Source organism: Bubalus bubalis, chromosome 2 (assembly GCF_019923935.1).
Source record: "Bubalus bubalis isolate 160015118507 breed Murrah chromosome 2, NDDB_SH_1, whole genome shotgun sequence".
Classification (NCBI taxonomy): Eukaryota; Metazoa; Chordata; class Mammalia; order Artiodactyla; family Bovidae; genus Bubalus; species Bubalus bubalis.
Window position 1 is genome coordinate 67635189 of NC_059158.1, and position 72089 is coordinate 67707277.

A 72089-nucleotide genomic window follows, 5' to 3' on the forward strand; every position below is an offset into this window, starting at 1 on the left:
ATGGGACAAAAATTAAAGACTTTTAAAATCTGAGTTAATATGGTAGGACTTCTCTCTCTGTCTTTTTGGAAGATTAGGAATCATGCATAACAAATCACCCTGAAGTTTAGAAGTCTTAAACATTTGCTATCTCACAGTTTCTGTGGGACGGGAATTCAGAAAGCAGCTTAGCCAGATCATTCTGGCTCAGTATCTCATGAGGTTGCAATGGAGATGTTATCTGAAGGCTTGATTGTGGCTGGAGGATCCACTCCCAAGACGGTTCACTGACATGACTGACAAGTTGTTCACAGGAGGCTTCCATTCCTCACCATGTGAAAGTGAAAGTGAAGTCACTCAGTCGTGTCCAACTCTTTGCGACCCCATGGACTGTAGCCTACCAGACTCCTCCCTCCATGGGATTCTCCAGGCAAGAGTACTGGAGTGGGTTGCCATTTCCTTCTCCAGCTAACCAGTTGGCTTCTATTAATTGGAACCATGAACCTTAACTGATACAATCTAGAATAGCCCCCATTTGTCCTTTGCCACTATTCATCTTCCTCATACCTCAGACTTCATATCCCAGGTCATACATTATTTCCTCAAAAAAGCCATCTCTAACCCCTCAAACTAGGACAGACACCTCACTCCATGTTTCAATAGCACTTTTTCTCATTCTCACCTCTGCTACTAAAAGTTATAATTATTAACTAGTGTTATATAATGAGTTCCCCTCCAGTAGAGTTTTTCTCCACAGGGGAAGAAAACCTAACCATCTTGTTCACTGCTGCAGTGAACTCACAGAGTCTCTCAAAAAATGAAGACTAAAAGACAAAATATTTATTGTCCTTGTTGATCAGAGAGCTGACATCCTTGATCATCTATTTTAGTTTGACTTGTCAATGATGTGATTTATTTTTACATTTTCTAAGGTATTTTTTATATTAATTTTGAAATCGGTGTTTTTAAAGCTGTCTGATGTCATTCTCTACCACCAAAGATTCCAGGTTAATATATACTTTATTCAGCCAGTTCTTTCCCTATAGGGAGGCCAAAATATAATTAGAAGTTTGCTTCATGAACATGGAATTTGAAAATGAAGGGAGTTAATCATTTGATTTGACTGTTCAATGGCATGTGTCTGAGGAACTTGACTGAGAACGGAGATGCTCGTGCCAAGGTGTCTGACAGGTCCTGGCCAGCGTTCCTGCTGCAGGAATGGGGAGTACCAATGCTCGCCTTGCTGGCCCTTATATCCACTGTTGACCCCTCTTCTCTTCCAAGTGCTCCATTCTTACTTTAGATATGCTATTACCATCCAAGCCACCATGTGATGGCGTGAAACAGTTTGTTTTAAAGGTCAGATTTGCCTGATCAGGTTTGGAAGACAGAAAGCAGGAGGATGACAGGCAAAATCCTTAAGAATGATTCTTTTTTTAAGTTGATCCAAGAAAATCAGTATGACTTGCATCACCAGCTTGAGGTATAATCAAGATAGTATATCTTTTGCATATTCAAATTAATCAGTCAATCCCCCACAGGACCAATTTCAAAGGAAGTTCAGAGACTACGTCTTGAAACTTCTCCCTTAACCAAGTTGTCAAGAACCCATGGACCAGGGACACTAACATAAGTCCAAAGGGATCCTCTCTGTTTCCCAGTCCCTCATCTTTAGCAGAAGAACTGGAGGAAGCAGTACGAGAGATGGAGGGAGAGAAAGAGAAAAACTAGAGGAGGAGGAAGAGAAGGCACTTGAGCTGGCTGACCAGTTTCAGACTAGCCCCAATATTCAATCGTCATTTCTGCTGTCACTGCCATGTAAATTCACCGCGCTTGACTGGTCTGGTCCAGCGCACTCATCTGAGCCTTTGTGATGATGACTGCCCTCCCCAGTGATGCAGCGCGGGATGCAGAGGCTCACTGAAGTCACAGATCTCCTTTTTCCCTTCTGTCTAAGTCACTGTTCTCACAGTGTCCTCTTGTGACAGAGCTGTCTTTTAGGCACAGAATGCCACGGGATGAATCTTCATGATTTCCTACAATTCACTCGTCAAATATCTGCCTTCCTTTGGGACAAATGTTCCTTTGGGGACACAGGTGAACTTGTTTGAAATCATCTCAGTCTCTCCGATGTTAAAATAATGAAAATGAAATTAAGTGAAAGTTGCTTAGTTGTGTCCGAATCTTTGTGACCCCATGGACTTTACGGTCCATGGAATTCTCCAGGCTAGAATACTGGAGTGGGTAGCCTTTCCTTTCTATAGGGGATCTTCCCAACCCAGGGATCAAATCCAGGTCTCATGCATTGCAGGCAGATTCTTTTCCAGCTGAGCCACCTATGATAAGGTGGTCTCAAATGCATTGGGAACATTCTATGTCCTCCTAGAAGTCTTTGACAATGCAGACTTACTCCATTTTTCTCCACGCTTACATAACAAAAGAAATGTGAAGAAACCTTTTAAGGAGTCACAAAATATTCTTATATATACTTTCCCTGTCCCTGAGTCAATGGGATCCGACTTCTTCTATCTGAATAATAAATGACCTTCAAGAAATTCTTAGAATTAAGAAAGTCTGGTCCAAATTGACCCCTTGTAGTTACCTAGTAGAAAAGTGGCGTGCACCTTTTTTCACCAATCAAGAAACAAAAAATTGTTTTGCCAGGTATCCCTCACACTTCTATATAAAAAAATAAAATAATGTAAAACAAAAATACAGCCCATGATCACGAGAGATACTATGAGAAAATGTGAAACTGAGTTGAAAGGTATAATATAGTGGATAACTGGACCATTTAGCACAGGAGTGCTAAATGGCATTAATGCTAATTGGCTCTCCTGCTATATAAAGTACCTCTCTCCTGATTAGTACTTGATTAAACAACAACAATAAAAATAACCTCTTAGAAATAACAACAGCTTTCTGGATTCCATTCTTCTTAGCAAGATAATGAGCATAGCATACTGTTTAGATGTTTTTAATTGGGTGAATCTCAGACAGACAATGTTTTTCTATCACTGATGCCTTGTATGCTAAGAATTTCATTACATCCTAGCATTACCATATAAAAATTTCCTTGTATTTGCCACAAACACTGTTAACCTTGGTAACAGTACCCTAAATTTTGTTCAAGTATTTATTCCTTCTAGATGCAGCCTGTGGGACTTTCCAAGTGGCTCAGTGGTAAAGAACCTGCCTGCCATTGCAGTAGACACAAGAGAAGAGGGTTTGACCCCAGGTCAGGAAGATCCCCTGGAGGAGGAAATGGCAGTATTCTTGCCTGAAAAATCCCATGGACAGAGAAGCCTGGCAAGCTACGGTCCATAGGGTCACAAAGGGTCAGCAAGGACTCAGCAGGCATATACGAATGTGTTCAGAAGCAACTGGCTCTCCAGGCCCACATCCAAAGAAGAAGACTTGTACTGTAGGTCTAAACTAATTCTATTTCCCTGGTCACACTGATTGATTCAAGGATGGGTCAATGGCTCAATATCAACTTACCAGAACCAAGCGTTTGCTCTACTCTCGAAGGCAGAAGTTCTCTTTCCTGTTATGTAAGTAAATGCCACTAAAAACCCTGCCTTAAAATGGAGCCAACCCAGAGTAAGTAGAACTAGTAATAAACCCTAATCATAACAGATCCAGAATGCTCAATTAATGAAACAATGAGATTCCTTTTTGGTTGAGTTATTTCAGTTTGGGATTTCTATTGGTGTCTATCAAAAGAACCTTATCTGATACACACGAATTAATTAACATTAGAAGGTTACAACAGGAGATGGTAGAAGGGAAAGTGTAGGGAAATACATTTTTTCCCTTTTCTTTAAATTTTTGCCTCTTACAACCACTGTAACAACAGGAAGTACAGTTTAATTGGAAGTAAAGCTATGTCTAACATAATTCTAAGAATAATAATCTAAGGCTAACTGCCTGGACAGTCTTGATGTCAGATAAATTGGCTCTCCTGCTATATAAAGTACCTCTCTCCTGATTAGTACTTGATTAAACAACAACAACAAAAATAACCTCTTAGAAATAACAACAGCTTTCTGGATTCCATTCTTCTTAGCAAGATAATGAGCATAGCACACTGTTTAGATGTTTTTAATTGGGTGAATATCAGACAGACAATGTTTTTCTATCATTGATGCCTCATATACTAAGAATTTCATTGCATCCTAGAATTACCACATAAAAATTTCCTTGTATTTGTCACAAACATATTCCTACACATAAAGTTAGTAGCTACAACTTCACTGTCTATATATTAAATTTTTCTTTATCGAGAGTATCCACTTGAAGTCATGGAGCACCTAACCCGGTTGAAAGACTTTACTTTTGACCATGATTTGTTCTTTTCAAAATACTTTTTCTTTTTCTTTTTAAAGAGGAAAATTTGAGTAGAAGTTTGTTTCACTACTAAGCAATTACTGATTACCTACTCCATGTAGTTCTGTAAGAAAAGAAAAATGAAATTCAGAATGTGGCCTTTGCCCTCCAGAAGTTCATAAGCTGGTTTTAGTAACAAAAAGGGCAGAGTGAAAAATTTACTCATTAAAATACAAATGGATATAATACAGAATCATTAAGTGATGTAAAAATAGTTGGTAAAGGGGCTCTTAGGAAGTATCTGTGGCTTCATCAGAAACAGGATAAAAGGGAGGGGCTCTTTAAACATTCACCAGTCAATACCTGAAGGCTCATATAGTCCCCCAAATGAATGGCTTTTATCATTCATCTAGTCAAGAAATGATTCTATACGTTCTCAGCATTAGATGCTGTATTAGGTGCTCCTCTTGGTCCTTCTTACTTTAGTCTTGCTTTGGATGCACACAGTTGGGCAGAATCATTGTCCTTGGTTCACGACACTATCACTGCTCCGTTCACGGCCCGCAGCTGGGCTGTCTCCAGGTGTGGAGACGGCTGTTACAGACACCTGTTCACACACATACATAAGGGGGCAGAAATACCGAGTCAAGTGGTTTACAAATGCTCTAGTTCACAAGATAATGCCAAATTATAGTCTAAAGCAGTTGAACCTATTTATATTCCTACCAGCAATGAATAAGAAATTCAGTTATCTACATCCACACCAATACTTGGTATATTGCTAGACTGTTTAATTTTCTCCAGCCTGTTGTATGTAAAAATGGTATCTCATTGTGCTCTTGTTTCCCTAATTCATTTTAGGCTGAGACCTTTTCATATATTCCACAGTAATATACTCATTCTTTCTCAATTTTTGACTCTGTTAATTTTCTTAACATTATAGGTACAGATATAGACATAGATAATAGAATAGCAAATACAAGATTCTAGCAATTCAACCGGAGAAGGCAATGGCACCCCACTCCAGTACTCTTGCCTGGAAAATCCCATGGACGGAGGAGCCTGGTGGGCTGCAGTCTACGGGGTCGCTAAGCACCTAAGTAGGACAGGACTGAGCGACTTCACTTTCACTTTTCACTTTCATGCATTGGAGAAGGAAATGGCAACCCACTCCAGTGTTCTTGCCTGGAGAATCCTGTGGACGGCGGAACCTGGTGGGCTGCCGTCTATGGGGTCGCACAGAGTCAGACAGGACTGAAGCGACTTAGCAGCAGCAGCAATTCAGCAAAATACAAAGGATCACTTAAGAGGTCAAATCTCTCATTCTATTTGATTCTTGGAGTATGTTGAGAGAAAATATGTGCTTCTTGTGAGAGAAAAGATGTACTTTGGCATAGTAATTAAAGGAAATATTAACTCCCGACTACTATTTACCTTACATAACATCAGGCAGGTTTTGCATCAAAATTCCTCAGTTTCTAGCCTTTCTCACCCATCATCTCACTCCCACAGAATTCCAATCAAATTAAAAGAAAAGAATGCAGACAGGAAAGGTCCCTTTTACACAGAATAATTCTGAGTGAGCTGAGACCAAGACCTTTTCAAACTGGATATCTCATGAGTTCTAGTCATGGTCTGAAGACTAGCTGACTGGCCAGGAACACAGAACCCTCAGGTCACCTGGAGCCACCCCTGATGACCACAGCCAAATGTCCTGTACTGTGAGACCACAGAAAATCCATTCAAACAAAAGCTGAACTGGAATATACGTTAAATTCAGAAGGGAAAGAGATCATTGCTTTGAGCACGTGCCAGATTACCAACTAAACGAGTTCTCTCGCGTCTTTTCCTTCCAAACAGGAAAGATAGAGAGAGAATGACTGCACAAAATCATCTGCTTTATTAGGCGCCTGACACTCACTGAAGAGCACGATGAAAATGTGGTGACCTTATACAGCTATAAAGACAAACCGGAAATAATTTAACAAGATAACTTTTCCAGCTTTTAAAAGGTAGAAAAATTTATATATTCAAGACATATTCAGAAGTTCTAAATTTTTTAAGGCCATGGTTTTTTTCCCCTCAAATGAAAATGAGAAATTACAAAATTTCAGAATCCAAAGTTTCTAAGTAAACATAAGAGGTAGGAGAAGACTCAACTATAATGATCTTCATGCACATTCACAGACTGTTCTCTTAATCCCTTCAGACTGCTATAACAAAATGTGATGGACTGGGTAACTTCAAAATCATGGAAATTTCCTTCTTCTAGTTTTGGAGGCTAGAAGGCGCCAGCGTGGTTGTGTTATGGTGAAGGCCTGCCTCCTAGCTCATAGCCTGTGTCCTCACACAGCAGGAGAGGGAGGGATCTCTCTGGAGCCACTTTCATAAGGCACTGAGCCCACTAATGAGGACTCCACCCTCGTGGCTTAAGCACTTCTTAAGGCCCCACCTGTTAATACCATCACACTGGGCATTAGGGCTTCAACACAGAAATACGAGGAGGAACACAGACATTCCTCTATAGCAACTGTATCCCTACCATATTTTCTTCCTCAACATTCCAGTGTATTCAGAATACACTGGTATTTAAACTTGCATTTTAACCAGCGGACAAATTGAGACAAAGAGAAATGAGGCAACTTTCTTTTTAAAAAAAAAAATTAATTTTAATTGGAGGATAGTTACTTTACAACCTTGTGGTGGTTTTAGAAAGGAGGCAACTTTCTGAAAGCTTCAAAGGGGTAGGCCTTGCCAACAGACCAAGAAGTCCCATCTCCTAAGTCCTCCTATGGCCTGCAACTGGGCAAACCACTTTCTGCTCTTCTCACAGTAACAGGTTAAAAAATGCGCAATTCCAGCATTGCATCAGTTTAACGCTTCTTTTTAAGAAAGTTTATTTAAACATGCCATGTGATCAACTATGTTAATTCTGTGTATATGTAAGGAATGTGTGGAAAGCTCATGAAACCAGTTACCAGCCACCTCAACTCTCTTGTGCGCCCTCACAAAAACTCCCAGATGTCACCCTTGCCACACCTACTCGTTAAACTGGAAAAATTCTTGAACCACAGTAAGCAGATGCTCGAACAGATGGAAAATTTCTTTTTGGGCTGAGAAAAAGAAATTTCCAATTAAGAAATGCCTGGACACTATTTTATCTCCCTTCTAGTTGACTGAACTATGAGATGTCCTTATGTTGCCCTGTAGAATTAAAAAAAAAAAAAAAAAATTTCCATTTCCCTCAATATTCTTTATTTCTTCATGTACCCATAAACATCAGCTTAAAATATGCTCATTTTTATGTTTCCTTATAAACTTGCCATGGTACTTTTAAAAATGGAAAATTAATGAACTACTTTCATGTAATATTTATATTCAATACCTTTATTCTTACCTATCTCGTGTTTAGTTTGCCTCTTTCATTTTTTCTCCATTTACTTACAACTTTAAACAGTATCTATTCTGTGCTTAACACTCATTTCTTCACTATTTTATCCCCTACATACCCCAAAAGAAGAACCAAAAATGCAAAATAAAATAAGTTTCTTTGCACAGGGATGAAAGCAGATGTGAGATATCATCCAGCCCCCACGTGCAGCCCCACCCAACGTTTATCTTCCTTAGCATATCTCTCTAGGGGAAAGGTGAGTTGGCTCCCTCCAGAACCAGCCACCTGGCAGCTGCTTCTCTGACAGGAATTCACCCCACGCCCTGATTTTTCTTCTGAGCTTTTGCCATGCTTCTCTGCTGCTACCACCCCAAGTTCTTCACTCCCCCAGATTACAACTAAGCTCAAGGACACGCAGCATTGCCTCCATCGAAGGTCTGTGGCCACAGAGGGAGATGTACAGCAGCTTGCAGCTGCTTGAGGTATCTTGGGATAAAATATCAGTCCTAGTCTTTAAATGTCCTCAGCCATTTAAATGCACTTAATTTTTTGGCACAGTTATAATTTCACAGCAAAATTAAGCAGAAAGTACAGAGAGTTCCCACATACCCCCTGCCCCCAACACATGCACAATCTCTTCCACCAGCAACATCCAGGCACCACAGGGGGATACTTGTTAAAATTGATGAACCTAAATCGACACATCATTATCTACCCCCAAATCCGAAGTTTTCATTAGTGTTCACTCTTGGTGTTGCATATTATATAAATGTTGACAAATATTTAATGACACATATCCACCACTATAGTATCACACAGAATAATTTGACTGCACTAAAAGTCCTGAGTACTCTGCCTGTTTATCCTTCTCTTCCCTTAACCCCCAGCAACACTGATCTTGGTCTCCATCAGTTCAGCTGAGTTGCTCAGTCGTGTCCGACTCTTTGCAAGCCCATGAATCGCAGAAGGCCAGGCCTCCCTGTCTATCACTAACTCCCGGAGTTCACTCAGACTCACATCCATCGTGTCAGTGATGCCATCCAGCCATCTCATCCTCTGTCGTCCCCTTCTCCTCCTGCCCCCATCCCCATAGTTTTGCCTTTTCCAGAATGTCATATAGTTGGAATCATACAGTATGTAGCCTTTTCAGTTTGGTTTCTTTCAGTCAGTGATGCTAATTTAAGGTCTTTCCATGTCTTTTCATGACTTAATAGTTTATTTCTTTTTAGTTGCTGAGTGACAAAGCATTCTCTGGAGGTACCACAGTTTATTTATTCATTCACCTACTGAAGGACACCTTGGTTGCTTCCAGGTTGGGGTCGTTATGAATAAAGATGCTATAAACATCCCTGAACATGTTCTCTGTAGACATGTTTTCCATTCTTTAAGTAAATCCCAAGGAACACAATTGATAGCTCAGATGGTAAGAGTGTTTAGCTTTGTAAAAAACTGTCAAGCCATCTTTCAAAGTGGCTGATATTGGGTTGTCAATAAGTTCATTCAGGTTTTTAATAAGATGTAACAGAAAAACCCAAACTTTTAACCAACCCGGTATTTTGCATTCCACTAGCAATGAATGATGGAGAAGGCAATGGCACCCCACTCCAGTACTCTTGCCTGGAAAATCCCATGGACAGAGGGGCCTGGTGGGCTGCAGTCCATGGGCTCAATAGGAGTTGGACACGACTGAGCGACTTCACTTTCACTTTTCACTTTCATGCATTGGAGAAGGAAATGGCAACCCACTCCAGTGTTCTTGTCTGGAAAATCCCAGGGATGGAGGGGCCTGGTGGGCTACCATCTATGGGGTCGCACAGAGTTGGACACAACTGAAGCAACTTAGCAGCAGCAGCAGCAGCAGCAATGAATGAGAGTTTCTGTTGCTCTTTGTCCTCCGCAGGTTTTGATGTTGTCAATGCTTGGGATTGTGACCATTCTAACATCTTATTGTTCTTTAATTCGCAATTTCCCAATGACATGTGATATGTAACATCTTTTCATTCTCTTGACATTGTCCTTCATAGAGTAGGATTTTAGTTTTAATCAAGGCCAGTTTATCAAATATGTTTTTCATGGATGGTACCTTGATGTTATATCTAAAGTCACTGTCATGCCCCAGGTCATTTAGACTTCTTTCTGATGTTATTTTCTAGTTTTACCTTTTACATTTAGGTCAAGGATCTGTTCTGAGTCAGTTTTGGTGAGTGTGTTAGAGAGACTTGGGTTTAGATTTACTTTTTTGCCTGTGGATGTCTAATTGTTCTAGCGCCCTCTCATTTTTTACTTTTTATTGGGAAATAATGTTCCTATTCTTCATCTTCTCAGTTTCCACACAGGGCCTAATTTTTATAACTTAACTCACTGATTAAGGTGTATCTAAATAAGCGAGAAGCTCCCTTCCTGCGTGTCCTCGGTGAGAACATGAAAGGGAATATCTGGGTGGGAGGGAGGTGCTCACTGACTATGCCATAATTTTACTCCAAATGCAGATAAAACAGACCCGGTACTATCATATAAAAAGTAATCACTTATTGTGCTTGACATCTTTGCAATTTTTATCTTGTGCTTTTTCTTTATCTTTCTTTTTCTTCTTCATGTTTTGTGAAATAAAACCACAAATAGGCTTGATAACGATCCTGGTTGAAGTATTTAAGAAACAAGATTACTTACTGGGTTATATATACGATCTCTATATTTTACACCTAAGTACTTGTTTGCCAATATTTAATAAACCCTCCACATTTCAAATGTTCACTCTTCTAATTTTGGCAATTCTCAGCATCCTATTTTCTAAGATGTATCTTAAGTAAGTTAACACATTGTATAAAACAGTTTAAGTGAATAAAGCACTTTATTTCCGCACTTGCACTTGCTTTCCAAGGAAGCATCAAGGAATAATTCTTACATTTCTTACACCATGTAAGAAAAGACTTAAGGGGCCAACTATTGAGATTTGTTTGCAAGACATAATAGAAAAGTTGCCTACAAAACATGTCTTCCTGATGAAGACATGAAATGTATGAAGAAAGATGAAGTAGTGGGTGTGTGGACAGTAATAAATGGCCGTCACGATATATACAAACTCAGAAAACGTGAGGATAGTGTTAAATCAAAATCAAAATAGCTGTGTAATTAGAGAGGTGAGGATCACACAACGATACCCCTTTTCTTGGAATTCCAACTGCACCGGGACCCATTAATTTTGGGTAAATGAAGTTCCACTGACGTTCTTTAGAGCCTTTAGCTTTGAGCTTCTACAGAAACATGCTTTAATTGATCCTGGCAATGCAGGAACATTTCTACTCTAACCTAATGAAATAGGAATAATCATTATTATCCTTTTCTGTTACAACATCACTTGTATATAGACTTTAGGACTATTGGGAAAGTATAAGTATTTATAAAGACATTCCTTATATCCTGGAATTAACTTGGTGTTTTCTTGCCTTCTGTGAAAACAGGTAAACAGAAACACAGAGAAATTAAATGAATGTTTAAAGGCAAGTCAAAAGATAGGAAGGCAATCATTTGAAATTCTTTTCCCTAGAAACTGTCTCCTTCTTACCTATCTTTTTAAAACAAAATAATCTCCCCCCCCCAACAAAAATGTCTAAAAATCAACAAAGGGTAACATATAAACATAAACACATTATTTTGTTCAGACACTATAAGACTGATCCTAAATAAAAGAGTAAAAAATAATAAAACTTGAACCTCTTTACAGATTTAGGCTTTGTATATTTACCTCTTGTCCCCCTTAAATTCTATTTATTTTTATATATAGTTTGCAGGTTTTATGCTCTGTCAATAATGTCCCTCTTTGTTTTCCCAAATGAAAGACATAATGATCCCATTAATTCTTTCTAAATTAAAGTTTTACAGTAAAACTGACATTACCTTTTTATGTTCTTTGCTTTTCTTCAGCAAACAAGTTTTAAAGTTAATACATCCATTACAAGCCAACAAAATAAGATCACTTCTTAAATCTGTGCCCAGGGCTGCATTTGGGTCCTCTTTTGCAAATGTGTGGTTACATTTTCATGCAATTGAAACAGTAATAATTTCTCTCCAAGTTACTCTGTTTCTCCCCAACCAAGTGGACTTTAGTATGTTTAAAAAAAAAAGTTTACAGAGAGTTCAGGAGACTGTCCTATTCAGAACCTTGGCTGCTTTAATTCAACAGGAGTGTCTCTCCATCTTTTACTCACTGCAAACAGCTCCGAGCTTTTTAATAGCAACAAAGACTAGAGAGTAGCTTTTCAAGTCATCAGCCCAGCTGAGAAATGGGCCATTGACAGCTGGCCTGACGGAATATGAGTGTCAAAGGAAGCCCACAAGAACCACATGGAGTGACATTCCAACACTTTCAACATGCCATCAGAAACTCCCACAGCTGACGGTGTTCACACAGCTGTAGGTTATTAGGAAGGAGCCTTAACTGAGCGAAGGAGGGAGCCTTCTTTAGGGTCTTTCACTATCATAATAACGTTAACTAAAACCTGCTGGTAGTGAAGCAACTTAGTGCCGAAGAACAATACATCACCGTTTCCTGACGGCTGCCACAAACCAAAGGGAGCTCTACCCTTTGTGTGTTGTGAGAAACTGATTTTACATCTGAGCTTTATAGTGACCTCCTTGGGCTAATAAATGTGGCTTTTTACCTCACTTGCAGTTCTTGAAATTCCCAAATGCCTTTTTTAGATGAATAGAATTTAATTTGAATTACATTTAAAAAATTATGAAAAATAAACAAACAAAAAAAACAGAAAAAGAATATCTAAGTAATCTCTTGAATACCTCAAGTGAATAATCAAATAATTTTATAATTTACAACAAACATGAAAGTTTTGGAATACCATCCTGAATAGCCAAGACTCCATGAAATGAAAATATAAGGGAAGGTGTTCTCCCCAAATTATTTACCATTATTGACAACATATTAAAAATATATTACTTATTAGTAAAACCAAACTGTTAAGTAGCTTTAAGATAAACTTGACCTATGACTTTTCACTCTATTGTACAATGGAAAAACCATTTTCCCATTTGAATTTTAAGCATGCCAATATTCAGAAAAACATGATAAAATAAGGATCACATCACAGTCTAAAAATAACCAGTGACTCCCTTTATTGTTCCTTCCACATTTAGTAATCACCTGTTGTATGATTAATGGCTGTGGCTCAGTTTAAGAGCTTCTGTTTCTGGACATGGCTAAGGGAAATTAAGTCAAATATCAAAGCAAATCTACTGGCTTCTGTATGAAGCCAATAAGGGAATGCAAAAAAAAAAAAAAATCACTCATAGCTCATTACAAGATAATGATCAGATTTTTCTCATCTGTGTAGATGCTTTATTCAACAAGGCTAATATTGTTGAGTCAATAAAAGCCCTTCATCAAAAAATACAACCAAGAAACCTATTAAGTCAATAAAATGTTTTCAAGTTTCCCATTTCAGTTGCAGTGCTTCTCTATGAATGAAAAGCACTCGAGTCAGGACCAGCTCTAAGAGTGAAGTGCGGCTTTGATGCAGCACCATTGTTCTCGTTAAGGCACAGTTGCCTGTTCTCATCCTCAGACCACAGCATTCAGGCAGCCGAGGAGCTGTAAGTCGGGGACAGGTGGAGCAGCTGACAGTCAGATGAGCAAATGTCTCAGAAGGGCACTGCTGCTGCTGGTTACAGAGTGACGCCCAGAGCACTTTGCTGATTGGCCGTAAGGGCAGGGGTAGCCATAAGAGCAGGACCGAGGAGAGATTCAGAAAGACAAAGTTCATTACACTCACAGGTCTTGGGAGGAGGCACAGCAGGGCCACGTGGAAGATCACCCAGGTGGTCACAGGCAGAAGACAGGAGGAAGAAAGTTTGGGCCTCCATCTTTATCAATGTGGGGAAAACAAGATAGGACAGGTAAAGGGTCAGGATTGGCTAATTTGAATTATTTCAAAGGGCCTTGGACTAGTAGGGATGGTCCTCTAGTTGCCTGGCACCTGGCCTTGGGATGAGGAAAGTAGAGGCATATTGTACCTGTCGTGTATGGACCAGATAGAGGAGGTGCTGCTCTAACTGGTGAGGGCTTCCCTGGTGGCTCAGCAACATGGGAGACCAGTGGGGCTTGACCTCTGGGTTGAGAAGATCCCTGGAGAAGAGAATGGCTACCCACTCCAGTATTCTGACCTGGAGAACTCCATGGACTGTATAGTCCATGGGGTCTCAAAGAGTTGGACATGACTGAGCAACTTTCACTTACATAACAAAGGCATGGTTGCACTGGAGCCTCTGCTATTTCTAAGACTTAGCTTGCCTCAGAAGGGGCCATTTCTCCACAGCCAGAACGTTTATTTTTTTTAATGTGTCAAAGTATAATAATATATAGAAAATTTTAAAATATATACAATACCTGACCTTGAAATGAGCCCAATTAAATAAGAAAGAGACAAAGAAAGAGAAACCTTAATTTATCTTTATACAACAATAGTAGTAAATGACGGTCGCTTTTCAGGATGCTTTAAGAAGACTGATGCTGAATTGTGCCCTGTCACAGATTTTTCTACACAGCAACAATATATAGGATGATAAAGCAACAATATATAGGACGATAAATCAGCAGAAACGCCAAATTAGGCCTTGGAAGCCCTACGGTCTCAGCTTCACTGCTCTCTCACTCTTGAGCTATATTTCAAAAACCCAGTATTTATTTCCTTCCTCTTACACAGCATGAAGGCCTAGATGTGTCATTTTTATTTCTATCTAAAAGAGGTCACAGTGCGAGGACCAATCCTTATGACGCACAGATTTAGCATGGAGGCACCTCTGGCTGAGGTCCAGGCCGTCACGGAGAAGCCAGAGCAAGGAATCCACGAGGCCCACTCTGGCAGGACTCCAGATGCTGGGTCTTGCTGGGTGTTGGGGCCTCAAGGTGTGAATGACTCCTCAAAGCAAAAAGGCAAAGGACTAGCTATGTTCACATATTAAAGGATGCCAAGACCCACAAAGATTATGTGTCCAAAGGGATAAAAATCCTTGGAAGATGTTTCACGGCTAGGTGGCCACGCAGATTGGTTGGTACCAACCCCCTGCCTGGTTACACCTATGGTCCAAGGAGTTTTGAGCAGTAGTCGCTTTTGTTTTCAAAAGTGTCCCAGTAAGCCTGTATTCAGATTCCAGCTCCAGTATTTTCCAGGACAGTTGGGGTGAGTTGTTTGACCTTTGTCAGTTTTCTCATACATAAGTGGGGATGGGGGTGCGCACCTCATAGGAGGTTGTGAGAACTTTCTATTAATATAGATTAATGCCTGTGAGATGCTTAGAACAGTGTCTGGTAATGAGCCAGTACTCACACAATGAGCGTTAGCTATGATTTTATGTTCTGGCATTTATGATGCGACTCAAAAGATATTATGAAGTGATTTCTTCTATTTTGGATCCATCACTAGTCGTCTGACTATAAATGTCAAGTAATTATCATAAAATATTATCTAAGAGAGAATATACATTGTCATTGTGTATAAGGTGTAATTTTTTGGCCTGGGATAAACAGGAAAGTATCAGGAGAATCTTTGTAGTTGGAGTTTTGCATATAATAAATAAATGTAAAATGCACTATTTATTCAACATGAAGATTATTTTTTAGTGGACAAATCTGTACTCAGAAGATCACTTGCAATCAATGTGGTATAAATGTTTTGTTTTCCCCCACCCCACAAATAATAGGCTTTTCAAATAATGAGGTTTAGAATCATAAAAATAACACTTAGAAATATGCATATAACTCACATGTATATTCCCTGGTGACTCAGATGGTAAAGCATCTGCCTGCAATTCGGGAGACCCAGGTTCGATCCCTGGGTTGGGAAGATCCCCTGGAGAAGGAAATGGCAACCCACTCCAGTACTCTTGCCTGGAAAATTCCATGGATGGAGAACCTGGTGGGCTACATACAGTCCATGGGGTTGCAAAGAGTCAGACACGACTGAGCGACTTCACTCACAGGTTAAATATCAGGTTTTAATATGTGTGTGCATGTTTATGTATAAATGGCTTAATTCATAAAGAAAGATATTGACAGTTAAAACCATATTACAATTAAAAGACACTTAAAGAAAAGGGCAAAACTAGCCACAAAATGACAAAAGGCATGGAAGGGTGACAGTATCAAGAATGCACAAAGTCATACAAATCAAGGAGGAAAAAATAGAAAAATGGGATAAAGGAATAATTATTTTATACAAAAGAAATACATCTGGACAATAAATGAATGAAGTTAATCTCAGGAAAAATCTTGACAATGCATATCAGATCACAATATCGTTTTTCAAAATTTGTTTTGAAACTAATGCTGATGCCTTCAGCGATTCACCAAGGGCTTGGGAAGCTGATAACAGAAATAACAAATACTTATTAAGAAAAAAAAACTAGAGAAGTTATTTTCCTTCCTTTTTCTTCTTGCCAACAACCTTTATTGTGTGGGTCACCAACTGCTGCACAATTACTTTGCTTTACAGATTACAAATTACTCTATTTACCAATTACTTTGCTGACAAAGGTCCATCTAGTCAAGGCTATGGTTTTTCCAGAAGTCATGTACGGATATGAGAGTTGGACTGTGAAGAAAGCTGAGCACCAAAGAATCGATGCTTTTGAACTGCGGTGTTGGAGAAGACTCTTGAGAGTCCCTTGGACAGCAAGGAGATCCAACCAGTCCATTCTAAAGGAGATCAGCCCTGGGATTTCTTTGGAAGGAATGATGCTAAAGCTGAAACTCCAGTATTTGGCCACCTGATGCAAAGAACTGACTCATTAGAAAAGACCTTAATGCTGGGCAAGATTGAAGGCAGGAGGAGAAGGGGACAACAGAAGATGAGGTGGTTGGATGGCATCACTGATTCAATGGACATGAGTTTGAGCAAGCTCCGGGAGTTGGTGATGGACAGGGATGCCTGGCATGCTGCAGTCCACGGAGTCGCAAAGAGTTGGACACAACTGAGTGACTAAACTGAAGTTCTGCACGTGCCATGTGCTCCATGTTCCTAGTGATAAGGAAAAATCAGGAAAAGTATAATGTCAAATTTTAAAATATAAGTACATTTCCATTTGTATAAATAATCAGAAAATGTATGCACAAAACTGCTTTTTAAAAAGACTCAAGAAACTTTTGAAATTTGTTAATCTAATTGTGATTCAGTTCAGTCGCTCAGTCATGTCCACCTGTTTGCGACCACAAGGACTGCAGCACACCAGGCCTCCCTGTCCATCACCAACTCCCAGAGCTTGCTCAAACTCATGCCCATTGAATCAGTGATGCCATCCAACCACCTCATCCCCTGTCATCCCCTTATCCTCCTGCCTTCAATCTTACCCAGGATCAGGGTCTTTTCTAATGAGTCAGTTCTTCGCATCAGGTGGCCAAATACTGGAGTTTCAGCTTCAGCATCAGTCCTTCCAATGAATATTCAGGACTGATTTCCTTTAGGATGGACTGGCTGGATCTCCTTGCAGTCCAAGTGACTCTCAAGAGTCTTCTCCAACACCACATTTCAAAAGCATCGATTCTTTGGTGCTCAGCTTTCTTTATAGTCCAACTCTCACATCCATACATGACTTCTGGAAAAACCATAGCCTTGACTAGACGGATCTTTGTTGCCAAAGTAATGTCTGGGCTTTTTAATATGCTGTCTAGGTTGGTCATAACTTTCCTTCCAAGGAGTAAGCATCTTTTAATTTCATGGCTGCAATCACCATCTGTAGTGATTTTGGAGCCCCCCAAAATAAAGTCTGCCACTGTTTCCACTGTTTCTCCATCTATTTGCCATGAAGTGATGGGACCAGATGCCATGATCTTTTGGCAATTATGGAATTATGATTATCCACACTGAAATTAAAATGTTATAGAAAAGCACAGCTTTAGACACACTATGCTCTGCACTTGGCAATTTTAAGTTTAAAATTTCTACTGTGACCAACCAAATTCCTGGAAATTGAACAAGAAATATTTAATTTACAATTAAGTAAAAGTTAATATAGACTAATATATAGAATATAAAGATATAAAGACAGAACATAAAGACATAAAGACAGAATATAAAGACATAAAGCTATAAATTAGAATCAACCTAACAAAAACCATTCATAAACCTGTAGCTAATGATTCACTCTACATAGTCGCTTAGTCATGTCTATCTCTTTGCAACCCCATGGACTGTAGCCCACCAGGCTCCTCTGTCCATGGAATTAACCAGGCAAGAATACTGGAATGGGTAGCCATTCCCTTCTCCAGGGGATCTTCCTGAACTGGGGATGGAACCCATGTCTCCTGTATTGCAGGCAGATTCTTTACTGTCTGAGCCCCCAGGGAAGCCCCCTACATAGTACAGCATTGACTAATTCAAGAAATGAAAAAGTAGAAATGTTCTCTCCTAGAACTTTTAGAAGGTAATGACAACAGACTCGGCATTTGATCATAACCTCCAAATTGGTGATGTCAAGAAGTTCAGCTGAGGAGCATATGTGTATCTGTTTCCTCACATGCTTGTTCTTGCAGCCATGCTTCATAACTCATCTGTTTTAGCCAGAGAGCTTCCTCATTCAAGAGAAGCTTGGATGGTGTATAATGAGGAGGAAAGAGGGAAAAGAACTATATTCCTCAACTTACACAAGAAATATTTATTCTCTATCCTCTACATGCCATGTACTGTGTTGGATGGTGGGGGAAATGTGAGCGAAATGGAGGACCAGATTACAGAGTGGTGTGTGTCCTGATATGGGAATAGACTAGAAGAGAACAAGTCAGGATGCATGAAGACCAGCCAGGAAACTGCTGCAGTAATCCAGGAAGGACACCCTGGCCTGAACTAGAAACACGGGGAGAAGAGCGATATTCAAAGGCCTTCCTAAGGCACAGTCAGTTGGATTGGTACCTGGAAAAAGAAAATAAAGGTTTACTCTTGAGGAAGTGATATTTTTAATCTTTACTCTGAGTATCTTCTACTTACAGGAATAGTGAGAAAGGATGTGCTGCCCAAGGCACTAATGTGTTATATAGTAAAGAAAAGAAAGATATTCGGATATTTCTCCATCCGATGCCTATGGACAGTCATGAAAAAAGGAGACGTGAAAGTCATTCACTTGTGTCTGACTCTTTGTGACGCCATGGACTATATACAGTCCATGGAATTCTCCAGGTCAGAATACTGGAGTGGGTAGCCTTTCCCTTCTCCTGGGGATCTTCCCAGCCCAGGGATCAAACCCAGGTCTCCCACATTGCAGGCAGATTTTTTACCCGCTGAGCCACAAGGGAATCCCTTAGTAAGTTTTCAGTTCAGTTCAGTTGCTCAGTAGTGTCTGACTCTTTGCGACCCCATGAATTGCAGCGCGCCAGCCTTCCCTGTCCATCACCAACCTCCGGAGTTCACTCAGACTCACGTCCATCGAGTCAGTGATGCCATCCAGCCATCTCATCCTCTGTCATCCCCTTCTCCTCCTGCCTCCAATCCCTCCCAGCATCAGAGTCTTTTCCAATGAGTCAACTCTTCACATGAGGTGGCCAAAGTACTGGAGTTTCAGCTTCAGCATCATTCCCTCCAAAGAAATCCCAGGGCTGATCTCCTTCAGAATGGACTGGTTGGATCTCCTTGCAGTCCAAGGGACTCTCAAGAGTCTTCTCCAACACCACAGTTCAAAAGCATCAATTCTTTGCAGCGATCAGCTTTCTTCACAGTCCAACTCTCACATCCATACATGACCACAGGAAACACCATAGCCTTGACTAGATGGACCTTTGTTGGCAAAGTAATGTCTCTGCTTTTGAATATGCTATCTAGGTTGGTCATAACTTTTCTTCCAAGGAGTAAACATCTTTTAATTTCATGGCTGCAATCACCATCTGAAGTGATTTTGGAGCCCAAAAAAATAAATTCTGACACTGTTTCCACTGTTTCCCCATCCCATGAAGTAATGGGACCAGATGCCATGATCTTTGTTTTCTGAATGTTGGGTTTTAACCCAACTTTTTCACACTCCTCTGTCACCTTCATCAAGAGGCTTTTAGGTTTTCAAATAAATGATCACACTGACTTTCAGATTGCAAAACACTAGATTTTTTTTCTCCCTCACTCAAAAATGTGATCTCCTCTTACCCACTACCCACCATCTACTTTGCTTCAATAGTTTATGATTTCCTTTTCCTATTCTCTGGATTTGCTCTGTCTTTCTTAAAGTCTATTGGCCAGAACTACACTAAATGTTTCAGAGCAGACATATGCAGTCTTCATCAAAGATCAGGACAAGGTTTTATCTTCTATTTACTACAATACTTTTCTTGATGATCGTGGAGATGATACTTGTCTTACTAGATTTGGTGTGACTGAAAAATTTACTTAAATATCTTTAGCCATAAATCCCAGAGCAAGGAGATTACATTGCTTCTATTAGAAATGTTTCTATTAAAAAATTTCCAGTTCTGTTTGCCTTTTGTTTGATATTGGAACACAATTACTTGCAACACAAAGAAAAATTTTAATTTCAAAACATATTTCGATATTTGTAGTTCAAAATTAGTCATCAGGAGTAAGAGATCTTCCTGTTTGAAAAGGCACAGAGATGAGCTATGTTTTTTATATGCTGACAGAACACTGGAAATGTTCTAAAACAGTGATTCCCAATCCTGCCTGCAAATTAGGATCACCTGGGATCTTTTAAAAATTGCACAGCAGAAACCAACACAACACTGTAATGCAATTATTTTCCAATTAAAAATTTAAAAAGAGATTACCTCAGAAAAAATTAGATAACCAACAAGGACCTACTATATAGCGCAGGGAACTCAGCTCAATGCTCTGTAATAATCTAAATGGGAAAAGAATTTAGCAAACAAAACAGATATATGCATAACTGAATCACACTGTTGTACACTTGAAACTAACCCAACATTGTTAATCAACTCTACTCCAATATAAAATAAAAATTTTTTAAAAAGCAAAATTGCAAAGCACAGGTTACACCTCGAATCAGCTGAAATGACAGTCACTAGGGATGGGACACAAGCCCTGGAAATTGACTAAGCTCCCCAGGTGGAACCAAGATGTAGACAAGTTTGGGAACCACTAGTGAGAACAGGACGGAGAAGGCAGTGGCACCCCACTCCAGTACTCTTGCCTGGAAAACCCCATTGACGGAGGAGCCTGGTAGGCTGCAGTCCATGGGGTCGCTAAGAGTCGGACATGACTGAGCGACTTCACTGTCACTTTTCACTTTCATGCATTGGAGAAGGAAATGGCAACCCACTCCAGTGTTCTTGCCTGGAGAATCCCAGGGATGGGGGAGCCTGGTGGGCTGCCGTCTACGGGGTTGCACAGAGTCGGACACGACTGAAGCGACTTAGCAGCAGAAGCAGCAGCGGGTTGAGCATCCGTCCTATCCCCAGCAGATGTCCCCCATGCCTGCTCCATGGAATCCCCAAGGTCCCCACTGCAGCTGCTGCACCCCATCCAAGGGTCTTTGGGGTCCCCAGATGCATCACTCACAGCCTCAAAGCTCCTGGCCATAAAGGCAGACAGATATTCTGTGCTGCCCACATCACAGTGAAGCTTGTGTTGGAGCAGTAGCCTTTAAAAAACAGTAATTCCTGTAGAAAGGAATTACTGAGAATGAAAAACGCTGTTTAATAATACATTAAAATGAATCATCGTATGTATTTCTCCTCCACTAAGTATGCCAAAGAATTTTTATGTTTGTTACAATGTGCTTGTTATTATCAGTATTATCTTCAACACTCTACTGCTTTTGTGAAATTTTAAGCTAATTGCCCATTGTGAGTTATTTTTTTAACTAAAAAATATAATCCATAAACCTACTTAACTGAGTGCACAAAATGCAATACTGTTCAATATATTGAAAGCCAACGGGGAAGGGAGATATCCCTGTGAGCCTCTCTGCTTCAGAGACGTCCCAGTATCCCCTCAGGAAATGCCACCTGGACCATGTGGGGCTCAGGACTGGCTGATAAGGCATCAGTGTCAATTATCTTTTAAGACTGAAATTTTTCATGCTGCTGCTGCTAAGTCGCTTCAGTCTTGTCCGACTCTGTGCGACCCCATAGATAGCAGCCCATCAGGCTCCCCCATCCCTGGGATTCTCCAGGCAAGAACACTGGAGTGGGTTGCCATTTCCTTCTCCAATGCATGAAAGTGAAAAGTGATACACATTAAACCCATTTAAAGATGAATACTGGCCAGCACCTGTCTTGCAGGATTTTAGTTTCTATATGAATCTCTATTGTGCATACCCATCACAGGGTTGTGTTTCTAGCCCTGGCAAATAACAAGCTATTGAAGTGTGAGGCTAAACACATATGGTTGGTGAGGTTATTGTTACTTTATGACTTTTTTCTTAATCCCCCAAGGAACTAAAAACCTCAGAATATACACATGCAGGTCCTATTACAGCTCTAAATCACTTTCCATTAAAAGATGCAACAATTTACTGGCATGTACCAGAATCATTTTTGTTGGGTTAAAAACATTTAATATAAAACCAAATTGTAGTTCATAACATGTGCTTACTGCACAAAGTATGCTTGACACTAGTTAAAATATATTTGCAGATTTGAAGAAATACTGAAAGGAAACAAGAAATCAAATTAATGATTACATGTTAGGTGGTTGGGAGATTGGTATTTTTCTTTTAGGTTTTCTTGAATACTGTTACACTGAATATTTTTAACAGTTTTTGATGTGTATTATGCTAAATACAAATAGAACTACAACTCTGCTCACAAGAATATAGTTTAGGGCATGTCCTGGCTTGAGCAAAGTTTCTTAAACTATAACTAAAACCCTCACGCTGATTAGAGCACAAGAATCAGGATTATACAGGAGCACTGCCTTCTGTAAAGGCTTTTCTACACCCGAAAGCTGAGGATCTAACTGCAGCAGGTTTGTTTTTAAACTGTAGTATGATGCTATAGGTATGTAAAAGCACCTATTATTCATCGATAAAAATGTGCTCAGGCTGAGTGCTTTTAAATATGCATGACCAAGTTCCTGATGTACTCTGTGGTCATTCACTGGTTGTGTGGTAGCCTGCCTGCTGGTCTGTAGACGCAGTCCACAACTTGATGTAGCATAGCAGGGAAACTTCAGGTTCAGAGCACTGATTCTGAACATGGAGTGATACCTCACAGGGTCTGAAAGAATACATGTGCTCTAAATGAGAACAAGAATGAGCAAATCTGAAGCCTTATTATTGAGAAAGGAGTGGGCTAGGATCCTATTACTGAGAAAGGATCCTGGCTCGGATCAATTTTCTATATACCAGAAGATGTTCCTGCACAATGATGTTTTTTCTCCTTAAAGCAAGCAGATGCCATGTTACACTGTGGGTTACAAAGGTGAGTTTTCATAGATATGGTGAAATGCTATCTTGGCTGTGCAAGAAAGAAGAGGACAAGATGAACCCATCTTCTTTAGATAAGAAGCAGGTGACCTGCAGATGCTAAATTGAAACAAAAATATCCAAAAAACAGAGACTCTTCCTCCCATTCTTGGCAAGTTCAAAATAAGATTTGTTGAAGCTATATTTAGAAGTTATTGACAAAGACTGTGAGGTTCCAGAGATGTCCTTACCTCTTGCATTTTCCAGTCAAGTAGAAGGTCAGTGACAATAGCCAATATGCATGGCAGAGTGAAGAAATGGACCACAGAAGAGATGACTCAAGTTTGTAAGAAAGGAAGATGTCTGGCTGAGAGGATCAGGAGAGACTTTGTGGAGGACACAGAAGTTGAGATAGACTGCAATAGTAGATAAGGCTTCAATAGACTGGATATAAAAGAGGTTTTTCTGCAGATAAGAACTACAAAAACAAAGGCAGAGAGACAAAACCACAGAAGTCAGGCTGGGAGAAAGGTCAGGAATGGAACATAAAGCCCACACAGGGGAGTGAGAGAAGCATACTACTCACATTTTCAGACCACAAACTGAATGCAGCTACCCGATGATTTATTTGGCCTGGCAGTGTTTAGCTTTATTTTCTAACTGCAGAAAGAGAAAGACACAGAAAGAGGGAGAGGGAGCGAAAGCCAGCTGTATTTGAAGTAGCTACCAGTATTTTAAAAATGGGAGAATATCATATAAAAGTCTAAGAGTTTAGCTTCTCTTGAAAAAATCTAAAGTTCTGGCAACAACATTGGGCCTGCCTTCTCACAGGTCAGTGGAGAGAGCAGACGTGGACCTCTGGACAGGGTATAAATTCTACTGATGCCTTCAGGTCCTCAGACTTCCTGTTGTCTCTGCAGGTGTCAGCTACCATCTGTTATGTCCAGGCTGGCATGTGGTTGTTGTTTGTAGTAAAGGTGAAAGGTCTGCTCAAACCTTGCTTCATGTGTGTCTGACGAGGGCAGGTGTTTGAGGTTTGTTTGTTTTGTAATCTCCACCAGAAAGGAAGACTGGTTTGATCCTAAAGAAAACCAACTCTGAATATTCATTGGAAGAACTAAGACTGAAGCTGAAGCTCCAGTACTCTGGCCACCTAATGTGAAGAGCTGATTCACTGGGGAAAAAAAAATCCCTGATTCTGGGAAAGATTGAGGGCAGGGGGAGAAGGGGGCAACAGAGAATGAGAAGGTTGGATGGCATCATCAACTCAATGGACAGGAGCTTGAGCAAACTCCAGGAGACAGAACAGGACAGGGAAGCCTGGTGTGCTGCCCGCAATGGGGTCTCAAAGAGTCAGACATGACAGCAACTGAACGATAAAGGAAGACACCGAATATCAGCTAGAAGCATCTGTTCTTCATTTGGCAGCCAGTGACGAAGCTATGAAATATTCAGAGGATTTAAACGACTAATTGGAGTTGTGATTTAAGTTTAAGCTAGAAAAGGAAAATAAAATTAATTGCAGAGGAAAAAGAGAGATGGGAAAAAAACAACACTAAATTAGAGACCAATTTAGCATTCAAGTAAGAGGTAAAAACACTTGGAGTTTGGGGGCATGAGGGGCAATAGAAAGAAAGACACCTGTCAGAGATAACTGCAAAGAAAGGACCAGACTACTGAACTGGAAAAAGAGATGGTGAAACAGCAAGCCATTAAGAATGACACTGAGATCTCAGGCCAGACTAGGATGGTGGTTCCACTAAAAGAAACAGAGTTGAGTAAAATCTGGAGCTGCTGCCGATTTTCCCAAGGGAGATTATCATTTGCTTTGAAGTATGGTGGGTTTGTGTTGCCTGCTAAATATCCTAGAGGTGCAGCGGTTTCTGAAAGCCAACATAGCTTGGGTTTTGGAATCAGATAGAGCTCAGATTAATCATCTATAGAACAAGGGTAATACTAGATCTTACATTCCTTGAGAGGACTAACTGGGGAAATGTGTAATGTACAGTGAAGTGAAGTGAAAATCGCTCAGTCGTGTCCGACTCTTTGCAACCCCGTGGACTATACAGTCTATGGAATTCTCTAGGCCAGAATACTGGAGTGGATAACCTTTCCCTTCTCCATGGGATCTTCCCAACCCAGGGATCAAACCCTGGGTCTTCTGCATTACAGGAGGATTCTTTACCAGCTGAGCCACAAGGGAAGCCCAATGGACAGTGACTGCTTACCAAAAAAATGGTTATGTATTTGGTTTGAGAATTAGCCACATTAGCTCATGGAAGCTGTGAGAATGAAAGAAATAAACAGACAACTGGAGAACACGTGACACGGATGCCACTAAAAGGACTACTAGAAATGCAGTGATGACTAAGTCAACCATTTGGCAATTCTGGATGAACAGATTAGATTAGACAGAGGACATGCTGTATTGTGAAGTACTTCCTGAAATTAAAAAATATTTTGTCAAAATATCTTGTGTGTGTATGCTCAGTAATGTCTGATTCTTTGCAACACCATGGACTGTAGCCCACCATGCTCTTCTGTCTATGGGATGTTCCAGGCAAGAACACCGGAGTAGATTACCATTTTCATCTCCAGAGGATCTTCCCAACCCAGGGATTGAACCTACGTCTCCTGCATTGGCAGGCGGATTCTTTACCACTGAGCCACCTGAGAAGCCCAAAATATTTTACACTAGGTTAATTTAGAGACACAGTCACTAAGTTGCCTCAGTCATGTCCGACTCTGTGTGACCCCATGGACTGCAGACCACCAGGCTCCTCCGTCCATGGGATTTTCCAGGCAAGAGTACTGGAGTGGGGTGCCATTGCCTTCTCCATAGAGATACAGTAGACACCTGGTATTAGTAAAGTTAACATTTGTATTTTCAACCCCTCAAAATTCAGCAGTACTCAGACCAAAGAGAAAACTAGCTAGTGAGTAGGCCTGGCAAAGAGTCAGCATTTTGTAAACATTCCTCTTATTAAAAAATAAATACACACATACACACATATGTTCATATATAGCTCCATTTCCAATTTCTCTTCTCTAAGATACTGAACTCTGGATTGGAAATAGAAGCCAATGAAAGCACAGCTTGTCTGTAAGATGAGAATGTTTAACTCAGCTATGACTAGTGTCTTAGAATGATATAAATATTTGACACAGAAATAAACGCAAGGGATAAACAGTTTTCACCTATACTCCAGTCAGAGTAAAAATTGGTCACTTGAGAGAAAACTTTATTGAAAGTTGAAAGGATTGCTAAAAATACTGAAAGTTGCAAAAACATCTCACTTGTTAATTTAGGAATTCATAAGATGTCATGTGTGAAGTGTGTGCAATACTGGGTTACGGGCATGTCTTTAATAGGTCTATTAGAAAGAAATAATCTTCAAAAGGACAACTGATCATTAGGCAGGGGAATGGGAATTTAAGTTGCAGTTTGCCAGATGGCCACTCACTTCACCCTGCCACATAAACAAGCCTTGGCAATTACACCACTAAATCAGTCCAGTACTTAAGGCATAGGAAAAGCAGGTTATTGGATTAGACTAAATAATTTCTAGTTTTGTGAAATTTCCAGATCTGACAATTTAAGATACTCTATAGAAATGGTCCACTTTTTTTTTTTTTTTTAATGCTTCTCTAAATTGTATGTTTGGGATGAGTAAGAGTCTTGTCTGACTTCACAGAAGACCTTGGTTTCTGTTCATTTCCCCGAGTACTAGGTTCCAGAATGACCGATAAAAATGAGCCCCCAGGTGAAGGCCAATCTTCCAAGGCTTCTCATCTGGCTATGCCTAGAGATTGCTTCTTAGGAACAAGATATGACTTTGAAGAATTTCTAACTAGTCAAGAGAAATCACCAGGGACCTCTTTCAGTTGCTCCTTGCACAGAGTTTTAGGGCCATTGCCTCCTACTGGTTTCTCAAGAGGGACCAGCATTTCCATGGATTTTGCTGTGTTTGTCAAACTCCTGTATTCAAGCAAGAGGCAGTGATACAAAGTTTCTCCAAAACTCAAAACCGCCTTGAAATGGAATAATCTCTTTTGGGGGCTCAGATACTGCTCTTAACCAAATCTCCTCAGAGGAAGGACACACAGATTATGTGGGCCAGTGTCTAGCTTCCAGACTCATACCTGCATTCTGCTGGAACAGGTCTAAATAAACAAAATCCATCAGAAGTGCTTTTCCTCAAAAGATACACTGATTGTTCTTCTTCAGCTGAACTCTGTTCATCCTGATATACTGAAAAGAGGTTTGTAGTAAGAAAAAATATTTTTAACTATATTTTTACAACTTCTAAAACTGAGGAACTAAACACGTACTTTCAGATATTTGACCTAAATTTGTTCAGTTTTGACCAGTTTTTAGAATATACAATTATAGGGCAAATCTCCCTTCTTTGTAGCTTTCACTACAAAAATATTCCCAGTCTGCAAAGCTCTGAACTAAAACCATTCAACATCAGACTCGGAAATCTGCTGTACTAGCTGGATCTGAACAGAAGTATGTTCAAAAGACAAAACATTTTATTGACTTGGAGAGATTACAAAGCATGCCAAACAGATTTCAGGCAATTAAGATCATAAGAAGCACATCCAGAATATCAAGAATTTGCAAAACAGAGAGGCATACTCTTTCTGATGACTTCATGGCATGTACTTTTCACAAGTTCTATTACTTCTTCCTTGGGAATGAAATGTTCATAACGAAACTGGATAATCAGAAGTACTCTTTACCTAGGTCCCACAGTACTTGTAGGAATCTTTAAAGTAGCATCTGAAAATGGTGATGTTACTAATTATTCCAAGATGCTGCTGCTGCTGCTGCTGCTAAGTCGCTCCAGTCGTGTCCGACTCTCTGCGACCCCATAGACGGCAGCCCACCAGGCTCCCCTGTCCATGGGATTCTCCAGGCAAGAACACTGGAGTGGGTTGCCATTTCCTTCTCCATTCCAAGATGAGCACCCTCTAATTTTAATACTTATCAAACTGAACCATTTGGAAGCACTTTGTTTTCTCTTGCTTCTGAAGCTTATTATATTAATTACCTCACTTAAATCAGGCTCTGGATGACTTGTTTCTATTGTAGTTAGACCCTTTGTAAGAATGGTTTAATCATACCAATAAGTATTGGCCTGATTCTCCCATCTCTATGCCCATGTAACTTCCAAAAAGTAAAACCCTTTTTAAAGTGCTTTAACCTTGAGAATTCATGTGCTGTCTATATGGGAATATCTGTACATCCTAATGATTGCCTCTTTGTTGCTATTATTATCTTCTCCTCAAAACAAACAGAACAGTGTATGCCATGCCCATCATTTTCAGAGACGAAATCTCCAGAAAGTACTTAATGGTCCAATTGGAAAATGTTCTAACAATACAGCCTTTTTTGGTTCTTCAATTTACTACAGGTGGATAATCTCTGAAAAACCCAAGACAGTGAACAGATTGAATCACTTGTAACAATTTGATTCTTGAATGAATTCCAAAGTACTAAGAGTGAAGCTGTTTTGCCTTAAACTAATACCTCAAATAAAGATTAAATAATTTTTTTGTTGAAAATTGGCCCAAAGTACTGGAAAATTGTGTGCTTAGAAAACCACATTCATTATAAGATGAACATTTGGGCATTAGTTACATTGATATTTCAACTGGCATTTTTATAAATTTGGGGGTAGGGGATATTTCTTAAAATCTTACTTTGGTATGCTAAAGTTGTCCAAAAGAAACACAATTCTAATAAATCAAGAAATTAAGACATAGCTGGAATATAAAGGGGCTTTAAAAAGACAAGCTGCAAACTTTCAACTCTGAATACAGTAAGGTATTTTCCAATCTTATAGTGGGGTCTCAGAATTCTCCTTTGGTATAAAGTCATCACCACCATGATATGACTGTTCTAAATTTAGTACTAATTACTGTTTTAGGCTGAATTTGCCATCAACTAAAAATAAGGCCAACAAAGTAAAAGTGTCTATATGGCTTAAAAAGACGGCATGTGTTCTATTAAATTGTAACACTTAACAAAATAAATCAAAATGTAAAGCTTGCCCAACTAACATGAAATCTCAGATTTGATTTCAATATACCCAAAAACAATCCCTCTTTTTAACATATGTACATTAAGGTGTTTTCAAAATTTACTTTAGATTTCCACTGTTGGTGAGCACAATCAAAACTACCTCTTCTGTGATTTAAATACAGCACATGCGAAAAAGAAAGATTACTGATTCTGGACATAAAGGAAATAGTGCTAGCAAACAAGGCCCAATAGATCAATCACAGTATATGACAAAATGTACTTTTTATAGTCATCCTGTGTCAAGGAAAACCATTCAATCAAGCCATCTCACTCTGCAGTGTGCCCAGGAAACACTCATCATCAAAATCACAAGGGTCAGAGACTATGGTAGAAACCCTGTACATGAGCTCAGACTTTGTCCTAACTTTGGAGCCAACAGATTCTGGCCAAACTTTCACTGATGGAGAATATAAGCTATTGGCGAGGTGGCATAGAGATAATTTATACAGTTGCTTTCGAATTTGAACATTAGGGGAAAAAAAATAAAGATCAAAATTGGCACCTGTACTGTATAAAATGCATAGCTACATAAGAAAATCTCATCTTTTTTTGTAAAAACTTCTGTTTCCCCAGTTGCACTGCTTGAAAGTGAATCTGTGTACCAGAAGGTTGTTCAGGATTATGAAACTTAATGCATTTTACCATAAGCAAATATAAACATTTTTAAGGAAAGCACAAGGCAAGAGACATGAAAGACCATATGTTTTCAATGCTCTCTGTGTCAAAACAATACCAGTCTCCAAAAAATAACTGCTAGTCATATTGAATTATTTTGCCAGATATCTTCCAAAAGTTACTTGGAAGGAAGTACAGTGCACTCTATGTACTATGCAATGAATAAAAATAGATTTCCCCAGACCAAACATATTACATTCATGAATTATCTTGTTAGCTGTAAAACTTCATAAGATTTCTGAGTTTACTGCTCATGGGTTAGTGGCAAAGGTAAAAACGAGATAAGAGAAAACAGTGGCTTATCTGGAAAATGTTTCTCAACAAGCTATGTAAACTCCTTTAGTTAAGCCATTGGGTTCAGTTCAGTTCAGTCGCTCAGTCGTGTCAGACTCTTTGCAACCCCATGGACTGCAGCACACCAGGCTTCCCTGTCTATCACCAACTCCCGGAGCTTACTCAAACACATGTCCATTCAGTCGGTGATGCCATCCAACCATCTACACAAAATAGGGTTTCCCCCGAGGCTAAGGTTATTATTTTTCCTCCTTTTACTGAGAGCCTTAAACCTTTCACAGGCTCATGCCACCCTTGCCCTGTTCTACTTTGAAGTTCAAACACAGACTGTGAACAAGAAATCTACCTGGGAAAATGTATGCTGGGGTAAAGGCACTTTAAGCAGCCTTTCAATTCTAACATTTCGCAGCCACCTTTTTAATCTGTATCGAAACACTGCTCAGCTGACCGCACGGATGGAGCACTGCAAAAGATTTGCTAGATTTAGTGTCTTTTCTCTGACTGCTCTTGAAATCTTCAAGATCAAAGGAACAAACCACGCCCTAGAATTAGCCAGGGGTACTCAAGATGGGGAAAGAAGAGCAAAAGTAAAATGAAAGGACTCTGCTCACGATTCTGGCAAGACTAGCAGTCCCTTCCAAAACTTCCCTCCTAATGTTTTTGTACTTTGAAGACGCCCAGTTTCCTTCCTAAGCCTTTTGTTTATCAGAACCCACCACGTTACCAGACGCTTTGCTAGACGCTCCCTATACCTAACCTCTTCAACAATCTAATGCATGTCTTGACACACCCAGTAAGCTAAATAATTTGCAGGGCTCAATACCTAATGAAAATATGGGGGTACCTGGTTCCAAAAGCCGGTACAATGTGTCATTATAGATACTAAAACACAAAACTTTTACCTTTCTTCCTTGGTCTCTCTCTCCGGGTATTTTTCCTTTGAGCTCCTTGAAGCGCAGGAGTAAACGTGCAGCCACCAGCCGCGCCCGCCCCGCCTCACCTGGCACTTTTCACGTGGCGCATGCGTACCTGCATGTGGGAGCTTATAGCTGCCAGGAGCCTAGCCACTCTTACCAGCTGCTCAACCCACACACCAGGCCTATCTTAGGAGCTGGGTGTTGAGCCAGGCATCTTCCCCTCCTCCTAGCCCAACACTCCAACCCAGGTCCTCAGAAATGCACTTGTTACCTGGATCCCCAGTGGGTAAAAGGCTTGCCCCACCCTCAACCCCTGCACTGCCCCGCTCTGAAATACCTGGGGCAGGAGAGACGCGCTCTGTGCCTGCGCCCAGACGCCTGCTAACGGGGGAGGTCCCAACTGTTGCTGATGGAGCTAGAGGGAGGCTAGCGAGGGCCCAGGAAGGCAGGAGCCGAGGAGGGACCTAGGAAACCATCTCAGACTGGTGGGAAGGCAGCGCAGAGGTCCAAGTATGTCTCCATCCTCATATCCAGCTTCACTTACAGACCACAAAATCAAAGATAACGTTATTAAGGATTTTAGAATGGTGACCACCATGAGTAAACCAGGCACAGGACCCTGCCGAATGCAAAGCCCTGTACGACTGCACTGGTCACGTGTCTGTGAAGCCTAGCACTGCTGTTACTGAGAGGACAATCAAATATTAATTCCTTTCTCGCCCTCAACCATTCCCTCACTCTAATAACACTGACCACCCCCTCCCACCCATGCCATAGAAGCTTTCTTTGACAAAAATATAGCAGATATAGAGATATATTTTCACTAAGGGTCGATAAGAACCGTTTTTCCCTCTATGGTATTTTTTTTTTTTTAAACAAATTAGGAAACTGACACAGAGCTTGAGTGACATGCTAAGAGATAATCCACCTGGTATGTTTGTCTGTGGACCTAGATCTAAAACCAGGGTCGTTGATCTTTCTATTGCATGCACCTGTCGGGAAACTAAAGTGGAAAATGCATAATGAACACTTCTTAATAAAATATTTTATATCTGACAGTGTTATAACCCTATTTACCATTGACTTTTAGGGGGAAAAAAAATAACCAAAACACCTTGGCTCTTCTAGCAGATGTTTAGGAAATATCCTTTTGTGTATTATGGTTTTAATGAGAATGCAGTCCTTACTTAGTAGAATAAGTGTCTTCTCCAAGTTGGTTATCATTAACTTGTTAATTACTCGTGTATGGTATAATGCATAAAAGTGATTTATATTTTATAAGACATAGCTAATTGTAAGTTTATTCTTGTATTAGTCTTGAAATGCATTGTAAATGTCATCCTGTAAGAGTCTTGAAATGTATAAGCATGTCATTACATAAGCCAATATATTTTAGATGATTTTTGTTTTATTCTTTAAATAAATTTTTATCAAAACATAAAAAAAATCACATTATAGAAAATTTAGACTATGAGGAAAACAAAACAGGTCACCTATGATCTCTCCAGTCTCACACAACTCACTATTTATTTTGGTGTATTTTCCTTCCAATATTGTTATATCAGCAATAATACGCATACATACTACAGTGTTTTGCTTAAATAAAAGGAAAATCTAAAGCCAAAAATAAGAAAACCTCTCCACATGATTGTATTATTTTTTCTGAAGACAGACACGGACTAAATACTTTGTAAAGACTGTTCTATATTGGAATTAAAATCATAACTCTTTAATCTGTAAAATACTAAAAAGAAAAGTAAAAATCTTCCAAAGCTGACCTAAGAAGAATTCCCTTCCCTATTTCATCTAATTCCCTCCCCTAGACTTACTCTTGTAGTTTGGTGTACATCTTGCTTAAAATTTCCCAAATCTACATTGGCATGTATAGAAATACATGAATTATTACAAATCTGAATTATACTGTACATACAGGTCTGTAACTGTGTTTGTATACTCAATAGTTTATCATCTACAGCTGGTACTACAATGTTAAATCATAGTATTGACCTGCTCATGTTTATTAATGTCTATCTAAATGAGTAAAACCTAAAGGGTAAGATGTGTTCAGGTCAGAAAATAATAAATCTCAATATCTTGTAATAACCTATAATGGAAAAGAATCTGAAAAAGAATAGATATAGATATATGTACAGCTGAATCACTTTGCTGTACACTTAAAATATTGTAAACCAACTGTACTTCAACAAATAAATAAAAGTTGTTGTTATACCAAGTAGTTAAAAAAAGAAAGAAAATAACATTTCTCACACTGGCATGTCTACAGGTCTTTTTAACGTGAAGATACTTTCATTGGTCTGTCATCAATTGAGCATCCTTCCTCTCTGGGCAAAAGTACTTTGCCCACCTCCTAGTCTTCCTTTATAACTCCTGCTGGGACAGGAAGTCTCTTTGTGTTACAGTTAAATACACAAGTGAAATCTTCTTAATTAAACTACAAAATGCTGAGGAAAGAACAAACCCAATGTATCTTGCTTTTCCTGAAGTCCTTAAAATAGTGTCTTATATAAAATATGCCCTTAATGTTTGTTGTTAAAATAAGGGCACTGATCATTCCAAGCCCTCATGTAGTCTTTCTTGGTGGACAACATTAAATGACAGATCAGATTCAATATGTGAGCAGTGCCAGAACTGATGGGTCCATGTAATAGCCAAACCTCAAATAACATTTTGAAGTATCCCCTCACATTTATTTAACCATTTTAAACCTATTTGAATAGATCAAGACAGAGATAAAAGTCTATAAAAGCTTGACCTGTTTAGTCTCGAGGAATAATTTTCCAAGTAGATACTTTTGTAAGATTTTAAACTACCAAATTACACACATATGCCTTAATTTATTAATAGACACATCCATGCATATCTGTGTTTCCATTTTAGTGTCTCTGGTTTTATACTCACTTAACCTTGTAAATAGTGTTTTCTTTTGTTCTGATTATCTATTTCTTTTAGATTAATTTTGAAAAATTTCAAATGTACACAAAAAGAGAATAGTATAATAAACTCATCCCCAAACCTCAACAGATTATTTAGCCAATGTTTACAATCCTAAAAGTGACATAATTTGTTTCTAAAGCACTGTACAACAGTTCTTATCAGGCTGCCTTTCAAGCAATAAACAAGGCTCTATGCAAAAGTAAACAGGACAAGAGTCACCTCAAAACAAATGTTTCTTAGGAAGTGAAAACCAGAACCACATGTGCACCGTTAACTGCAGCTCTCCGTGCAGGACAGGCCTTATACTTAAGTGTCTTGTTTACAAAATAAAGCAGGAGAATGCAGAGTTAAGAGCAGACAAGTTTGCACCAGATGTCCGGAGTGCTACCGTGCACTCAGAAATTGCTGGACCCTGTAGAGTACACAGGTAAGTATGAGGCAAAGTCCTTGCCATCAAGGAATGCATGGATTTGTAGGGGATGATAAACGACATACTTACCAGAAAAACAGTGTATACATTTAATCTGATAATCCAGAAATGTCATTACAATTGTGTTGAATCATTTATTTGTATCCTATATACTTTTTTTCCCAAACCAAGTAATAATTGCACTTCTTTTCAAACTAAGAGAGAGATTAAGGATAATAAACTTGCAGGTTGGTGGAGAATTCCAAGTTTCCTACCTTTATCAGCAAAACTACATGAAGCTTAAAAAAAAAAAAACCTCAGTGCATATTACCAATGATTTTGTGATTTCTGTTGTAGCCCATGAGCCATCTTGACTGAAAAAAACATGTAACATCTTTTCAGTTGATTTGGAAGCAGCAAAGTTTTATAAAAGTTATCCTTAAACTCATCCCCTTAACATCACAATCCACTCTGACCTGCCTCAGTTAAAAGATGAGTCAACTGTGGGAGAAAAAGGAGATAAAGAAAAATGAAGTGGAATCATAGTATGTACTCCAGTTCCCCATCCACATAAGGTGTAAAGATCAGGAACTTAGGCATTGCCTGAAACTCATTAGCAATGCAGACTCTAAGTCTTCACCCAGCTCTCCTAAGGCAATATATTTATTTTAAGAAGATCTTCAGCTGCTTCTTTTTTGCCTATTATAGTTTGAGAAGCACTGTCTTCAGCTTTCTTCCATCTCTACATGGATCCTATACAATTTTATTGCTTTGCCACATCTCTGATAACATTTTCTCTTCCGATTAGAGAATCAGATTTCACTTAACCATTTTTGAATGATATATATGCTCACTGATACATTTGATTTAATAATCTTTTTAATATGAATCTTGGGTTTAAAGACTAGTCATATTAGCTGCTCTCTTTTAAGATTAAAGTTAATTTATTTGGAAGTCTTAACTAAAGCACTGAAGTGGGAGTTAGAACCTTTGATTTCTGGAAATCAATTAGAAGTCTCAGCTAGAAAAGAAAGACATTTCACATTTTCATAATTAACAGATTCATCCATGTCTCTATATCTTACCAAGAAAGAGTGAAGAAAGAATAAATATTAAAGCAAAATATTAGATAGAATAAGTGGAAATACTACTATTAGCATACTCCAACCCAGGCTATTATAAAAACAATTAAGTACAAATTTCATAGCATCTTCTATAATAATTTCTTACAGAGGAAATATAGATTTAATCTTTAACATTTTATTTTCTTAATACCTGCAAAATAATTTTAATTGAAGATTTATGAGAAGGTTAAAGTGCTTTTCATTCTATTATATTAGCTATTTTGCATTTTAGTGGACTATACTCTGGCTTTTAAATTTATATAAAATGTTCAAGTGTTAACTGCTTCGTTGAGTTCAACTCTTTGTGACCCCATGGACTGTAGCCTGCCAGGCTCCTCTGTCCATGGAATTTTTCAGGCAAGAATACTGGAGTGGGTTGCCATTACCTTCTCCAGGGAATATTCCAACCCAGGGTTCGAACCCAGTCTCCTGCATTGCAGGCAGATTCTTTACCATCTGAGCCACCAAATATTTGGTAAAATAATAATAATAGTTAATAATAAACTATTGGTTTCTACATACATTTTGATTCTAGCAATGATAAGTCTATATATGGTCTCTTGTCTGGGGTAGAATATGTATGTCATGAATGTCTTTATGAATCCACAAAATATTCAGCAGATCTGCCCAAATGTACCACTTTTATTTAAAAAGCTTCATCTGAACTCAAAAAACTAAGTTCATTCTGAAAACTGCAATTCGGTAGGGCAGAAATGAGAGGAACTGACGAACCAGAAGAGAGTTTGGCTTTGGTTGTGGGTAAAGGGTCAGACCCAGATATTGCACATGGTGAGTTCTAGGGTGGAGGTGTCGGGATAACGAACGTGAGACAACCCCCAACCCTCTTCCTTCTCTCTTCTTCCTCCTCCTCTTCCTGTACTGTCACCATCGGCTCCTACACTTCTTTGTTCACAGATCAAAAAATTTCTGTACTCATCAGCTAGGGAACGTAAAGAAACATCTTCAGAAACTGTTCCCATAATTTTCCACAGACAGCTCATTAGGGATTGTCGCTAAAGACAGAGACATTTGGTAGTCTCAATTTTAAATTAATTGTATTCATGCTTTTAACACAGAACATAAAATCACAGGTATGATTTTAGTAGTTAAGTACCCTCTTTAAAGTCTTTATTGGGCTTCCCTGGTGGCTCAGTGGATAAAGAATCTACCTGCAATGCAGGAGGTCTCTCAGGAAACAGGGATTCGATCCCTGGGTTGGGAAGATCTCCTAGAGGGGGGCATGGCAGTCTACTCTGGTGTTCTTGCCTGGAGAATCCCATGGACAGAGGAGCCTAGTGGGCTACAGTCCACGGGATTGCAAAGAGTCAGACACAACTGAAGTGACTGAGCAGGCACAAGAATTCTTTATTGGCTTCCCTGGTGGCTCAGTGGTAAAGAATCTGCCTGCCAGGAGACAAGGGTTTGATCCCTGGGTCAGGAAGATCCCCTGGAGAAGGAAATGGCAACCCACTCCAGTATTCCTGGGAAATCCCATGGACAGAGGAGCCTGGCGGGCTACAGTCCATGGGGCAAAAAGAGTCAGATACAGCTTAGCAACTCAGTTCAGTTCAGTTGCTCAGTCGTGTCCAACTCTTTGCGACCCCATGAACCACAGCACGCCAGGCCTCCCTGTCCATCACCAACTCCTGGAGTTTACCCAAACTCATGTCCATCAAGTCGATGATGCCATCCAACCATCTCATCCTCTGTTGACCCCTTCTCCTCCTACCTTCAATCTTTCCTATCACCAGGATATTTTCAAATGAGTCAGCTCTTCACATTAGGTAGCCAAAGTATTGGAGTTTCAGCTTCACTATTAATCCTTCCAATGAATATTCAGGACTGATTTCCTTTAGGATGGACTGGTTGGGTCTCCTTGCAGTCTGAGGGACTCTCTAGAGTCTTCTCCAACACCACAGTTCAAAAGAATCAATTATTTGGTGCTCAGCTTTCGTTATAGTCCAACTCTCACATCCATACATGGAAAAATGATAGCGTTGACCTTTATTGGCTTAGCAAGTAAACAACAACAAAAGTCTTTATTAGGATACATACCTATCCAATATGTTGGGACTTTAAACAATAGAGTGATTCAGCATCAGGCTTGCCAAGACCTAAAGTGCCTGAAAAAAGGAAAATACTGGAATAAGGCAGACTTAGGGTTAAGAAATGAAATTAACTTCATTGGGGTTCAAGAGAATGTAGCAGAAGTCTAAATTAGGCCCTCCAAAAAGGGCATGGAGAGACCAGTTCATCCCTGGTCCATTTTCGCCTCCATAAGCAAAGGGACCCAAACCTGTAGGGCAACAAGGGGAGCTGTCAGCAGGGACAGTCCTTGAGGACAGCCGGGTGGTAGGGTTCATCCAAAATCTTTTTCTTTCTTTGATAAAAGATAGTGTTTTGGAAATTGGAACATAGATAATTAAAGCCTTGAAAACAGCTTCTGATCACTCTTCCTGCTAAGAAATACTTGCACAATTCCTCCTTTGGCTTTCCTTATGCCAAATTCTCCAATTTCAGTTTAAATTCTCTTCTCAAATCTGAGATTATCTTGACAGACTCACATGCTATAAGATGTTTCCTCTTCTTGTCAGACCCATGTGTTTTTCATCATAAGCAGTGGTATCAAAAAAAATGGTACTAAAAACTTCATTATTTGTGAAGTCAGGGTTTTACTTCCCTTCTTCTTTCTATTCCAAACTCTTGACTTACAAATACAGGAAGAGTTTTTGCTGTTGTTGTTATTTCCGTTTGTTTTTTCATTTGATTTTTAAATTCTAGCTGTTAACCCAAACATTCAGTTTCTGTATTAGAAATAAAATTTACAAAATTAAATATTCTAGATATTTTTCTAAGTGATTTTTTTTCTTGGTGTGTTAGCAGAAGTGTGTAGAAGTTGATGGACTATGAGAATCTTGATACCTTGAGATGTGCCATGGAAATTACACCACAGCAAGTAGTCTCCCCATACCAACATGATTTTTCCTCTAAGGCTGATGCCAGAAGATCACTACTATTCCACAGAATGTACGAAGGTTCTGCTTCAAAGGTCAGAGTTTTGAGAGAAGAGCCTTATATTTTACTAGATGAGCCTTATCTAACTCCATAAGCAGTTTCTTCCATTTTTTCTCTGTGACATAACATGTGTATTCATTCACCTGAATTTCACCCTAATATTTGTTTTCCTACACCTCCTCAAGCTATTTTGTTTTGTTCTTGTTTTATGCATCTTTAGGAAATAGCAACCTACTCCAGTATTCTTGCCTGGAAAATTCCATGGAGAGAGGATCCTGGTGGGCTACAGTCCATGGGGTCGCAAAGAGTTGGACACGACTGAGCGACTTCACTTTCACTTTCTTTCCTCTACCAGGTTATGGTAATATTTTTACAAACTTCTTTTGTGTTACATTTTTAAGCTCTCCATATATCATTAAACTTTCTATCTCTCCCTAAAGGTTATATTCTCCTCAGAAGACACTGATTTTTAACTAACACCATAACCACCATTGCCACTGAGTGTAATATATCTGTGACATCAAATAGGGATCCAATAAATTTGTGTTGAATTACCAAATGAGCCAAAAACCATTCTTTTTGTGGCCCAAATTCTTTTAGCTTCATATGGATTATAATCCAGTATCAGATCAGATCAGATCAGATCAGTTGCTCAGTGGTGTCCGACTCTTTGAGACCCCATGAATCGCAGCACACCAGGCCTCCCTGTCCATCACCAACTCCCGGAGTTCACCCAGACTCCCGTCCATCGAGTCAGTGATGCCATCCAGCCATCTCATCCTCTGTCGTCCCCTTCTCCTCTTGCCCCCAATCCCTCCCAGCATCAGTCTTTTCCAATGAGTCAACTCTGCGCATGAGGTGGCCAAAGTACTGGAGTTTCAGCTTTAGTATCATTCCTTCCAAAGAACACCCAGGGCTGATCTCCTTCAGAATGGACTGGTTGGATCTCCTTGCAGTCCAAGGGACTCTCAAGAGTCTTCTCCAACACCACAGTTCAAAAGCATCAATTCTTCAGTGCTCAGCTTTCTTCACAGTCCAAGTCTCACATCCATACATGACCACAGGAAAAACCGTAGCCTTGACTAGACGGACCTTTGTTGGCAAAGTAATGTCTCTGCTTTTGAATATGGTATCTAGGTTGGTCATAACTTTCCTTCCAAGGAGTAAGCGTCTTTTAATTTCATGGCTGCAGTCACCATCTGTAGTGATTTTGGAGCCCAGAAAAATCAAGTCTGACACTGTTTCCACTGTTTCCCCATCTATTTCCCATGAAGTGATGGGACCGGATGGAATGTGAAGTCAAGTGGGCCTTAGAAAGCATCACTATGAACAAAGCTAGTGGAGGTGATGGAATTCCAGTTGAGCTATTCCAAATCCTGGAAGATGATGCTGTGAAAGTGCTGCACTCAATATGCCATCAAATTTGGAAAACTCAGCAGTGGCCACAGGACTGGAAAAGGTCAGTTTTCATTCCAATCCCAAAGAAAGGCAATGCCAAAGAATGCTCAAACGACCGCATAATCTAGTATGCTGCTACTGCTGCTGCTAAGTCACTTCAGTCGTGTCCAACTCTGTGTGACCCCGTAGACAGCAGCCCAACCAGGCTTCCCTGTCCCTGGGATTCTCAAGGCTAGAACACTGTAGTGGGTTGCCATTTACTTCTCCAATGCATGAAAGCGAAGAGTGAAAGTGAAGTCGCTCAGTTGTGTCCGACTCTTAGTGACCCCATGGACTGTAGCCCACCAGGCTCCTCCATCCATGGGATTTTCCAGGCAGGAGTACTGGAGTGGGGTGCCATTGCCTTCTCCGATAATCCAGTATAGTAGAACACTAATGCAAATTCTTAAGTAATAGGAGATCCCTTTGAGCTCTGAATGTCTACCTCTTGGGTCCAAAATCTACTAATTTCCGAGTATTAAAAATCAGCTTCGTAAAACACAATTGGACCTAAAGATTATCATACTGAATGAAGTAAATCAGACAGAGAAAGACAAATATTTTATGACATCCGTTTTATGCAGAATCTAAAAAGAAATGATACAAATAAATTTATTTACAAAACAGAAATATATTCACAGACTTAGAGAATGAACTTGTGGCTCCTAGGAGGGGAGGATAGGCAGAAGTCTGGGATTGATATGAAGGTATTGCTATGGGTACATATTAAAGTGGATAAGCAACAGGACCTACTATAGAGCATAGGAAAGTCTACTCAATATTATGTGGCAGCCTGGATGGGAAGGGAGTTTGGGGAAGAATGGATACATGTATATGTATAGCCAAATCCTTTTGCTGCCCACCTGAAAATATCACAACATTGTTAACTGGCTGTACTCCAACATCAAGTAAGAATATACAGTAAAATATTTTCAAGAAAGCAGTGCTCCTTTAAAAAAAAAAAAAAACTTTCAGACAATGAGAACGAATACAATGGCAGCTAAAACAAAATATGATTAATCAAGAAAAGATTCAAAGACAGAAGTCCTGACTGAATTCTGGGGATGACATATTTGGAGAAGATGGGAAAGTTGTAACAAGGCAAGACTAACAAAAGTTTTTCAACTCTCATTTAGAAGAAATATAAAGAACTGAATACCCTTCAGCTTAAGTGTAGTGTATAAACAAACTAAAGGTGAAAAGAAAGGAGAATTTAAATAAAATTTACTAGAATAGACGAAGAACAATTCCAACTTTTAAGCCAAAGCTTTCACAAAGATTGTTTTTGTAGGTACATCTATATTTATGTGATTATGAGTACACCTTCAAACCATGAAAACATGAAAGTAAATGCAGCTTGTTACCTACACTAAGTAATATTAGTCTAGTATTTATTGTATCCTGCTAGACTCTTGAGAAGCCTCTACGCAGTTCAGGAAGCAACAGTTAGAACTGGACATGGAACAGCAGGCTGGTTCCAAATAGGAAAAGGAATACGTCAAGGCTATATATTATCACCCTGCTTATTTAACTCTTATGCAGAGTACATCATGAGAAGCACTGGGCTGGAGGAAGCACAAGCTGGAATCAAGATTGCCGGGAGAAATATCAATAACCTCAGATATGCAGATGACACCACCCTTATGGCAGAAAGTGAAGAGGAACCAAAGGGCCTCTTGATGAAAGAGGAGAGTGAAAAAGTTGGCTTAAAGCTCAACATTCAGAAAACTAAGATCATGGCATGTGGTCCCATCACTTCATGACAAATAGATGGGGAAACAGTGGAAACAGTGGCAGACTTTATTTTGGGGGGCTCCAAAATTACTGCAGATGGTGGTTGCAGCCATGAAATTAGAAGACACTTACTCCTTGGAAGGAAAGTTATGACCAACCTAGATACCATATTCAAAAGCAGAGACATTACTTTCTCAACAAAGGTCTGCCTAAGACAAGGCTATGGTTTTTCCAGTAGTCATGTATGGATGTGAGAGTTGGACTATAAAGAAAGCTGAGGACCAACGAATTGATGCTTTTGAACTGTGGTGTTGGAGAAGACTCTTGAGAGTCCCTTGGACTGCAAGGAGATCCAACCAGTCCATCCAAAAGGAGACCAGTGCTGGGTGTTCATTGGAAGGACTGATGTTGAAACTGAAACTTCAATACTTTGGCCACCTGATGCGAAGAACTGACTCATTTGAAAAGACCCTGATGCTGGGAAAGATCGAGAGCAGAGGAGAAGGGGTTGACGGAGGATGAAATGGTTGGATGGCATCACTGCCGCAATGGACATGAGTTTGTGTAAACTGCAGGAGTTGGTGATGGACAGGGAGGCCTGCCGTGCTGCGATTCATGGGGTCACAAAGAGTTGGACACAACTGAGCGACTTAACTGAACTTAGTCCAAAACTAGGCTTCCTTATCTGAAAATCTGAAGGTCATCTTCCAAATTGAGTGTCCATTTGGATGTAATGAGATACATTTGAGGTTTTGTACTTTTTTTGCTCAAAGAAGGAAATGAAGTATGGGGGAGATGGAGATTGGAAGAATCTTGGGAAAATAAGGGGAAAATGGCAAATAATGGGATGTCCTGATGTCATTCTGCCAAACAGTCCTAAGGATGGATTTTGTAACATATAAAGAAGAAAGATTAGATTCAGAGCTGAAGATGCTATTTTCCAGTAAAACTCTTGATAGTCTCTGTCACATAAAGAGAAGTTTAAAACTAATATGGAAATAGAAACACCTCCAACTCAGGACCAGAGAGGGTGGTATCATCTGGTGGCACCTGCAGAGTTGTAGCCAAACAGTGGTAGCCACCCTTGGGGCCAGTTGAGCAGCAGCGAAGATGCTTTCCCCAAGAGGGCATCAATTACAGTCGTTGTGATATGACAAATCCTTCAAAAGACTTGTTGGTAGCCTGGGGGAAAACATGAGTGAATTTTTTTTCCCTTGTATGTGAGACATCACTGAAGATTTGCAGAAATAGGTGGTGCTGAAGTCCAATAGTCATACATGTGAATAACCATAATCATTTAGCATTAACATTAATGAGACTACTTGAACAGATAGGTTGGTCAGACCTGGTGGTATGCATGTAAATGTGGAGATACAGTGCTTCTCTCTGGTGCTTGAAGACCTATTCTAGATCAAGAATTGCCAACAGTAATGTCTATGATGGTTGAGGGGGGCATGCAATACATATAAATATGGGTAGTGCACCAGCTATAACACGGTAGATATGGTCTCTACCCCAACCCAGCATCACTCTTGACATGAGGTTTTACAGTTTGAAACACTATCTAAATGTAACCAAAAGGCAGTAAAAAGCTCTACTGTTTGACGTTTGCTCTCAAGGCTTCTCTTGATCCTCAATTGTTGCCCATTGTGTTACAAATAAAACCCTATCTCACTGCCATGCCTCTTGAGGGTTCATCATAATTTAGATTAGCATTCTGTCTTCATTTCCTATTGTCCCTCATTGACACTTTAGAATCCAGCTGAAAATTCACGATGAAGGAATAAATAATAAATGCTTTTTTCCCCAAAACACTGCTAAAAGAAAGACTGTGACAAATATTAAGATCAAATAAGTTTTAATCAAGAATTTGATTCCCTATTTCTCCATGAAATGGTCATAGACTGTAGAACAAGAATATAATCTAGTTAATGCTACAAGGAAAAGTCTAAGAATAGTCCTAATTCATTTGCCACGTGCTGCCATTTGGTTAGGAGACTTCTGTATAAAAACCTCCCTCCAGCTGCTCACAAAGCTGTAAAACCTCTCAGGTACCAAAATAGCTCTGTGTTTCCCTTCAGTCCCCAAAGCTGGAGAGAATGACTCTTACTCATAGATTAGGCTTGTAAATACACCCCATTATGTCTTTATCATTTCAGCATCATCTTTCTCTATGGCCCCAAGATCCAGTGCACAAAACTTCATCCCTGTAGACCCTCTCCATTATACACAAATACTATAGATGGGTACTGAGAGCAGTCACCGTTCCCAAATGGTCAACTTCAACGCATGCTTCAGTAAGATCACACTGCTACACATTGACAGAAATAATGACTATCAATTTTTCTCTAGTTTGCCTAAATTAATAATGTTAATAATTTCTATCCCATGTTCCTCTGACTATAATTGTCATGAAATAAAACCTATGAACTGTAAAGAAAGAGACCAAATTTTGGACACATCTATCTTTATGAGTGGTACTCACCAGTGTAGTTAAATGGACTACTAGCCTCCACATTTTCTCCCATCAAGATGCTGTAAATAAACCACTTCACTGAAATGAGAACAATTTATCGGATCTAGATCACCAAGATCCACATATTTCCACAACAGAAACAGCTTTTCCGGGTCCCAGACTAAGACAAGTTCAAAGCAGGATTTTGAAACATCATTTTTGATCACTCTGATTTTTCTCACAATAATATGATTTGAAATATAGGATTTTCCTCAAATAACAAAACAACAACAACAAAAGACACTTTTCTTAGACTTGTTTGGAATCCATGTTTATGCTTGAAGAAAACCAACATTGGCAAAAGCAAAACTCTTTACCAGTTGAGCCAGAAAAGGAAAATGATGTTAAATGTAACTTCTTTAATTTACAAAGTCGCCTTCAACAGGAAACTGTTGGGGAAACTTGGTCATACTCATCATGCCTTTTGTGCTGATGAAATGCAGCTCTAGGGCTCTCCTACTTCTGGTGCAGATGCTGCTTCTTGATAAGGCAAACTTCCTTCTCTATAACTGCCTTGGCAGACACGCTGGCTCCATGTGGCTAGTGTGTGGACCAGGTTTCAGACTCTTGAGTCTTTAGAAGCACTATAGTCTGCAGGATCTGGAAAGGTTATACCACAGTAAACCTTCTGAAGCGGGATGGTTAATTCACCTCACATTTAAAAGGTCATTTCAAATCCTTTCTATTTTTATGTCCCATATCCAACATCCATTTTCCAAGCCAAGTGCACTAAATCTAAGAACTTCAAAGAATCACAGACTCCAGAAGAACTTTGAGAATTCACTGAATATGACTTCTTGCTTACAAGCAATGTTACACTTCAGCTGTGACAGAAAACTATCCTAGTTTTAAAGCTGTCATAGAAAGATTTTCCCAGTCTGCCCAAATATCCTATTACAAACCCCTGGCAGACTTTGTTCACAAACAATTCTTCCTCACTCACTATCTAAATCCTTCACATTCTAGCTTGAGTGCGTTTTTTTCTACTCTAATCCTTTGCTAATGCACCATCTTTCCTACCAACTTCCATTGCTTATTTCAGTTGATGGCAATATTCTCTTAATTATTAGTGATCTACATTGTAGATATCTATCTTTTAGGACTTCCAAGCCATCACTTGAATGGTCACTGATCAAATCTTCCTCCATAAACTTTCATAAATCCATTTGTTTTCTCTGCATTCCCAGGGTATCCAACTGAGTTCAACTGAGCTGCCTTATAAGTAGGTTATAGTGGAAAGAATGCTGAATAGAATTCTGAAAACTTATCTCCAGAATCTGCCCAAAGTAAGTTAATGATTAACAGCCTTGGACAAGTCACTCAAGTCCCTGCATCTGCCTAAGCATCAAATTACTCCTCTGTAAGCTGAAAGAATTAAAATACATTTCTCAGACTAGTTTAGTCTATTTTTCTATAAGTTTTAAAACTTAATTGGTTCTTCATCTTTATACTCTACTCACCTTGTACACTATCACTAATTAAAATTCTGAAGTTGCCATTACCTCTTTATGATGAAACTGAGGCTTTGAGAGAGTAATATACTTCCAGGCTCACATACTTCATAATTGATAGACTCAGTTGGAAAGTCAGGAAGGATTGAGAAGGGAAGCCCAAATCTTTGGCCCTTTAATTATGCATGTGTGGGGCAACTACAAGTAGCCTAGCTGCAATTAAAGGAACTGAAGTTAAATTTGAGCTGCTGCCCACTGAAGGAGAGAAAGAGTTTATAATCTGACTTCTATCAAGCTAACTTCCTGCTGAAAAATTTACAAAACTCAGTATTCTTTAGATAAATAACATAAACCAGAGTTTCTACCATGTATCATTCACAATGATGATAAAATCTAAAGCTCTTTGATAAACAAAATAACAGGAATACATGATCCATTCTCAAGAGAAAAGACATTCCATTGAGACCATTTGAAATGACACAGATGTTGAAATCAGCAAACAAGGATTTTAAAACAACCACTAAAATCACTCTTAAAGAAATAAAAGAAAATGTGTTCAATGAATAAAACGATATAAAATCTCACCAGAGAAACAGAAGCTAAAAAAGAATCAAATGGAAATTCTAGATTTGAATATAAAATACTTGATAGTTAGCAATTTACTGGATGAGCTTAAGAGCGGAACTTAAAAAACAGAAAAATCAGTGGACTTACAGATAGATCAATATAATTAATCCAATCCAAAGCAGAGAAAATGATTAGAAGAAATAAAGAGTCTCAAGGACGTGAGGGATATTTTCAAACATGGGTGTAACTGGAGTCCCTGGATGATAGAAGAGATTACATTAAAAAAAATATATTAGAAGAAATAATGGTCAAATATTCCCCAAAGTTGGTTTTAAAAAAGACATAAATGTTCCTTTACCTGCTGGGTATTCCTCTGTCTCTTCATCTTGTTTATATTGCTGAATTTGGGGTGTCCTTTCTGTATTCTGGCAGTTTGTGGAGTTCTTTTATTTGTGGAGTTTCCTCGCTGTGTGTGGGTTTGTACAGGTGGCTTGTCAAGGTTTCTTGGTTAGGGAAGCTTGCGTCAGATTCATTTTGATATATGGCAAAACCAATACAATATTGTAAAGTTAAAAAATAAAATTAAATTAAATTAAAAAATAAATAAATACATATAGAAGATGAAAAAAAGATAAAATATGGATAGAAAAAAAAACTGAAAGACTAAGTTTTCCTGGTGTGTAGGAGTACAGAGAATTATTTTAAAGTCGTTTCAAAATTTGCTTCTCTGTATTGCTATCTTTTAAGAATTATATACTTACTATATTAAGTATTACATACAGATAAAAATTAAGAAGAATACCAGATTATATATGACTTACTTCTATAATAAAACTACTTTAAAGTTATTTGAAGTATGGATAATGCATAATGTTTTGTTTCTTTATGGACTTTTAAGCATTTGGCAAATTACAGACTCATACTGACAGAAAATAATGTATGATTTTATACAATACATACTTGTATAGTTTGTATTGGTAAATAAACCTGATACAAATAAAACCAAAAAAAAAAAAAAGACATAAATGCATAGATTCAACCTCAGCAAAACCCAAACAGAATAAATATCTCCCCAACCACATACACATAGATCATAATTAACTACTAAAAACAAAATTCAGTTCAGTTCAGTTGCTCAGTCATGTCCAACTCTTTGCGACCCCATGAACCGCAGCACGCCAAGCCTCCCTGTCCATCATCAACTCCCTGAGTTTACCCAAACTCATGTCCATTGAGTCAGTGATGCCATCCAACCATCTCATCCTCTGTCGACCCCTTCTCCTCCTGCCCTCAATGTTTCCCAGCATCTGGGTCTTTTCAAATGAGTCAGCTCTTCGCATTAGGTGGCCAAAGTATTGGAGTTTCAGCTTCAGCATCAGTCCTTCCAATGAACACCCAGGACTGGTCTCCTTTAGGATGAACAAGTTGGATCTCCTTGCAGTCCAAGGGACTCTCAAGAGTCTTCTCCAACAGCACAATTCAAAAGCATCAATTCTTCAGTGCTCAGCTTTCTTTATAGTCCAACTCTCACATCCATACATTACTACTGGAAAAAACAATAGCCTTGTCTTAGGCAGACCTTTGTTGACAAAGTAATGTCTCTGCTTTTTAATATGCTGTCTAGGTTGGTCATAACTTTCCTTCCTTCTGACAGAATGTGGTCCACTGGAGTAGGGAATGACAAACCACTTCAGTATTCTTGCCTTGAGAACCCCATGAACAGTATGAAAAGGCAAAAAGATAGGATACTGAAAGATGAACTCCCCAGGTTGGTAAGTGCCCAATATGATACTGGAGATCAGTGGAGAAATAACTCTAGAAAGAATGAAGGGATGGAGTCAAATCAAAAGCAACACCCAGTTGTAGATGTGACTGGTGATAGAAGCAAGGTCCAATGCCATAAAGAGCAATAGTACATAGGAATCTGGAATGTTAGGTCCATGAATCAAGGCAAATTGCAAGTGGTCAAATAGGAGATGGCAAGAGTGAACATCGACATTCTAGGAATCAGCGAACTAAAATCGACTGGAATGGGTGAATTTAACTCGATGACCATTATATCTACTACTGTGGGCAGGAATCCCTTAGAAGAAATGGAATAGCCATCATGGTCAACAAAAGAATCCGAAATGTAGTACTTGCATGCAATCTCTGAAACGACAGAATGATCTCTGTTCATTTCCAAGGCAAACCACTCAATATCACAGTAATCCAAGTCTATGCCCTGACCCGTAGTTGAACAGTTCTATGAAGACCTAAAAGACCTTCTAGAACTAACACCCAAAAAAGATGTCCTTTTCATTATAGGGGACTGGAATGCAAAAGTAGGAAGTCAAGAAACACCTGGAATAACAGGCAAATTTGGCCTTGGAGTACAGAATGAAGCAGAGGAAAGGCTAAAAAGGTTTTGCCAAGAGAACGCACTGGTCATAGCAAACACCCCCTTCCAACAACACAAGAGAAGACTCTACACACGGACATCACCAGATGGCCAACATTGAAATTAGATTGATTATATTCTTTCCAGCCAAAGATGGAGAATCTCTATACAGTCAGCAAAAACAAGACCGGGAGCTGACTGTGGCTCAGACCATGAGCCTCTTATTGCCAAATTCAGACTTAAATTGAAGAAAGTAGGGAAAACCACTAGACCATTCAGGATGACCTAAATCAAATCCCTTATGATTATACAGTGGAAGTGAGAAATTTAAGGGACTAGATCTGATAGATAGAGTGTTTGATGAACTATGGATGGATGTTCATGACATTGTACAGGAGACAGGGTTCAAGACCATCCCCAAGAAAAAGAAATTCAAAAAAGCAAAATGGCTGTCTGAGGAGCCCTTACAAACAACTGTGAAAAGAAGAGAAGTGAAAAGCAAAGGAGAAAAGGAAAGATATACTCATTTGAATACGGAGTTCCAGAGAATAGCAAGGAGAAATAAGAAAGCCTTCTTCAACAATCAATGCAAAGAAATAGAGGAAAACAATAGAATGGAAAAGACTACAGACCTCTTCAAGAAAATTAGAGATACCAAGGGAATATTTCATGCAAAGATGGACACAACAAAGGACAGAAATGGTATGGATCTAACAGAAGCAGAAGATATTAAGAAGAGGAGACAAGAATACACAGAAGAACTGTACAAAAAAGATCTTCATGACCCAGATAATCATGATGGTATGATCACTCACCTAGAGCCAGACATCTTGTAATGTAAAGTCAAGTGGATCTTAGGAAGCATCTCTATGAACAAAGCTAGTGGAGGTGATGGAATTCGAATTGAATTCAAATCCTAAAAGATGATGCTGTGAAAGTGCTACGTTCAATATGTCAACAAATTTGGAAAACTCAGCAGTGACCACAGGACTGGAAAAGGTCAGTTTTCACTCCAATCCCAAAGAAAGGCAATGCCAAAGAATGCTCAAACTCCCACACAATTGCACTCATTTTACATGATACTAAAGTAATGCTCAAAATTCTCCAAGCCAGGCTTAGGCAATACATGAACCCTGAACTTCCTGGTTTTAGAAAAGGCAGAGGAACCAGAAATCAAATTGCTAACATCTGCTGGATCATTGAAAAAGCAATAGATTTCCAGAAAAACATCTATTTCTGCTTTATTGACTATGCCAAAGCCTTTGTGTGGATCACAATAAACAGTGGAAAATTCTGAAAGAGATGGGAATACCAGACCACCCTGACCTGCCTCTTGAGAAATCTGTATGCAGTTCAGGAAGGAACAGTTAGAACTGAACATGGAACAACAGACTGGTTCCAAATAGGAAAAGGAGTACATCAAGGCTGTATATTGTCACCCTGCTTATTAACTTCCCTGGTGGCTCAGAGGTTACAGCGTCTGCCTGGAATATAGGAGACCCGGGTTGGATCCCTGGGTTGGGAAGATCCCCTGGAGAAGGAAATGGCAACCCACTCCAGAACTCTTGCCTGGAGAATCCCATGGAGGGAGGAGCCTGGTAGGTTACAGTCCATGGGGTAGCAAAGAGTTGGACACGACTGGGCGACTTCACTCACTTATTTAACTTATATGCAGAGTACATCATGAGAAACGCTGGGCTGGAAGAAGCACAAAGTGCAATCAAGATTTCTGGGAGAAACATCAGTAACCTCAGATATGCAGATGACACCACCCTTATGGCAGAAAGTGAAGAAGAACTAAAGTGCCTCTTGAGGCAAGTGAAAGAGGAAAGTAAGAAAGTTGGCTTAAAGCTCAACATTCAGAAAACAGAGATCGTGGCATCTGGTCCCGTCACTTCATAGCAAATAGGTGGGGAAACAGTGGAAACAGTAGCTGACTTTATTTTGGGGGGCTCCAAAGTCACTGAAAATTGTGATGGCAGCCATGAAATTAAAAAATAAAACCAAAATAAAAAGAGACAAATGTTGACAGAGGTCAAATAAAAATGGTATACTTCATATAGGGGAACAACAATTCAAATGACTGTTGGTATCTACTCAGAAACAATGAGGGCTAGACTGCCAGGAAACCTCCTTCATGGAATGAAAGAAAAAAAAAAATCTGTCAACCCAAAATTCTATATGTTGTGAAAATATATTTTAAAATGAACACAAAATATATACTGGTAGACATGTGCCAGTAAATTCAGATCACTTGCTATTTACCCCTGCTCCTTTGAGTCCCTCAGAAATTTTGTTTCCTAACCTGCCTCAAAAATTCAAGATTTATAACTATTCACACAAAGCATCCTCCACCCTCCACTTAGTACAGTGAGTTTTCCTTACTGATTTACCCATTATATCAACAAGTTTGTAAACTTTGTAGGGATTAGGGACCTACTTTCTATATCTTTATATCTCCCTCATTCCATTGCCTTTATAAATGTGGGACTTGCCATTAGAACTTCAGCTATGTTCTAATTTCCCAGCAATAAGAAAGCTAATAATACTTCCCTTATATGGTAGGGCAAGTAAGGGCTTGGGTTACTTCAATATTTTGAAAGCCTTATGTAGCAAGTTATCAGAATGTTGTTTTTATCAAAGTTAAAAAATCAAGCTGCACTCAGATGTAAACATAAAGTAATTTGAATTCCTTGGACAAAATAATCATATAAATACACCATATATCCTGTATAAGCAAATACCCTAGAAAACTTTAATATGATGATAAAATTAATAAGTAGGAACATTGCTATATCCATTTTTCTCTTTCTCTAAATCTACCAAGAATAAAATCTTCTTTTGGGAAATATAACTCAGAAAATTTTCTTTTTTTCTGTTTTCTCTTTATAAAACCTTTAACCCTTAAAGAAACAAAAATACTGAGAGTTGTTTATGCCTGGAGTATTTGCTAAGATTCCTGAAGACCATTTTCCTTCCTTAAACATCTGGTTATGAAACCAGAAATGCTGACTTCTAAGTCTGAGAAGAAAAGTAAGCAGAAAAATTTTTCACAGTGATTCCTGTTTCAGAGAATCTCCATTAGCATTTCTGGTAGGAGTACTGAGTGCAGAACTGAGGTAAGCCACATGGGGAATTCTATTGTTAACTGAGAGGTCCTTAGCCAAGTACTGTTTGGGGAGTATTGACTTTGTGGCTTGGTTTTATACATCAACCTTCTCATGTTACATACACTAGTCTTAACCCTGATATGAACTCTTTCAAATTGAAGAGTAATTTTAAATAAGTTATTTTCCCACCACACTAAGTATTCTGTTAAGAATTCTGTAATCACAAACCACATAGTAAAACTGCAAGCAAGGCAAGCAATCACTCAGTCATGTCCGACTCTTTGCAATCCCATGGACTGTAGTCTACCAGGCTTCTCTGTCCATGGGGTTTTCCAGGCAAGAGTACTGGAGTGGGTTGCCATTTCCTTCTCCAGGGGATCTTCCTGTCCCAGGGATCCAACCCAGGTCTTCTGCATTGCAGGCAGACGCTTTACCCTCTGAGCCACCAAGGAAGCCCATAGTAAAACTGATACATTTGCAAATCTTCCTGCATATTGGTCATTTTAATTCTCATAAATCTCACCCTTCTGAGTCATTCAAAAAATAAACAACACACCACTTGTTTGAGAACATCAAATTATTTTCCCTTGTTTTAGAGATTGTAAATCCATGCTGTGTTTTGGAAAGTCACATCATATATTATAAAGTAGTTCAGTATGGTCACTAGAATTGGGATGAAGTAAGTGAATATATTAACACTTACAAAACTTGCTGCTGTGAACTGCCGCCTCTTGTTTTCTCCCTTGTCTGCAACTTATTTTATGTTTTCCAATTGCCAGCTACTTCAGTAAGTATTTTGTATACATCCCCTTACTTCATTCTCACAAAAATTCTAAGAGGATGTTAATTTTCCCCATTTAAAATGGAAAACACTAAGACTTACAGAAATTCAGTTCATTTCAGTCACCCATTGTGTCCCACTCTTGGCAACCCCATGGACTGCAGCACGCCAGGCCTCCCTGTGCATCACCAACTTCCAGAGCTTTCTCAAAGTCACGTCCATTGAGTCAGTGATGCCATCCAACCATCTCATCCTCTGTTGTTCCCTTCTCGTCCCACCTTCAATCTTTCCCAGCATCACGGTCTCTTCAAAAGAATCAGTTCTTCACATCAGGTGGCCAAAGTATTGGAGTTTCAACTTCAGCATCAGTCCTTCCAATGAATATTCAGGACTGATTTTCTTCAGGATAGACTGGTTGGCTCTCCTTGCAGTCCAAGGGACTCTCAAGAGTCTTCTCCAGCACCACAGTTCAAAAGCATCAGTTCTTCAGCACTCAGCTTTCTTTAAAATGGCCCAACGGTCATATCCATACATGACTACTGGAAAAACCATAGCCTTGACTAGACAGACCTTTGTTGGCAAAGTAATGTCTCTACTTTTAAATATGCTGTCTAGGTTGGTCATAATTAGTCACAGAAATTAAGTATCCTAAATTGCATAGTTAATAAGGGGCAGACCTAAAATCTAAAATATGTGGAACTGATTCCATTATCAGCTGCCTCCCTATTGTATGTCCTTCAACAGAGTGAGGTAATATACAATAGTCGATTGAATTATATATGGTATAAAACTATATAACTGTATATGTTTATATAATATATAATATACTTATATAGCATATAAAATGTAGTGCTGTATATTTAAATAGATGGGCTTCTCTGGTAACTCAGTGGTAAAGAATCTGCCTGCCAATGTAGGAGACACAAGTTTGATGCCTGGGTTAGGAAGATCCCCTGGAGAAGGAAATGGCAACTCACTCCAGTATTCTTGCCTGGGAAATCCCAGGGACAGAGGAACCTGGTGGTTCCATGGAACCACAAATCCATGGAGTTGCAAAAGAGTCAGATATGACTTAGCAATTAAACAACAACAATTTATATATAAATCATATATAGCATAAATTAATATATATATTTATTAGCAAATTATACAAATAAATACTACATATATTCTATATCTAATGAATATGTAATTATAGTATCTGAGTTCTAAACAATTTGTAATAATCTGAAAGTCGAAAGTTTAGAAAATCAAAGTGTTCTGTAGCTTAGTTATTACTGAATATTATGAGGTGGTATATTTTAGTTATATCTCACACTTCAAAAACACTCTTGTACCAGATCTATGTAGTGCCTCAAGTTTTGGTTGCTTCTCCCCTCAAGTCAGTCTGACTAATAATGGATTTGCTAATTATGCCACTCTAGAAAAATTACAAGTAATTATTAACTGTTGGGTTGCCAAAAAGTTTGTTTGGGTTTCTTTGCAAAATGTTATGGAAAAACATGAATGGACCTTTTGGCCAACCCAATGGTATATGTGACAGCAATTTTTGTTAAAGCAACTTGTATTGATTACAATGAAAAATTTGAATAAAAATTTTAAAAATTTATTTTATTAAAAACAACAGTTTTATAACATAGAAATGCAATAACCTTCTGGAAAATGTATTATTACTTTTTGATGTTGACGAGAATCTAACTGTATGCACCCAAAAAGTATACAGCAAAATAATATGTGTCTGTTATGATTAGTTGCTATGTTACTTGTAAAATATTTAATAGTAACCCTGCTGCTGCTGCTGCTAAGTTGCTTCAGTCGTGTCCAACTCTGTGCGACCTCATAGACGGCAGCCCAGCAGGCTCCCTCGTCCCTGGGATTCTCCAGGCAAGAACGCTGGAGTGGGTTGTCATTTCCTTCTCCAAGGCATGAAAGTGAAAAGTGAGAGTGAAGTTGCTCAGTCATGTCTGACTCTTAGTGACCCTATGGACTGCAGCCTACCAGGCTCCTCCTCCGTCCATGGGAGTTTCCAGGCAAGAGTACTGGAGTGGGGTGCCATTTCCTCCTCCAATAGTAACCCTAGTTGCATAATGCATGCATCTTGAACTTTCCTGTGATTGTTTGGTAAGCATAAATACCCCTAACACTCGTATTTTAGGCATTTGGTTTAGAAATAGCAGTATATATTTTCTTTGTGGTTCCTTTAACCCATTTTCAAAATACATCAATTTAACTGAATGTTTCAGCTGGATAAACTTGTTTCTGTCCGATAAAAGTGTATAGTCTAAAGAAACAGTATTCAAATAAAGAAGACTGAAGGAACGAAATTTTTTTATTCAAGAACAAAATTTCAAAGGACTAAGATCAGCTTGAAAAAGATTATTTCATTTTTAATAGTCATGTACCAACTTGGATGCAAGGGGTTTAATAAGGAGGTCTCCATTTTCTCCAACAGACGAAAAAGATTTAAAATGTTGATTTGACAATTTGAAACTTTTATTGGGTAAAGTGCTGCTTGTATTTTTTTTTTTTTTAGCTAAGATCTTAACTTGCCAGAAATTAGCTCCTTTTTCTTATCTTTAAAATTCCTTAATAATATGGTATTTTTATCAATAATTTCAAATATGAATATTATTTTCTGCATTACTTTTTGGCAAAGCAGATTATTTCACTAAGCACAAGCAGAGAGTGATTGCAGGTTGAGTAGAAAGGAAGTAAAACTAATGAGCTCTGATACAAAAAAAAGTGTGAAGCCAAGTTAGAAGTGAGAAAAATGTACACAAAAAAACAAGGGCAAGCATTGGAAGATATGCAGTCATTAGTTTACTAATAGGTGTGCATATAACTTAAGGTGCTTGCAGAGAAAAAAGTGTAAAATAGTATGCAAAATTAATTAAGGCCATGTTCACAACTGTGATTCTTAAAAGAACTCTCACCAACCAGCCGAAGTAAGGGTCCTGGGACCTTAAAAATACAGCCTACACAGAAATTATGTAATTTCCATAGTGGCTCAGATTACTAGTAACCCTCGAAGGTCTATACAATACACATCTACACGGGATGACTTATGAAGGACAACTTCAGTTCAGTTCAGTCGCTCAGTCATGTTCAACTCTTTGCGACCCCATGAATCGCAGCACGCCAGGCCTCCCTGTCCATCACCAACTCCTGGAGTTCACCCAGATTCACATCCATCGAGTCAGTGATGCCATCCAGCCATCTCATCCTCTGTCGTCCCCTTCTCCTCTTGCCCCCAATCCTTCCCAGCATCAGAGTCTTTTCCAATGAGTCAACTCTTCACATGAGGTGGCCAAAGTACTGGAGTTTCAGCTTTAGCATCATTCCTTCCAAAGAAATCCCAGGGCTGAGCTTCTTCGGAATGGACTGGTTGGATCTCCTTGCAGTCCAACGGACTCTCAAGAGTCTTCTCCAACACCACAGTTCAAAAGCATCAATTCTTCGGCACTCAGCCTTCTTCACAGTCCAACTCTCACATCCATACATGACCACAGGAAAAACCATAGCCTTGACTAGACGAACCTTTGTTGGCAAAGTAATGTCTCTGCTTTTGAATATGCTATCTAGGTTGGTCATAACTTTCCTTCCAAGGAGTAAGCGTCTTTTAATTTCATGGCTGCAATCACCATCTGCAGTGATTTTGAAGCCCCAAAAAATAAAGTCTGACACTGTTTCCACTGTTTCCCCATCTGGATGCCATGATCTTCGTTTTCTGAATGTTGAGCTTTAAGCCAACTTTTTCACTCTCCTCTTTCACTTTCATCAAGAGGCTTTTGAGTTCCTCTTCACTTTCTGCCATAAGAGTGGTGTCATCTGCATATCTGAGGTTATTGATATTTCTCCCAGAAATCTTGATTCCAGCTTGTGCTTCTTCCAGTCCAGCGTTTCTCATGATGTGCTCTGCGTATAAGTTAAATAAGCAGGGTGACAATATACAGCCTTGACGTACTCCTTTTCCTATTTGGAACCAGTCTGTTGTTCCATATCCAGTTCTTACTGTTGCTTCCTGACTGCATACAGGTTTCTCAAGAGGCAGAACAGGTGGTCTGGTATTCCCATCTCTTTCAGAATTTTCTACAGTTTATTGTGATCCACACAGTCAAAGGCTTTGGCATAGTCAATAAAGCAGAAATAGATGTTTTTCTGGAACTCTCTTGCTTTTTCCATGATCCAGCGGATGTTGGCAATTTGATCTCTGGTTCCTCTGCCTTTTCTAAAACCAGCTTGAACAATCAGGAAGGACAACTTAAGAGTTTCCAATTAGGCGGTTGTGGTGTCTTAGAACTCAGCTGTTTGTTTGACTTACAGCTGAACCACAAAGAATCACACAAAGAATAACACTATATATTTTGTTTCCAAGAGACAGAAAGTATGTCTAAGTGGGAAAACATAGCTTAATTTTTAATCTGGAAGGAGTATGGTGCACAGAATTTAAAGGTAGGTAAATCTTTGAAATTTTTGAAGATTTTCTTTTCTTTAGTATGGATTTGCCTTGTAATCTTTTAAGTAAGCCACAATTAGATATACTCCCATATATATTTTAGTGCTTGCCTTTGAAATTCTCTTATACCATCTTAACTGAAACATTTCTGATGTATTTTCTTGGGAAAATAATGATCATGGAGTTTGAAATCAGAAAAAGTAGGTTTAGTCTCAGCTGAACTTGAAAAAATTGTTTATCTAAGTCAGTTTCCTGGAGCTAGCAATGTCTGTAAAGTGTTGAATAAGTCAGTTGAATGATAGTCACTACAAAAAAAAAGAGTAAACTACTAATCTAGATGCTTTACTTACTGTAATTTATTTAATCTTCATAATTCTCAAGGAAAGGATTCTTTATTTCACTTTTCAGATGAAAAATAAAGGCAAGAAGAGGTACCTAACTAGACTCAGCTGACAAATACAGCAAGTATGGGAGCCACAGGTTATATCCAAACCTTTCTTATCTCAAAGACCACACTCTTGTCACTATTCCATCCCACCTACCTAAAGAATAGGACTGTATTTTGTAAATTGAAAATTTTATTAAATATTATTATTAAAAACAAGGATTAATTATTAGAATAATTATCTAATAGAGTTGATTAACCCTTTGCTTCATATTCTGAGTAGGATGTGATACACTAGGAATTTCTTGTTTCTACTTTCTATTCTGGTTGACAGGCTTCCCTGGTGAATCAGTGGTAAAGAACCCACCTGCCAATGCTGGAGACGAGGGCTTGACACCTGGGTTGGGAAGATCCCTTGGAGAAGGAAATGGTACCCACGCCAGCATTCTTTCCTAAGATATCCCATGGGCAGAGAAGGCTGGTGGGCTACAGCTCATGCAGTCGCAAATAGAGTCAGAAACAACTTAGCAACTAAACAACAATGACAATATCCTGGTTGACATGTAGGTGAAAGCTCAGGAAGAGGTCTATGACAGATACTTCCTTTTCCTTCTGGGACCAGCTGGACTACAATTCCCAGCATCCAGTGCAGTTAGAGTGGGCCAGGTATTGCAGTTCCAGATGATGAACTGTGAGCAGAAGTGATATACAAAGCTTGCAGTATTGGTCCATAAACCTTTCCAATTTTCCTTTCTTCTCTCATCAACTGGTCCAATGCCAAGTATCCAGGGGAGGACTCAAATCCCAGGGCATAACGGAGCCACTAGACAAGGGGGTCATGTCCTTAAGTAACTACATGAAGTAGAGCTCCCAACATCACCCAGACTCTGCCAATCCACAATGGCCTGTAATTTGAGCCATATACCTTTTGTTGTATGAAGCCATTGAGATTTCAGAGTAAGTCATAAAGCAGTCTACCTTGAATCATGCAAGATTGTACCTAAGAAATGGTTTATAAAATCATATCTGTGGCTGATTTAGCTCAGACATCTGTTTCAGTCACTCACACAGGGGTATATTACAAAGGAATAATGTAAACAACAATAACCATCCTATAAAGTGCTTACTGTGTGCTAAGCACTGTGTTAAAATCAAAGCACCAACATCAGCTTTACATGTACTTTTTAAATTACAAGTTCAGTCTTTGAGGAGAGGGGTTTGGGGGGAGAAAATATACATGTATTTGTATGACTAAGTCCCTTCGCTGATCAACTGAAACTATCACAACATTGTTTTTTTAATCAGCTATACTCCAACATTGGAGAAGGCAATGGCACCCCACTCCAGTACCCTTGCCTGGAAAATCCCATGGACGGAGGAGCCTGGTAGGCTGCAGTCCATGGGGTCGCTAAGAGTCAGACACGACTGAGCGACTTCACTTTCACTTTTCACTTTCATGCATTGGAGAAGGAAATGGCAACCCACTCCAGTGTTCTTGCCTGGAGAATCCCAGGGACGGGGAAGCCTGGTGGGCTGCCGTCTATGGGGTCGCACAGAGTCGGACACGACTGAAGTGACTTAGCAATACTCCAACACAAAGTAAAAAGTTTTTTCTTTTTATTTAAAAAAAGGAGATTCTAACTCAAATAACTTGCTCAAATGTTTCCTTCTGACTTTCAAGCTCATGCCTACATCATTGTACAGGAAGATTTTGTTATTTAGGATTCCTTGAAGAATCTAACCAGAATCTGCCATTATATGTTTATCTAGATATTCTGACAATATGTGTAGGTTCAATTTGGACGACCTCAGCCTCAAACATTTACTAACTTCTTTATATGTTTTCAAGTTTCCTGCTTGAAGCTATAAGAAGTGACCACTCATTCTCTTCAATTTATTGGCTTTCTTGACACAAAATATACAAAACAATAATAGCTAATCAGTTCAGTTCAGTTCAGTTGCTCAGTCGTGTCCGACTCTTTGAGACCCCATGAATCGCAGCACACCAGGCCTCCCTGTCCATCACCAACTCGCGGAGTTCACTCAAACTCATGTCCATCGAGTCAGTGATGCCATCCAGCCATCTCATCCTCTGTCACCCGCTTCTCCTCCTGCCCCCCAATCCCTCCTAGCATCAGGGTCTTCTCCAATGAGTCAACTCTTCACATGAGGTGGCCAAAGTGTTGGAGTTTCAGCTTCAGCATCAATCCTTCCAAGGAACATCCACAACTGATCTTTAGGATGGACTGGTTGGATCTTCTTGCAGTCCAAGGGACTCTCAAGAGTCTTCTCCAACACCACAGTTCAAAAGCATCAGTTCTTCGGTGCTCAGCCTTCTTCACAGTCCAACTCTCACATCCATACAAATACTGTATTTCAAAATTCTATTTTTTAAAATGGCTTTATTATAATACTTAGGTTGGTTTCGAAGAGTAATTCTGATACTTTTCATGATTTCCTATTTGGTCATAAAAGAATGTCAAGCTAATGTTGACAAAAAAAAAAACTACAACATATCCATTAGCTCAGGAATTTCCCTGGTAGTCAAGTGGTTAAGAATCGTCTGCCAATGCAGAGGACACATGTTCGATTCCTCTTCTGCAAAGACCCCACATGCCAAGGAGCAACTAAACCCACGCACCACAACTACTGAGCCCACACACCTAGAGTCTGTGCTTCTCAAAAAGAAGCCACCACAATAAACCCACACACCACGATGAAGAGTAGCTCTCGCTCACTGCAACTAGAGAAAGGCTGCATGCAGCAACAAAGACTCAGTGCAGCAAAAAATAAACAAATGTCCGTTAGTTCTTAAGGTTCTAATTACTTTCCATACAGACTGTCTTAACAGTTGTCTGTATCAAAGTTACTGGCTATTATCTGCTCACTTGCAGACCCTGCAGTTTATACTCTCTGAGATTTCACTGGCCAGAAAAAGCTGTATCATAAGGAAATTTGACATGTCTCTCTGCCTTCTTTGCTGCAATACTAATTAAAATAGTCAATAAAACAATGTCACCACTAATTCACAATGGACACTAGTGCTAGACCTTTGTCTATATGGTGAAAAAATAACTGTTTATCTCTAATTATTTCTTTCTTTTCTAAAGCCAACCCCAGCCACTTCTAAACCATCTTCTTCAACATATGTGGCAGCTTTGTGTGCCAGCATAAAATCAAAAGAGTAAGAGGGAGAGAATGAGAGTTAGGGAATATTTTGAGACTGCCATTGAAAAGGGTAATGAAAAAGCTGGAGGGATTGTAAAGGATGTTTCACCTGATTTAGGGCTCTCTATATATTGGTTTGTTCATCATGAAAAAGATTAAACAGTATTAACAAAATTCATACTTGCTCTTACACAGTTGCCTAATTTTTTTTACTATAATCCTTTCTTTAGCTTATAATCCTTCAGGATCAATGAAAAAATTATTTGTTACCTCAGACTCTTCTGTCTTAATTTTTCCACTCCATACATTTATTCTATTTCTTCAAAATGGATATTGGAAATAGAAATGGAATCTGAAATATAGTAAAAACCTGGACTGCCAAATCAGTTAAACTAATGACTTCTAAATAACTTCTTCAAATCAACATTTTGCTTCTAAGAAAGCCATTCTCCAGTGGTAACTGTTGGCAGTTTTCACCTATATGGTCTGCAAGGAGCATAGCTTCCATTTTTCCCCTATTGCAGGGGAGGCTGGTAGGAAAATCTCATTGTTTTTCTTTTCCAGTAATCCATCTACCCACTATGCTTTTCCTCCATAAGCTTCTCTGTCCACAGAGAAGAGCAAAATTGTCACACCAACACCACACAATGATTTTTAGCTTTTTGGTTAACTTTCTGAAGATTCTATGAAGAAATTCTAAAATGTCAAAGGGCAGGGGTTGCTTGGTGACTCCGTGGTTAAAAATCCACCTGCCAATGCGGAAGACATGGGTTTGATCCCCAGTCGGGAAGATCCCATATGCCGTGGAGCAAGTAAGCCCCTGCGCCAAAGCTACTGAGCCTGGGCTTTAGAGCCCATGCGCCAAAACTTCTGAAGTGCGTGCACCCTACCCCTGGCGCTGAGCATCAACAGAAGCCTGTGTACCGCAACTTAGAGAGTAGCTGCCACAGCTAGAGAAAGCCTGTGCACCACAATGCAGACCCAGTGCAACCAAAAGTGAATACATAAACTCATTTGGAAAAAAAAAAAAAAAAGTCATAGAGCATCAACATTCTCTCTGCTTTATGCATCTGTCACTTCCCTCAACTCATCCACTACGGAGATAGCAGGATAACCAATCTAAATTTGAAGCTTTAAAACTCTCCAATGATTCCTCCTTCCCTTTCAGAGTAATGCATGCTCACATAGCTAACCATGCTCTTTCATAATCTAGCTGTTGCCTACCTAGCCAGTCTCCCAGCCTCACTGATTCAGTTCAGTTCAGTTGCTCAGTCAAGTCCGACTCTGCAACCCCATGAACCGTGGCACGCCAGGCCTCCCTGTCCATCACCAACTCCCAGAGTCCACCCAAACCCATGTCCATTGAGTCGGTGATGCCATCCAATCATTTCATCCTCTGTCGTCCCGTTCTCCTCCTGCCCTCAATCTTTCCAAGCATCAGGGTCTTTTCAAAGACCCTCTTTGAAGATCAGCTCTTCACATCAGATGGCCAAAGTATTGGAGTTTCAGCTTCAACATCAGTCCTTCCAATGAACATCCAGGACTCATCTCGTTTAGGATGGACTGGTTGGATCTCCTTGCAGTCCAAGGCACTCTCAAGAGTCTTCTCCAACACCACAGTTCAAAAGCATCAATTCTTCTGCGCTCAGTCGTCTTTATAGTCCAACTCTCACATCCATACATGACCACTGGAAAAACCATAGCCTTGACTAGACGGACCTTTGTTGACAAAGCAATGTCTCTGCTTTTTAATATGCCTCACTGACTTTGCACAAACAACACACAGCTGACACACAGGGCACTTTGTCACTTCCAGGGTTTGGTTTATATGTTTATATGTAATTTTATACTATGCTTAACTCCACATAGTCATATAATCTAATGTCACTGCCCCAGGAATCCTTCCCTGAAATTGTATTCCACCACCCTCACTCAGGTAAGACTACACGTTCTTTCTCCTGGATGTTATAATAACCTGGCATAACACCATCCCTGTTTTTGCCATGTTGCATTTTAAATTACCTGTGTATGGGTCTGTCTTCACCATTACACTGTGACCTGGAGGGCAGAGACTTTATCAATTCTTTTAATTTTAAATTTGTCTTAGCAGATGGTCTAGCGTGTAGCAGACATTCAGTAAATATTTCCTGGCTATTTTCCTGGAAAAAATTAAACGTATGTATTGAAAGTAAGTTCAGCTGTTACATTGCTTTTGAGGGCAATCAGAAAGTGCTGTGTAAACTGTGACACAATGATGTGCTGCAGCTATAAAGGAAGGTGTTGTTATTATTACAGGTAACTGCCCTGAAAATACCTACTTATTTGATGATCTACTTTTAAGAGAAACAAGTTTGAAACTGCCTAAAAAGAGTAAGCTCAGCTAAACCATCCAAATTTAAGGTCTGATTTGGCTTTGCTGCTGTGCATCTCCGTGGATGCAACTTGCCTCAAATCTCATCCTATAACTGCCCTTTTACCTGAGTATCTCTTTTAATCTGTGTGGGGTTTTTTAATAATTGTACTTTTTATTTTTGTACCTTTACTCATTGTCTGTTTTTTTTCCTTTTCTAAGTTCTCAAATCATATTATATAGTTAGTAATAAGTAAAGTTAAAAAATTAAACTACAATGTATTTTTTTAATTGTCTTTAAGTAACTGTAAATGCTATGAGGTTTAATAAACTATGGTTTAACTAAATTAAAATTATTTCAACATATGTGTATTTACACCTATTTTGATCATCGGCAGATTGAAAATCACTTTCATTCTATAACTTAGCTTTACTGACTATTGGGTTCAGATTGTTAGTCCATAGGGGTTTCAGATTTCTGCATTCTTAAAGCTGAGGGTTTTATCAACTTCCTTCCCTCAACCTCAAACTTTCATAGTTCTTTTGCTTTCAATTTTGCTATAATTAAGGTTTTGTAAAGACAAATATACCTAAAAGTAGAACATTTTGATTGCTTATAATGTAGCTGAGTAAAATGTACTTGATTTGGAGATAGAATTAAAGATAAAGATGGTTGTTCTTATATTTTTAATATATTAGAGTAAAAACTCTTCACCACCCAAAAGTGCGAAATAAAGGAGGTACATATATCATACTGCAATGCAAACAAAACATAAATGGAAAAGAAAAAATTGCTTTGTACATATATATGCACATGTGTATATGCTATATGAAGAAAGAGAGATTGACAATAGTAACTTAAGGAAGAATGGCTTTGAACTACATTTTATTGTTGGTATGCTAGCAAATTCAAAAATTATAATTCTAAGTAAAGTAAATCAGAGAAGACAGATATACGATATCACTTACATATGGAATCTAAAAAAAATTATACAAATAAAGTTATTTAGGAAACAGAAACAGACTCACAGACATACAAAACGAACTTACAGTTACCAAATGAGAAAGGGGAAAGGGAAGGGATAAATTGGGAAATTGGAAGTAACACATGCTGCTGCTGCTACTGCTAAGTCGCTTCAGTCGTGTCCAACTCTGTGCGACCCCATAGACGGCAGCCCACCAGGCCCTTCCGTCCCTGGGATTCTCCAGGCAAGAACACTGGAGTGGGTTGCCATTTCCTTCTCCAGTGCATGAAAGTGAAAAGTGAAAGTGAAGTCGCTCAGTCGTGTCCGATTCTTCACGACCCCACAGACTGTAGCCTACCAGGCTCCTCCATCTATGGGATTTTCCAGGCAAGAGTACTGGAGTGGGGTGCCATTGCCTTCTCTGGGGAGTAACACATACTCACTACTATATATGAAAGAGGTAAACAGCGAGGACCTGCTGTATAACAAACGGAACTATATTCAATAGTTTGCAATAACCTATATAAGGAAAGAATCTGAAAAAGAATATTTACATATATTCAGATATATTATATATACATATATTCATAACATATATATATAAAATATATTGGAGTATTTATATATGTATGTATATATCTGAGTCACTTTACTGTATACCTAAAACTGACATAAAATTGTAAATCAACTATCCTTTAATAAGATTTTTTTAATTAAAGACATCAGTACCAAATTACATTTCCACAGAATAACTTAAATAATATGATGTATGGAAAGTAAATAGAACTATATCAAAGTACTAACAATATTTGAGTGGAAGAGATATAAATTTCTTTCTTCTCTCTGCTTTTCTATATTTTTCAGTTTTACAAACTAAAGATCTATTCAAATGGAAAAAATAATTTTTGTTTAAAAAGAAAAAGGCAAGGACATGATTTTTTCCTTTTTATAGCTCGCTAACAATTTGCAGCTATAATCTCTAATAATTTTCAGCTTTTAAAGTATTTTCACATTTAATATGTCATTTGAGCTTCACAAGAAAACAGATACCTACAAATAAGAAAAATTAGACTCAGAAATTAAAGAACCTTCTCAAGATTGCTCAGCTATTAAGTGACAGAGATACTTTTTAAACAATTTCATCCAACTTTCACATCCATACATGACTACTGGAAAAGCCACAGCCTTGACTAGACGGACCTTTGTTGACAAAGTAATGTCTCTGCTTTTCAATATGCTATCTAGGTTGGTCATAACTTTCCTTCCAAGGAGTAAGCGTCTTTTAATTTCATGGCTGCAGTCACCATCTGCAGTGATTTTGGAGCCCAAAAAAATAAAGTCTGACACTGTTTCCACTGTTTCCCCATCTATTTCCCATGAAGTGATGGGACCAGATGCCATGATTTTTATTTTATGGATGTTGAGCTTTAAACCAACTTTTTCACTCTCTACTTTCACTTTCATCAAGAGGCTTTTTAGTTCCTCTTCACTTTCTGCCATAAGGGTGGTGTCTTCTGCATATCTGAGGTTATTGATATTTCTCCCGGCAATCTTGATTCCAGCTTGTGCTTCTTCCAGCCCAGCGTTTCTCATGACGTACTCTGCATATAAGTTAAATAAGCAGGGTGACAATATACAGCCTTACTGAGACATAAACCAAGAACTGACCTTTAATAAGTGTGGACAACCTGCTCCCACTGAGTTCTAAGCCTTTTTCTTACAAAATGGCCTTTAATATTTTATGAGGTACCTAATTTCCCCATCTCCATTTTACAGATGGGGAAATTGAAGTACAGGGAAGCTAAGTAAGTTGATCAAAGTCACAGAAGGAAGTGGCAGAGCCAGAATTGAAACCCACACTTTGTGACCCATTAATTTCAGACTCTAAAACCTACTCCACACTATTTCCAGTCTGACTCATAGAAGTGACCAATGAACAGACCTCCAGCTCCAGGTCTTCTTGACAGCTCTAAATAATCAAAAATGAATCCATTTTCACTAATTTTAGCTTATTTGTATAGAGAAGAACCTTTGTACTCTAATACAAGTTAATCATTAAAGAAATGCTGCCTTTAGGCTTACACAAAATGGTCCCTCTCTGGGAAGTCTGCCTCCCAGATAATGAACATCAAGTTAAAAAATATTTGTTTAGGCTCACTGGAAATATCCTGACCAGGCCCACATGTGAATGACTACAGGATAGTAGAAATTAACACATCCTCTCTGAAGGCTGACCCAAACCAGGAAATGATTGACTTTATTCCCTCCTCTTTTAGTATGAAAGAACCCTGAAGTCTAAGTTGGTCAAGATGGTTCTTAGAACAAGAGTCTGCCATCTTCTTGATCTGTGGACTTTCCAAGTAAAGTCGCCATTCCTTGCCCCAGTAACTAATCTCTCAATTTATTGGCCTGTCCTGTGGTGAGCAGTGTGAGCTTGGACTTGGTAACAAACTAACATCTTGAAAAAATCATTTTTTTTTTACAATATTTTTCATTTCTTTTTAAGAGGTGGAGGGAAATCAAAGGATTAAATAGCAAAGTTTAGCAGTGATTTAGTAACCTATTAGTTTTTTAAGTGACTACTTTATTGAAGAAAAAATGCTTTTATTACATGAAAATACAAATTATCTGGATATGTTAATCATGAGCTAGATTTAATAGCAGATTAAACAATAATAGAGTAAACAATTACCCAATCTTGAGGCCACAATATAGGAACATCTTCAACCCTTCCCAGTTATCTATAAATCTAACATCATGGTTTTGGTTTTCCTCCTGCACATTGCTGTAGGTATAACCATTTAAATGGGGAAGGAGAGAAACATGTATATATATACACACACACATATACATATATAAAACAAATATATACTGACAAAAAAAAGGCTTATAGGAGTCTTGTCTTCTCACACTAAACCCAGAGGTAGAGCAGTTTTACCTTGGGCTTTGAGCTTCCCTTGTGGCTCAGATGGTAAAGAATCTGCCTGCAATGTGGGAGACCCAGGTTTGATGCCTGGGTCAGGAAAATCCCTTGGAGAAGGACATGGCAACCCACTCCAGTATCCTTGCCTGGAAAATCCCATGGATGGAGGAGCCTGGTGGGCTACATACAATCCATTGAGTCGCAAAGAGTCAGACACAACAGAGCAACTGCAATTTCACTTTTTCACTTTACTAGACTTTATTGACAATAGATTTTCTGACTCATGAGATACCCACTGAGTCAAAAAAAACACTTTTTAATCTTTGAGTTCTATAAAACTAGATTTGAATGTACCATTTAATCATTCCAGGCTATATGCGTGTTTCCTACTGTCTCTAGACCAAGGGAATTTAAACTGTTATCTCTTGCAATCACATTTGAACATAGTACACTCAATCATAACAAGCACAAAAACAGTGAAACTAGACCCTAAGGCAAATACTGAGTCTCCAGTTTACTTCCTTTAGGCTTTCTACATGGAATTTACTGAATCAATTATTAAATATTAGTGTCACTCATTGAGTTAGATAATCCACTAGCTTTACCGTTCTACTCTTACCTATTCACTTCCTTTGTCTGGACTATTTTCACAGATAGAGACACAAGATAAACAGCATGGCTAGATCTTAAACTCTCTACCTTTAGGCATTTTCTTTGCTGTTCTTTTTTTTTTTTAATGCTTGCAAATTTAGACACGTAGTAAACTGTTATTTGCCTCATAATGGCCTCTTCAGTGTGTTTCACAGTCTTTTGTGGAGAATAATGACATAATGATAGTGTTCTCAGACCCATATTTTCTACTTGATAAACTAGCAATTATATGATTAAAGGATTTTTACAAACTCACATTAAGTATATGATACTCTAGAAACCAGTCCATCATGTAATTATACAGTCAGGAGAGAAATAATTTACATAACTAAAAGCTGTCAAATGGTACTCATGACCAGTGTGTGTTTTTTTAATGGATAAATATTTAAGAAATATCAATTCTATAAATAATATACTTTTAGTTAGGATCATAAATTCTGAATTTTATCAACTGTGTTTAAACATTTATTTTTTTGTCCCTACTGAGAGAAAACTATGCTAAACTTTGCTGAAAACATGAGCTGGATACATTAGGACAAAGCAAGAAAAACCTTGTTGTTTAGTCACGAAATCCTGTCCAGCTCTTTTGCAATCCATGGACTATAGCCTGCCAGGTTCTCTGTCCATGGGATTTCACAGGCAAGAATATTGGAGTGGGTTGCCCTTTCCTTCTCCAGGGGATCTTTCCAGTCCAGGGATCAAATCCATATCTCCTGCATTGGCAGGCAGCTTCTTTACCACTGAGCTTATCAGAGAAGTTCAAGAAAAATGTCATCTGTCTCCAAAAAATATATATTTAAAGAACAGAGAAAGGCAGGCAATGCCTAGGTATTTAAACTCCGTGATAAACACCAATTTGACCAAGATTTTTCTTAGCTATCTCTGAAAGGCAAATTGACTAGATACTTGTGACTCTCTTTAAATGTCAGGTCATTATACTAACACCTTGAGTTGGAGAACATATATTCATAGACCTTACTTTCTTTTGAAAAACAGGAAGGACATTTAACAGGATGCTCATGAGCTTCAAACAGCATGTACTGAGAAGACCCATCCTCAAAACGTAAATAGAATTACATCTAACTCTTTTCACAATTTTTTTCTCAATTTCTGGACAAACCAGTTACCATGCTTTTCCCCAGTTTCTTAAGAAAAACTGAAAATAAGTTACAGAAGTATATCCTGAGAACCAACCCATCAAAGGGATAATTTTATACATACAATTACATGGGTGAGTATTGCCTAAAAAGAAAGATTAAGATATTAAATAAAAATAATCAAAATGCCAAACCATGTACACATTTTTTTAAGAAAGACAAATAATATATATTTATATTGAGTTACAGCTATTAAAAAGTATTTCTGTAAATATAAACAAGAAATCTATAGCAGGGTTACCCTGTTTATTTGCTGGGTGGAGAAGGATGTATATAAATTAAGCATGTGAGCAGGGAAGCAAGGAAGACTTTTCATGTATTTGCACACTTTCTGCTTTTTGAGTCATTTGGTGTACTATCTACTCAATAGTTATGTCAATTTAAAAAAAGAAGAAAGGAGTCTTGATCCTTGTACGGAGTAGATAAGAGAGAGTGAGCTAGACCAAGTGTATACTTAGCTGTGATGACAAATGAGCTTTAAGAGAAAAAAGGTGCCAAAGTTAGATGTTTCATTACTGGCTTATTCCACCACCATTACCACCTCAATGACACTGGCTTCTAACTTAAAAGACGTTGAAAAACACACCATATTTTATGTTATAATGATAGCAACAGGACATTTGGTTGCCCATGCCATTATCAGCATGATCATAAATAGTCTTGACAATCCCTGAAAGAAATAAGGACACTAGTCAGGGCCAATCACCAATTGCTATCACCCTATATAAAGCTTAACCTTGACTCTCAATGTGGGATACCCATTCTCAAAAGCCCTGCCGTTTAAAGCACTACATAGGGTTGAGAATAAAAACAGACAGCTAATGAAGTCCATGAATACCGTTACAACCTTGCTAACATGACCAACTTTTCTGCAGTAATCTGGTAATTCCAGACCTACACTTTCTGCACCATTCACCTTGTGACTGGATATCATTGACTCTGGTTAGGAAGCAAGATAAAAGAACTGTTAATTTGTTAGACCTTGTGTAAAGGATTAAAATGATGGAAGTACTTGGCAGGAAGCTTCACAAAATTATCACTTGCAGAATCTGATGACTCTGGCAGTCAGGTAGGGCAGGGGTCATTGGCCATGCTTTCTATCATTTAGTGTTACTGCTTCAAAGCTAGTAGGTGGCAGGACCAGGACTCTGTCCAAGGTCTTTCTGAGTTCATGGTCATTGCTATTATATACTCTGTGTCTTCTGAGTGTCAGGGTTTTCGTCTTCCCTAAAGAGCAAATGCTTTCCACAATTGTGGAAAGTGAGACATATAAATATTTAATAAAGTTTACTGCTATTCTGAGGGAGAAATCCAACAGCATGATGTTATCTAGGTCTTAACTGAAATTTCTCTATGAAGGTAAAAAACTGTTAAAAAGGAACTGCTGTATTTTGCAAAATGAAACAAATACTGATTGCAACATTTGAGCTTTTGACTCAGAACCTCAGAACACTGTGTGCTGTAATTTTGATGTTAGATAACCAACTGTAACTACTGATACAACCCTAGGCTGACCTTCTTGGTTAATATCTAGGAATGCGTTAATGAAAAAATAGTGACTTAAATGTTTATCTTACTTCTGTCCACTCATATAATTCCCATCTTCCTAGCCACAATGAGAGGCAATGTGGTAGCAAGTTGATATAAATTGAAGGGAAAGTTTTAGTTGCTCAGTCATGTCTGACTCTTTGTGACCCCATGGACTATATAGCTCACCAGGCTCCTCTGTCCATGGAATTCTCTAGGCAAGAATACTGGAGTGGATTGCCTTTCTCTTCTCCAGGGGATCTTCGCAACCCAGGGATGTAATCCAAGTCTTCCGCATTGCAGGCAGATTCTTAACCGCCTAAGCCACCAGGGAAGCAAGTCTGTATAACGTACTATGAAAGAGAGTCAAAACCTGATAGGAAATCTAACTCATACTCTACTTAGGGCTATTCAATTAAAAAAATATACATATTCTTCAGAATTTGTTATTTTCATTCCTACTACATTCTGGTAGTGCTGGTAGAATGTCAACTAGCTCTCAGACCTTCAAAGTTAAAAAAGGGGAGGCCTGGAGGTCAGGCAGGCTACCTTGTTGTCACTCATTTCCCGTGCTGATGCTACACTGAAGGAAGTTTTAATGGTTTGGTGTAAACAGAGCAAGATTAAAAAGAAAGCTTCTAGAAAATAGATTTTCATAAAATAAAAAAGGCAATAATTATTGCATGAAAAGCTCCATCATTTGTGCCTTAATATTATAACCTATCATAAAAATGCCACTTTAATTGTTTTAACATCTCTTTAAATGTTTTGTACTTATTGTTATTCCCAGCAGCTAACAATAAAAAAATAGCAGCATTAAGCTCAGTTTGAGACCATTTTTACTAGAAATCATGATACTAATGAGCTGTGAAGAAAATGTTGCTAATCATACTTCCTCTGCAGTCTTGTAAAATAATCACTAATGCTTAAATATAAAGTATACACAAAGTAAATATATATGTGTTTATGTGTATGTTTAGCTTGACAGGTAAACGTCTTAATTCAAAAAAAAAGATATCCGAAACTTTAGTTTCTCTCTTTTCCATACAACAAATCATGTTTAATGAATTTCACAGTAGAGATTAAACAAAGGAGAACACATGGCAATAAAATATTTCAGCACACATTGAATAGCATTCAGACATTGTCTGTGGATATGTATCCCAGAGGCAGATTATCCTGTGCTGTTGGGGTAACTGAGAGCCACTCTGATAACAAAGCCCATGTAACTGGTCTTGGGGTCAGAAGATCTGGAGCCTACCCCTGACCGAGCCATCAACTGTAGGTTGGAGAGCTCATTCTCACCTTTGTATCTTTAAAAAGGAGATCTTAATTTCTGTCTTATGGGATATTTGAGAGAATTAAATTTAGGGTGTAACATGGATAGACCTAGAGATTGTCATCCTAAGTGAAGTAAGCCAGACAGAAAGACAAATATCATATATTGCTTGTATGTGTAATCTAAAGGGGCTTCCCTAGTGGCTCAGTTGGTAAAGAGTCTATCAGCAATGAATCTAAAAAAAGGGGGGGGTGGAGAGTACAAATAAATGTATCTACAAAACAGAAATAGAATTTCAGATGTAAAAAACAAACATGGTTATCAGGGGGAGGAATAAATTGAAAGACTGGGATTGAAATATACATACTACTGTATATAAAATACGTAGGTAACTAATAAGGATGTCACTTCATGGCAAATAGATGGGGAAACAGTGGCTGACTTTATTTTTCTGGGCTCCAAAGTCACTGAAGATGGTGATTGCAGCCATGAAATTAAAAGATGCTTACTCCTTGGAAGGAAAGTTATGACCAACCTAGGCAGCATATTGAAAAGCAGAGATATTACTTTGTCAACAAAGGTCCGTCTGTCAAGGCTATGGTTTTTCCAGTGGTCATGTATGGATGTGAGAGTCGGACTATAAAGAAAGCTGAGCACCGAAGAACTGATGCTTTTGAACTGTAGCGTTGGAGAAGACGCTTGAGA

General features: G+C 38.8%; 3 long non-coding RNA genes across 3 annotated transcripts; 1 reads left to right on the forward strand and 2 right to left on the reverse strand.

Moving 5' to 3' along the window:
• Positions 1-3321: 3321 nt before the first annotated feature.
• Positions 3322-32171, reverse strand: LOC123330726. Its single transcript, XR_006546808.2, has 3 exons — positions 31031-32171; positions 27212-27320; positions 3322-4915 (listed from the first exon to the last, which is right to left on the reverse strand). It is a non-coding gene; the product is annotated as an uncharacterized LOC123330726 (long non-coding RNA).
• Positions 32172-43563: 11392 nt separating this feature from the next.
• LOC102407084 lies at positions 43564-46672 on the reverse strand. The gene is made up of 3 exons (XR_328741.4): positions 46611-46672; positions 46400-46508; positions 43564-44834 (listed from the first exon to the last, which is right to left on the reverse strand). It is a non-coding gene; the product is annotated as an uncharacterized LOC102407084 (long non-coding RNA).
• A 10011-nt stretch (positions 46673-56683) lies between these two features.
• Positions 56684-57576, forward strand: LOC112578441. Its single transcript, XR_003102707.3, has 2 exons — positions 56684-56975; positions 57388-57576. It is a non-coding gene; the product is annotated as an uncharacterized LOC112578441 (long non-coding RNA).
• The last annotated feature ends 14513 nt before the right edge of the window (positions 57577-72089 follow it).